This window comes from Paroedura picta, chromosome 4 (assembly GCF_049243985.1).
Source record: "Paroedura picta isolate Pp20150507F chromosome 4, Ppicta_v3.0, whole genome shotgun sequence".
NCBI classification, from domain to species: Eukaryota; Metazoa; Chordata; class Lepidosauria; order Squamata; family Gekkonidae; genus Paroedura; species Paroedura picta.
The window spans coordinates 50,957,014-51,029,102 of record NC_135372.1 but is presented as its reverse complement, the minus strand read 5'-3'; the positions used below and the strand labels follow the sequence as shown (position 1 = coordinate 51,029,102).

The 72,089-nt window shown below is 42.5% G+C and overlaps 1 protein-coding gene across 2 annotated transcripts; it reads right to left on the bottom strand.

Annotated features, from left to right (window-relative positions):
- Positions 1 to 41,236: 41,236 nt before the first annotated feature.
- Positions 41,237 to 71,531, bottom strand: SLC25A24 (solute carrier family 25 member 24). Of its 2 annotated transcripts, none has more exons than XM_077332825.1 (10): positions 71,133 to 71,531; positions 66,926 to 67,052; positions 65,727 to 65,814; positions 63,141 to 63,252; positions 56,490 to 56,648; positions 55,075 to 55,224; positions 51,822 to 51,929; positions 48,491 to 48,658; positions 44,910 to 45,060; positions 41,237 to 44,608 (listed from the first exon to the last, which is right to left on the bottom strand). In XM_077332825.1, the coding sequence occupies exons 1-10, from the start codon at positions 71,313 to 71,315 to the stop codon at positions 44,430 to 44,432; spliced, it is 1,425 nt and encodes a 474-aa protein (XP_077188940.1). In that variant the 5' UTR covers positions 71,316 to 71,531; the 3' UTR covers positions 41,237 to 44,429. The 2 variants fall into 2 exon arrangements, with proteins under 2 accessions (XP_077188940.1, XP_077188941.1); XM_077332826.1 differs by having other exon boundaries at positions 71,248 to 71,394.
- Positions 71,532 to 72,089: the final 558 nt, after the last annotated feature.

Genomic DNA, 72,089 nt, shown 5'->3' with positions numbered 1-72,089 from the left:
ATGTTTGATGGTGTGTTCTCATTTCTCATGGGGCAATAACAAAGCCCAACAGACCCGACTGATCACTATGTAAACTGAGAGCACAACCTAGAAAATGTTCCAGAATCCTTTGCTACACAGAGTATTTCTCAGCAAACGAGTCAATGTCTCCTTGAAGGCAGACTTTTAAAAATCACTGATTTAGACTTACTTTAACCTTTCTCACAGTAATGGTGTGGAAATACATGGGGCCATTACGCACAAAGGGCAATGTGGCTAAATTTGTGCGCTATTGAAAAGCACTGCAGGCAAAAGTGGCAGATCGCAGTAACGCACACAGCTGTTTCTATCGAAAAAAGGCTCTCCCACTAGCGCTGTTCCCATGGGCGAGATTTGTGGCCGAAATTATGGGCAGTGTCAAACAAGGGGCTGTATTGTGCTTGGGAATTTTAAAGACACTTGCAGTAGGGAGCTTTGTTTAACTTTTAATCACTTCTGTGGAGGGACTTTAGCCGGAGAAGCCTCGCTCGTTTGTTGCTTTCCATGTCTAAGGAAAAAAAATGGGGATCGCTTCACCGGAAGTTCGGCGGCGAGAGCAGGGGAGGGACTTTTCTACCGCTACACTGAGAACGCACATGCCTTTCGCTGATGTGTTGCAGCTTGTGCGCAGAAGTGTAGCGGTTCTCTCAGGGGGAATCCACTTTTCCCGATTTCCCGAAAAGCGCTACAACGAAGCACTTTTTGAGGGGAGTGTTTGCAAATTGCAAATTGTGTGCGGCGTCATGCGGAACCTTGAATTAGTAGCGTTTACCAAAGGTAAGACTTCTGCTACATTTAAATCGTGCGGAATGGCCCGTGGTATGGCAGCCTGACATATGGCTGTATTTGGATGCTGTAACACAGTTTACTAATGTAACAGGATTAACTTTTGCTTATATATTCCCACTGCCATGATGGTCAGTTCATAGTCTGAAGAAGAGTGCTTGCACTCGAAAGCTCACACCTTGAATAAATATTTGTTGGTCTTAAAGGTGCTACTGGACTCTGATTTTATTGAGCCTGACTGTATTGTTAGACAAGTAACAGAATGTACTCTGTTTAGGAGCGCACCAAGAAATCTTGAGACCACAATTCCATGTCACCAAAATCTATCATGGGAAGTAATTTCAATTGCACATGGTCCACCACAAGGGACCAGACATAGCAACTGAACTGAACAAGAGCTACAACTTTTATTGGATAAAAGTACGGTTATACTTAGTTTCAGTTCAATCCAGCAATACAAATAAACTTTCAGAATAAGCATACCAATCTTCTCAGATGATCAAACTCTAGCCTAGTTTTATTCTCACTTGCACTTTTCTAATATGATTAATAATTTGTAAGATAATTCTATTAACCACACGGTTGATATTAATTTAACTCCTTTTCAGCCTCGGCTAGGAGGGAAGAATGATACTGTAAGCCACTTTGCATCATAAATTTATAAAAAATAGTTTTTTACATTATTATTTTACTTTTAAATCATGTAAGTCGCCTTGAGCATGCTTCGATCATAGGAAAGAATTTTTTCAATAAATAAATGAAGAAAACAATATTGGTGTACATATAAATAAATAAATAATATCTAGCACAGATTAGAAAGAGAAAATGATATTGCAGCCATGTATTCATTTTGTCACAGAAATAAGGATTCCATCACTTGAATGGCAGAGAGTTCATTCCTGCTTACGGTGGGATCCCTCCCCATCCATGCACACACATATCTGGGCTAAATTACTGCACCTGTCAAGTCTCCTCTGCAGCATGGCTGCATTTAATTATGTTGTAAAACCTGTTCATTACAAGGCAATTGTCTTTTCAGTGGCTTCTCTTTTTTTTGGGGGGGAAGGTTATGTCATGGTCTATAATGCTGTCATAAGTGGCATAGGAAGAGTGTGTGTGCTAGAGGAGTAGGATATAAAAAAAAATCAGAACTTTCTTTGCCCTGAAGGCTGCATGAGGAACTGTACACGTTTTTTATTTCTTTTTATTTAGAAAGTAAGGATGAAGCTCAAGGTCAGTTTTCTTTTTCCTAGAAATAGGTAGCATGAAAACCCGCACACACAAAATTATCCACAAAAGAAGTAAGAGCTATATGTATTATGACTGCCTGTCCTGTGGACAAAAAAGCCTGACACAGACTAGGTTAATAAAATCAGAGTCCAGTAGCACCTTGAAGACCAACAAAGATTTATTCAAGGCGTGAGCTTTCGAGTGCAAGCACCCTTCGTCAGACTCAATCACCCGGGACCTTTGGAGACTTCCCACACTGGTTCGTGACCCTCCATTCCTCGACACGTAATTATACAAGCCTTCCATCCTCCCTCCCCTTCTCTATACGACTGCTTGTAGGTGTGTTAGCTGTTTGTGTGTCTTTTTGTTATTTTCTTCAATAAAGCTTATGTTATTGTTTTACCATTTACATCAGTGTCTGCCTTGAGTTCCTACGGGTTTAATAACTCTTGTATACATAGGCATTTCGATCCATAAACACACCCTTCTCGCTGCATTTGGGCTAATCTTCCCCACAAGCTCAAGTACACGCGTCTAAGGATACACGTACACACAATTTGGATAACAGATTAGGTTAGTATTACTTAGTATAAGTAGGGGGCTAGCATATAGTGGGCCTGTTTGAAACCTGCAACATTTTTGGTTCAGAATGCATGTAAGTAAGAAGGAGGGCAATTATAGGAGGGTATTATACTGGCTCTTTCGGTAATGTTTGAAGCCCTCACACTGTGGAACCATTTACTTCCTCCTGCTTTTTAGAGAATAGGATGGAAGCTTCTCAAACATAGACAAAAAGCCTCACAGTTTCCTCAAACTCATTCTCTCATAAATTATTAAGTTTATATATAAACAAATTTAACATCAAAATCACAAATCATTATAGAACATAAACCAAATAATTTTAAGACATATCTTGTATATCCAAATTCTCTTTTATATATAGTATCTCTCAGAAATGGGTCTAAATGGAAAAAAAGATATAAACACTTAATAATATCAAAACATCCACATTGGGTTTACAAATTATATAAAGAATTATATAAAGAATTAATTAAAGCATCTGCAAGACAAATCTTACCTACTAATATCAATGGTCCAACAAGGTGGTCCAAAAGCCTCTAGGCATCTACTATATTTATAAAACACCACATTAACTCATTAAGGACATTATTTAATTGGCTACACCAGTTCTGATACGTACCCTTTATCTATGACTCATTAGGTACATTGTCTAATGAGTTACACTAAGAACACACACTATTTCACTATCTCATAGGTACATTGTTTAATTAACTGCACCTGTTCTGATACAGATAAGTCTTTTAAACGAGTGTACTCCTCTTAACACTGGTTATAAACAGAAGTCATTTATAAAAAAGAATGTTAGTTCCAGCGGGTGATTTAGTAGTCCATCAGGTTGTAACATTTTTAATTCAAAGATCCACTCAGTTTCCTTCTGCAAAAGATGTCTAGTAATATTAGAACATCCTAATTCCAAATCCTGTACATGTTAAATTGCTATGCATTTCAATTCATCCCATGAATGGTTCATTTCCCCATAATGTTGTGTGAGGAGAGCTGTCATGATGCTGTGTTTTAATCTTGACACGTGCTCAAGGACATGTGGCTTGAAGGGACGTGTAGACATATCCACACAAAATGTAAACCAAGAGCATCTAATCAAATAGATGACTTGGGATGTATTATTACAGTTTATAAATCTGTTAAGCTTAATTTTAAAATCATTTACACGAATAGTATTATTTTTCACTTCCTCCATGAACTTACAAGTTGACATGAGCCACATTTATAACTACCTACATTTCTAACCCCCTGCAGAATGCAAGAAATTCACAACTACCTGCCCACCACAGTGACCCCAATTCCATGTTCAGATGATGGCCTCCTAACCCCCCCTCCCAGAATCCCTGGTCAGTCTGGTCTGGAGGAAATTTGCCTTCTGATCCCAAAGTGGTGATCAGCATTTCCTTTGGCATGCAAGAAAGGGCCACAAGAGCCAAGCTAAGGCACAGTCCCTTGTGCCCACCTGCTTAAAATCTGCCTAAGTTCACAGAAACTTGGGACAGTTTATAAATCTGTTAAGCTTAATTTTAAAATCATTTACACTAATAGTATTATTTTTCACTTCCTCCATGAACTTACAAGTTGACATGAGTTCCCAAGAGGAGCCTCTTGTGGCGCAGAGTGGTAAGGCAGCCGTCCAAAAGCTTTGCCCATGAGGCTGGGAATTCAATCCCAGCAGCCGGCTCAAGGTTGACTCAGCCTTCCATCCTTCCGAGGTCGGTAAAATGAGTACCCAGCTTGCTGCTGGGGGGTAAACGGTAATGACTGGGGAAGGCACTGGCAAACCAAACCGTATTGAGTCTGCCATGAAAACGCTAGAGGGCGTCACCCCAAGGGTCAGGCATGACCCGGTGCTTGCACAGGGGATACCTTTACCTTTACCTTTTACATTTCTAACTTTGAATAAAGTTTTAAATAAAGTTTTTGCCATTGCCAGCTTGAAAACTATTTTTTTCTGTCTACGCATCTTCGGCTGACAAGTCGTCTTTGATTCTGTGAACTTAGGCAGATTTTAAGCAGGTGGGCACAAGGGACTGTGCCTTAGCTTGGCTCTTGTGGCCCTTTCTTGCATGCCAAAGGAAATGCTGATCACCACTTTGGGATCAGAAGGCAAATTTCTTCCAGACCAGACTGACCAGGGATTCTGGGAGGGGGGGTTAGGAGGCCATCATCTGAACATGGAATTGGGGTCACTGTGGTGGGCAGGTAGTTGTGAATTTCTTGCATTCTGCAGGGGGTTGGACTAGATGGCCCTGGAGACCCCTTTCAACTCTATGATACTTTGAGGCAGTCCTTCCAGTGCCAAGGCCTGAAGCCATTTACAGCCTCATAGTAAGAACCTGCACTTTGAATTGATCCCAGAGACAGATAGGAGGTCAATAGAGATCCTTCAGCATAGAGGTGATATGAAAATGATCTTGAAAATGATCTGGCAGTTATGGAGTGGACACTCAGTTTTCACCAACAGCCGTTTCTTCTCTCCAGTCTTCAAGGTACCTCAGATCACATAAACTGCCCTCTTCTCTAATCAGATCAGCAAAATATCATTTATATTCTCCCTTTTATTCCCCCAGAGCTAGCAATAGTCCCCCCCCCCCTCACAACTTCAGAGTATCTTTACATAGAACTAGAGGTGTGAGGTATGAAAGGACTGATAAAATTCAGGGAAAGGTTTCTTTGTTTTCCCCCAAAGTCGCCCCCCACCTTTTTTTTCCCAACAAAAAAATGGAATTTTGGGGCAGTACTGAAAAAGCTGTTGCTTTTTTCCTTTTAGGATTAGTGAAACACTTTTAAAGACAAGGGAAGCATACTGTACAGATACAGAGCTCTTAAATCTAAGATGCACTTCTGTATTTAGAAAGATATCTAATCTTCATCAAAGGAGCATGTAGGCCTTTCGTTGTTTCTCAAGGGTTGTATACCTTCTGTTGTCCTTTTGATCTGATGTGGCTGATCTTTTCACCTCAAACTTTTACCTACAGACTGGGTAAGATGTACAATTTTACCCTACCTTACAGGGGTGGGGGAGGTCAGAAGGTGGAGTAGAAACTGCACCAAAGAAGAAAGCTCTGTAAGTTTCTTTGAGAACTTAGCTCTCCAAGATAGAAACAAATCATGTACGTGCACTAAAATAGCATCATATTGGTGTTTTGTCTCAGGTACTGGGCATATTTGCAATTTTGCTTATCAAAACTAAGATATTTATAACTTTAAAATTCCATAAATATATCAAACTAGAAAAAAAGCCCATTTATAAAAATGGGCAGAGTGCAGGCATAGTGCCAGGGCTCCGTACCTGGGAGCTCGCAGGGCAGCTGGTGGGGACAGGCTGGTAAGCGGCGCGGTTTGGAGGCCCGGTGGTGTAGGCGATGGGGAAGGGAAGCACGCATGCTCAGGAGTCTGGGCATACGTGCTGGAGGTAGGGGCGAGGGCGGGGTGTCGGGGCAAGCAACCAGGCATGCGCGTGAGTCCGCGCATGCCTGGTTCATTCGCGTGGCCTGCCGGCCAGCGGGCAAGCCGCGCTAGCTGGCGTCGTCGCTAACAGGACAAAGGGAAGAGAGGGAGAGGGAGCAGGAGGCCTGGCAGAAGGTGAGCGCGGAGCAGGGAGCGGGCGGGAGAAGGGTGAGTTGGTGTGGGGTTCAGAAGTGTGGGGACAGGGGCTGGGGTAGAGGCGGCAGATGGTTTTTGGGGCATTGTGGCGTGTCGGGAAGGGGTTTGGGGAGGGTGGGAGGGTGAGCGGGCTGCAGGTGGGAGGCGGGGTGGGTTGTTTTTTGTTGGGAAGCGGCGGGAGGTTGCGCAAGGGTCTGGGGAGGGTTTGGGGGTTGGGTGGCGGCGGGTGGGTGGCGGAGTGTGTGGCTGGGTGGGTTTTGTTGTCTCAGGAAGCGGCGGCGGGTTGGGAAGGGGTCTGGGGAGGGTTGGGTGGTTGGCTGGCGAGCTTCTATCATTGGCGGCGGGCTGACGCGGCGAGAGGCGCTTCGCGCCTCTCGCCGCGTCAGCCCGCCAGGCAGGGAACCCCAGGCAGCCGCGCTTCGCGCGACTGCCGGGGGCTCCCTGGGTCGGTGGCCTGACCGGGAGGAACTGCGAGCCGCGCTGCACGCGGCTCGCAGTTCCTGGAGCTGGGACTCGGAGGGACCAATCGGCAGGCGCGAAGCGCCTGCCAATTGGTCCCTCCGATTGTCTGTCGTGAAGAAGGGTCCAATCCGGACCCTTCCTCATCACGGACACATCCCGCCTCGGCAGGCCTTACCGAATTATTTAGTCCGTGGCGCCCGTGGCGCCACGGGCGGTTTAAAGATAATGTAATATGTTATGACAGTCGTAAATGATGCTTTACATGTTGCTATAACAGTAAAATTAGATTAGGGTTAATAGGTCAATAAGTATTGAATATATTTCAACTTTTCAAAATTCCCACTATTTTCTGGGGAAAACGGGGGGAAACCGTATTTTCTTCTGTAGCTTCAAAAATTTCTGGAAATTTTGGGGAGAAATCACGTTTCTACATAGGACTGGATTCCACACTAGGCTTCTCAGGATCAAGTGTTTGTTTTGAACTTGCTCTATTTGTCTTTTATTCTTAATAAGAATGTATGATGTACATTTCCTTTGCCTGTCTAGATTTCTGCAAAATAGCATCAAATGTCACCTGCGTATACACAGGCTTAAGGGTTGCAAAAGTCACAAGTCTTTGAAACACATGCAGGAAAGCTGTACCCATGCACTGGGCACTATTAATGCAACACACTGGTATACACAAATATGCAACCATTGCTAGATAAGTCTGGATCCTCAGGTACTGATTCAAAGATATAAATCTCAACAGGTCTTCATGAGAACAACTGAACAAAGTGCTATTCTTTAAATGTTTAAGAAAATATGTTTTCCTCCTCGTCCACTTATCAAAAATGGCATGTAGACTCCTTTCCTCCACGTACATCTTTAGAAACTTCTGAGAGACGGGAGGAACAAGCAAGAGTGACAGGGATGCAGTGCTTTATCCATCGGAAGCATTGTGTTATTTTTTTCCCTCTCTCTCTCCATTTTCCTTCCTCAGCAGCTGGCCTAAAGGAACTATACTTAGCAGGACTGAGGTGTGGGAAACCAGATAGCGCATTCTAGAGCCTGAGAGGAAATGCAAGGCTCAATGTGTTTGAGGTTAAGATTAATGCTCAACTTCCTCCAGGGCTATTTTAAACAGTGGTAAAGGATGGCTTGCTTTCTTACAACAAAATGACAGATGAACCAATGGTAGGCTATGATCTGTATGTCAGGCATTCATGCCCCCGTTGTAGCCCTTTCCTTGGTGAGAGCATTCAGATGCCGTGCTGCTCACTTCCTTCTTCTTTGTTTATCCAAAACATGCCGGTAACTGAGAAAGGCAGCAGGTCAGCTGGGGGGGATGACCGGAGGCCTTAAACGTGTGCCTGTAAAAAGGAAAGCAGCTGGCTTTGTTTTGGAAGCATGAAATTGCAGGGACTGGGAATACTGCAACATCAGTATGAAATAGCTATTGCCACAATGTATTCCAGACTGACACTCTGGGGTGGTGCTAAATAGCTCAAGCACCACCAGCACCACCAGCACAGATTGGTGCAGAAGCTTGTGGGAGTGAACTGCTGTAGTCTCCAAGCCACCTACTTCCCACCTTCTATTCTAGGAACATCAGCTAATCTCTCCACACAATTTCACTGAACTCCTGGGATTCTCCTATTCCAGTTGATGTGCTGATAATGACAGGCAGGTTCCAAACAGAGGCTGCTTAGTGGATCCCCACTTAATAAAAAATGGTTTACATTCAAGTGCAAAGTACCTGAACAATGAGCAGAAGATAAACCAAAAGAAAACATGCTGCCTCAGAGGCTGGCAAGAGTTATACCAATTAACCGCTGAAAACAAAGCCATGCAGGGGGAAGTTGATCACATGATAGGTTTTGTCTGTTCTTTCTACCTTACACATTATTTGATGGGAAGGAGGCAACAATAAAAAAGAAGCATATCCACATGCTGCACACAGGACTGGTTGAAATACAAACCACAATTGACATATTGTTATAACAGTCCATCTGGTCACTGATGGAGACAAAATGCTAGAATTGATGGATGTGGTTTGATCCAGCCAAAATATAAATCACAGCAATTAATCTGAAATCATAAACAATACAAAATAATCCTATGATTAAATACAAGCAATTATAATCATGTTAAATCAGTATAACTAAAATGACAACAGATCACAAGCATTTTTTTAAAAAAGGAGTTACAAATCAAACATTTGGAACAACTCTTATATATGCCTTTTAAATGATATAAGCAAAATAATAATGCAAAGAAAGCAGAAAGGCAAATGCAAGGGAATTCCAGCATTCTGGGACAGCCACTGAAAAGACCCTGAATCTGGTGACTTGCAGTTATGTTAAACTCAGATGATCTCTTGAGCAGTTACCTTAGGAGATGGGAGGATTTATACAGAAGAAGTATTGTACAGAAGTAATCAGAACCCAGGTTGTTCAGGGCTTTAAGTTAAATAATGAATACCATTGTATCTACTTAGTTATATATTTAATATTAATATAATATGCTTCCCGTCCGTAACTCCATACAGTAAATAATAATCATAAAGATAATTTCATCAATTGCTTGCGGATTGTATAAAAGCCTTGGACAGGCCAGTTCTGACCCATGGGTATAAGTTTGACACTCCTGTTCTATGTTAGGTTTCCCTACCAATCCCCATAATCTATACTTCAGGTTCTTTGAATCCACAGCTTTTGTTTTTATAGAAAAGGAAAGATTCTAGACCCTTTTTGTTGTTGAGATATAAGAGGAAGCCATAGTGCCAGACCAGTTTCCAAACCACACTGGCAATAAGTTTCTCTAAGGGATCTTTGACAATGGGCCCAAAAAATGTCATGATACCATTTCTATAGCTACAGGTCAGCCATGTCTGATAGCAGTCTGAAACTGGGCTATGTTGAAGGTTTGGGGCAGAAACAGTTCTTCCTTGAGTCAAGACGAGAAAGAATCCGTCACAAAAATATGTTGCCTTCAATACCTATCAATGCATTCTCATTTCACATTTGAAGAGTTATGGAATAACAACGTTAAGAGTTCATTTTCCTTTTTGTTTTGTATTGAACTGTGATCAACACTTCCTCAGGGGCATTAAGATGGAACTTCTGCATGCTATCTGCAAGACCTTTGTGACACTCCAGAAAATAAGAACACAAATAATTAATGTAACAGAAAATGTTATGTTTACTTATGTGGTATTCCTCCAGGCAAGGACAAAAAATAGAAGCAATAATTTGTATTTCCATCAGACCACTCAAAAGTAAACAGCAGACACTGATGACTTGCAGATAATAGCTGGCCATTGGACTAAGGAGGGCGTAAGAGAAAGGGGGAAAATCACTAAATAATTTACGTAACAACTTTTGGGAAATACAACATTCTATAAATATTGCAAACAGAAGACTATTTCTGAGTGGAAACTTGTCAGATTCATTTTTAATAGCTGCCATTTCAATGTATTTTTCTGCAACCAGAAAACATTTGGACAGATTGCAATAAATTAAAAATAGCTTCTCATCCCCTCATTTCCATTTGATAAACTCTGAAGGATCCTTATGATAATTTTTACATAGGATCCCATAGCTCCCTGGACTTGAGTAACAGGAATTAAGCTACATATTTGTGTGATATGGTATTGTTAGAATTACTATCATAGTTTTAGTCTAACGGTGCCTTTAAAACCAACAAAGATTTATTCAAGTTGTGAGCCTTCGTGTGCATGTACACGTCCTCCAAAAATGGAACAAAAATCATGAGATATAAGGAGAGAGTAAATTAGTAGTAAATTAGTAAACAGCATCACAACAAATATGCAGCATGATGATGAAGACTGGCTAGTTCCTTGCCAGAATAACAAAATCTGTCCTTTGGGTTTTTGTGAAGGACAACTGAACCCAAAGTACAGATTTTGTTATTCTAGCAAGGAACTAACCAATCTTCAACTTTGGATTTGCCTGTTGGAGCAAGCACTAACTTGCCACTGAACCTCAGGTAGCTTCCCTTTTTTGAATGGCATTAGTCCTGCAAATATGCAATCTGTATCTTTGAGACACTTTCCTGCTATGTATCAATGTGACAATCTTTCCTTTTATCAGTTATTCTGTCATTGTCATTGATATATGAACTGTGATTTTATTGCATTTGGGACACCCAGGTTCAAATCTCTCTATTAGGGAAGCCTGCTGGGTGACCATGGGCAGCTACACATTCTCAGCCTAACGTACCTCACAGGGTTGTTGTGAAAATATAGTGGAGGGTCCCCACTGGAGGTAAAAGTGGAGTGTGAGTGAAATAAATAAAGATGTTAGTAGACATTGGAAATGACAGCTTTTAAGTCGGATGCTTGCATACTGCAGTTCCTAAAGGGAACAAACAAAATTCCTTGTGAGTTTTTACTCAGCCCAGAGAAGATGAGTGGAAAGTTATTGTCCTCTGACGATGCCTTATTGGCTCCTTTGTTGTGCATGTGCACATTTGGTATGCACTGCTGGCACAAAACATGATTTTTGTCCTTCAGTAGCTTTCATGAGTCACATCTTAAACAAAGGTGCAAAAGATTCTAAAAGCACAACTGTGGAGGAATTCCTCTGCCAACATAGAGAACAACAGATGCTTTCCTCTTTTACTCTCACCCTCTCTGTGTGTCTCTGGGTTTTTTGGCAAATACCTTTAGACACCCACTGTAGGCTCTAACGTAATCAGAGCAGTGGAGCAATCAAACAGCATGTTTGCAGGTCTCCTTGCAAAAACAATTTGGCACCACAAGTGTGTGGATGTTCTTTACTTACTGTACACAGAAAAGAAAAGCTCATCCCATAGCCAGGCACGGAAACATAAAATTTACAACCCACTCACAGCTAAAACAAAGCAAGCCTAAAAGAACAGATATAATTCTAGTGTGCTTGCAAGAGCTCCACAATGGCTCACTGATGCAGGATTTAGCTTTTGCTATATTTAACTGTTGTTAAACAGGAGAAATGACACCACACAACATGTTTGAAGAGCCAGAGTAACAACACATGCTTATAACACCTTTACATATTTAATCGGGTTTGAAATCTATTTGAAATCATTTTAAGGACGGACTGAAAATTGTAGCAGCCTGAATAGCTCAGCTCAACCAAGGCTTATAAGAGCTAATCAGGGCCAGCTACAGTCAAGACTTGAATGAGAGACCTCTGAGGAAGACAATGGCAGTGACAAACCACCTCTGTTTGGATGGGAGCGTGTTGAGTGGGTTGTGACTCAATGTCACATTATCCATATATGGTGCCTCAAAGACCCATTATGCACGGGCCGAAATGCCCGCGCTGGCGGGGGCAGGGCATCGGGGAAAATCCTGCCCCACCGCAATGGCATGGCGGCCGTCCAGCATAGCAGTCGCCATGCATAATGGGTCAGAGTGTTTAGAGTTCCATAGCCCTCCATACAATTCCACAGAAGCAGTCCTGCCAGAGCTCTCTCAGACCCACCTACCTCACAGGGTGTCTGTTGTGGGGAGAAGATGATTGTAAGCTGCTTTAAGATTCCTTCAGGTAGTGAAAAATAGGGTATAAAAACACTTCTTCTTCATGCTTCTGGGTTTGTGGTTGGGTTCTAAGAGCAACAGAAACACAGCCTGGGCCAAGTGTATCTGTCCAAAGGCTAATGCCAGACAGTGTCCAAAAACTAATGCCAGGCAGCCAACTCCTGAACTAAAGAAAATAATTTCATGTGTTTGCCAGAGTGAGGCAAAGAATGATCAGGTGATGGGTCTGTCATTGTTGAGACAAAAGCCTTTGATTAGGTTGCTCCAAGTTCAGGGACTGTTTCAGGATGGACTCTAATGGGTTTCGCAAGTGAAGACAGAAGAGTGGCTAGCAAGCATGAATATATGTTTTATGCTCTAGTAATTAAGGAAGGGAGGTGGTCTATAGAGGGATGAAATAATTAGGGGGGCAATGACCACAGGTGTGCGGAAAGCATTTTAGACTAACAAAGATATGAGCAAACTCCTGGGTGCTATTATCCTAGCGATAAGCCTTATTAACAGTTTAGGGTGAGAGCAAGGTCAGTGGGAAAGGCTCATCAGGATAACGACTACATTTTGTTTGCTGCAGGTGTGCAAACATGGCTGGGCCAGTTTCCTGGGTGAAGCTAACATGTCTCAGTACATTTCTGGCTACGCAATGCTTTGCTAATGAGATGCAGGCAACATTGTCTAAAAGGGGGGGGTTGCAAGCAAACTCCCTCTTTGCCCATGGAGAGGTCTGGGCACTAAGAAGACTGGACGGCAGTAATTCAGCTGCCCTGGGTCAAGAGCAGGGTTCTTTAGGAGTAGATGCACTACTTCCCCCTTCAGGGTAGGAGCGACCACCCCATCTCTCAGGGACGCATTTAATGGGCCATTCCGCACCGGGATCCATGTAGCAAATTGTTTGCTGGATGAAAAATCGCCATTTTAAATAGTGGAATTCGGCGTAACGCATACCTCCCTTTGTAGTGGAATCCAGTTGTGTTTCTATCGTTTCTCACAGGGTTCCGGTCTCTGCAAAAATCGCTAGCCAGGAAGCGCTATTGCTAAGCTGTGTCCCGCCCCTGGCCATCAAGCAGCCAATGGGCGGCCCCTATCATGCTCCCAAACAGCCCCTTTCCCTTTAAGGAAGGTTTTTTTAAAAAAAACACACACCCACACACCCGTTGCAACGAATATGCATTGATTCGTTGCAACGGAGAGACCCATCCAGCTAGTAGGTGGTGTTTGAGCAGCCGTTTCATCGTTGCCATGCTCCCCCCGAGTGGAAAAAAAAATCCCCCCCCTCACGGGCGCGATTTTCGGCCGAAAACAGTGTGAAAAATAAAGTGAAAATACACCAGCAAACAGGCCTCTGCAATGCTTGTGCTTGGTGACTTTAAACAGAGGGGCTGCAGCCAGGGAAGCCTCGCTGGGTAAACGAAGGCTCACTGGTGCGTTGATCTCCGCTCGCTCGGAGAAAAATTAATGGCGATCGCTTCGCCGGAAGATCAGAGGAGAGAGCCAGGGGGAGGGACTTTGCAGAAACCGCAACAATGGTAACGCACAGAACTTTCCCGCTAGTGTTGCAGATTGGTTGCAGGAGTGTAGCACTTTCCGGAGGGTGAATCCACTTTTTGGGATTTCCCTGAAAGCGCTACAACGAAGCGCTTTTTGCAGATCGGTTTCAGGAGTGTTGCAGATTGTCAACGACGTTGTGCATAATGGCAAAACTGTAGCGATTTCAATTAGTAACCATTGTGCTATTTTGGACGAATGCGGAACGGCCCAATGTCTCCCAGATGCAGCCCACCAGCCCCTGCCCCTGGCTGATTTTAGCAGCAGGGGGTAGAGACACAAGTTGTATGAGCAGGTGGTAAGTCTCAAACTTCCAAGTATCCTGTCAACATCCTCAGACTCAACAAGCTGACCCAACAGATCAACTCCACAAGACCATTCAATCCGGTCACTGCCAATGCATAGTCCACGTAAGAGTGGGTGTCTGGGATTTTACCCACAAATTGTTTAGCAAAATGATCACAGTAGGCAGTCTACCTCATCCTGTAGGCCAGAACTCAACAGGCCCCTGACCACTGGAAGAACTCCACAGAGATGCACTGTGTGGATGCCAAAGTGGTGGAGAAATCTTGTTTTTTCAGCCACTATAGTATAAGCTTTGAGCTGCATTCACAGCCAAGTCCAAATACTGTGAACACTGAAACAGAGAAGAGGGGAGAAGTTGCCAGGCCATGGGGCCATGGAACAATCCTAATCAGGTTGGTACTTCTATGCTGACACCTTCATTCCACTCAATGCTGCTTCCACAGCAAGATGGCTTTCGCAATCTCACGTGGAAACAGTGTCCGTTTCAGTTCCCCGGTGGATACAGTAACCTACCTTGCAGGGATGGTGCAGACACTGCAGACATCAATATAAGAATTCTGAACCCAAAATGAACATAGATCCAACTGTCTACTTAGAAATAGAACATCTATACATCTATGCCACACAGACCTTTCACTTATATGAAAGGTGACTCATTATTGAAGCAAAATCTAAACATCTACAATCAATAAAGAGATTTAAATGGTATGTAGATCATCCTGTCAAGAAGTTCAGTGTAAATAAAACAGGATTTCCTGGTGGATGGCACTAGCCTATGTGTTAGAACACCACTTGTATGTCATGTAGTAATTTCCGGCTTCATTGTCAGTCAGGACCTTATTGTTCGATTCTTGCTGACCACATCCTCTGAAAATCAATTAAAAAAATATGGCCAATTTATTGAGTTTTTTTCTTGCTTCTTCTATAGGGTGTAAACAATCTTCTTTAAACAGAAGCCCAAATGGTCACAGTATATCCGGCCTAGTATTCATCCACCCTCTCATCTCACATATGAATTAAGACAACGTTGAATGAACAATTCAAGCAACAGCCAATCATCAGCTAGCTGTAAACCGGACAAAATGGCATATAGATGGATTAAAGGAAATGAAAAGGCCATAGGGTACTGATAAATTGCTTTTCATTACATGGATAAGTACAGTTGTCCCATTTCAGCATGGAAACAGTTACATATACATTGTTAGTCAAGTAAGATCCCCCTGCTATAGGGGCAATGTCGATCTTAAATTCATGACTGCCTCACTTGCAAAGGCTACAGTCAGATGAAGGAAGGAGTAGTATTAACCAATTTAATGCTCCAATAAGAACTCCTATTGTAAAAGAGAACTCCTATTGTAAAACAACTTCTGTTGTAAAATATATCAGGTCTTTCCTGACAAAATGTAAAGTTCTCCAGTCAGAGTACTTTGTACACCCTGTGAATAGCAGCTCATTTCTACACACACTGTCCCAAAAATATGGTGTTGCATTGGGATATGGAGGAACAAGGTTTGAAACTACACTCTAGCACAGAAACTTGCTGGGTGACCTTGGGTGCTCTCAACCTAATCTACCTCACAGGGTTATTGGGAGGATAAAATGATGAAGGCGAGAATCATCTTGCAAGTCACTTTGGGTCCCCATTATGGAGAAAAGTGTGGTTTAAATGCAGTCCAAGTTTATTTCTGTTCTTCTTGGGATCTTTGTCAGCATACAAATATACTTTTTTAAACTGGAAAAACCCAAATCAGTACAGTATATCAACCTTGGTATTCATACATGCTGGCTAAATCAGCCGTTGTGGTGCTGTAATCACAGGAAACTTTCATTCAAGAACATGGAAAGGAAGGTCAGTTTCATTCAAGAACATGGAAAGGAAGGTCAGTTTCATTCAAGAACATGGAAAGGAAGGTCAGTTTCATTCAAGAACATGGAAAGGAAGGTCAGTTTCATTCAAGAAAATGGAAAGGAAGGTCAGTTTCATTCAAAAACATGGAAAGGAAGGTCAGTTTCAACAATGTACCTAGAGATGACCCACGAGTGGTCTCATGTGACCAAGCATGTCCTCTAAAGCAGGGGTAGTCAACCTGTGGTCCTCCAGATGTTCATGGACTACAATTCCCATGAGCCCCTGCCAGCAAACTCTGGCAGCAAACTCTCCCATGAGCCCCTACCAGAGTTTGCTGGCAGGGGCTCATGGGAATTGTAGTCCATGAACATCTGGAGGACCACAGGTTGACTACCCCTGCTCTAAAGCACCATTCGCCCATCTGCTAGCACATAAACTAGCACCCATCCCACCAGTATGCACACAGTACTTGGATTGAACCCTTGAAATGAGACAGCCCCACAAAACCCAGTATAAGTATGTGCCTTGCTTAGCATAGCATCTTGTTTAGACTGGACTGACTGGTGTTGGGAGGTAGTAAGGGGAGGAACAGAAAGATCAGCAGTTCCCTGACATCCATGTCACCCCTTATCACTCAGGGTGGGAGGTAGTCAGCCCCTGAAGAGAGCAAAATAAAATGATGTTATCTCTCCTTTGCCAGGCTGCTTTCCTGAGTGTGGTCTACCAATCTGAGTTAGAATCATAGAGTTGGAAGGAACTATACAGGCCATCTAGTCCAACCCTCTGGTCAATGCAGAAACAACCTAAAGCATCCATGATAACTTAGTTATACCCCTTGACCTCTTTTCTAGTCTTGCATGTCTTCTTACCCCCACCCACCCACCCACCTACCCTTTCAGGGTACCCACCCACCCTTTCAGGCAGTGCTGAAGGGGATCCTTCTACCAGCATGGCTTCCATAAACCTAGGAGCTATAACTAGCTCTCATGACAGCAATCGTGCACATGTGGACAAGCTGCAGAGACTAAAGGGCTAATGGGTATGGAAGGACAGAAGGAGCAGAGATCTCATCTCATTTCTCATGGGTGGTACCCACACAGGTAAAGCAGACACAGGTCTCTCCCCCAACCCCTGCCAAAGAAGCACATGTTCCATTTTCTTTTATTTTGAGGCAACACAGCAAAAAAAGCTTTACAGCAGTGCACCAACTTAAGCATCATTTCACCCCATAGGCTAGCTGTGGCGGGGAAGCCAGCTCACCTTGAAAAGGCAGGTCAGAATTAGTTGAAGAATCCTTCCCTTGGGCTCACTCCAATGATTTGCCTTCTTCTTGTGGAGCTAGCATGTTTTCTTGGAACAATAGAAGACCCATAGTGAAAAAAATCATGACATAAAAAGGGGTTTAAAAATATGGAAAGCCATTACATCAGACAGGCAATCCTATAACAGGTTTTAGTCTAAATGGGTTTTCTATCTCTCCCTACTGTAGGTTAATGTCACCACAGGAGGCTGCAGTATCTCATCTCTTATATAGATATCACAGCTTGATGCTGCACTGGGTTGCATATTTAAAACTCAGCCAACGACTTAGTGTTTGTAAAAATTTTAAGGCATCTGTTGCTGATACCAGATTTGCACCTAGATACACCTTGATTTGATCCAGCAAAGCTATTCTATCCATAGCAGAAGTTCTCAGAAGCAAAATGTCCTGACCATTTCCCCGTTACTTTCTCCACTCCACGGAAGCTGGAACCCATGCTGTTGCCAGAGTTTAATTCCATTTAGGCACAAGGTTAAGATGGATCTAATAAATCTTCCAACAGACAAGAATAACAGTGAATTCTGGTACAGAGTGGAATTGAAAGCATTAAGGTAATCAATCAAGATGAAGGCTTTATAGAAGTGAATTTCATTCTCTTCAACAGACTTTATACCTCTCCCACTCAAATCTTGGAAATTACTAAGAACGGTCAGAAACCAGCCAAAAGCAAATAGCACAGGACAACCTGGCAGCAAAATGGAATAAATGCAACTGCAACACATAGTATTTATGGCTTAAAATACATCGAGGACATGTGTGTGCCAGAAAGGTTAAGTATCTCTTTCATGTAGGTTATAATTGATTTATAAATGGGAAAGTCAGGATGGAAATGCTACTATCCAAGCAACAGAAAGAATTAAATAGATCTACCTCAGAGTTATTCCGTATCACTGTCCTTTTCACAAGTAGACCCACAACCATAAAGAGAATATGTACCATGACAAGGATAAGAATGGACTGATCCTTGCATAGAACAAGACCTCCTTTTACATTATTATTATAGGATGGAAGAGACTGCAGCATGACTTAGAAGTCTCATATTATATGCATATCAGCCTCATTGCTCCCAGAAGTTAACAATCAGCCTCTATTTGTGAGGACAGAAACAGGCATTAATTGACACTCCATGTCTCTTTCACCTTCCTCAGAATGTCTAGTTTAACCCCTTATATGACCGAATCCTGTTATGCATTACTTACTGTATCCTCACCAGCCAAAGATGACAACTGGACAACATTAGAAAACAAATGGTGATGCCATGGTAAATGTTAGACATGGGGCAAGCCAAACGTGAACCCTGTTTGTGCCCTCAAGAGTTGTTCATAATATAGTTCATTTCACTTTCTAACTGGGAAACTGCTCGTGAGTAAGTTCATGAGACATTTTGTGTGCAGTTTCTAGGATCTGGAAAATTAGTAAGTTAAAACTACCATGATTGATCCAGAAATTCTTAGGGCAGAAATTTCAAGGTCAAAAATTTATTTCAATTCAAAATCAGCTCTAGAAAGCCCTCAGTATTAGTGAAAATTTAGAGAAGAAATTTGAACACCATCTCAGAGGTATAGGCTTGAGCTAAACAGGTAGCACCAAAATACTGCCACCTCTCTTCCCAGATCTGCCCAAACTACTGCACTGAAGTGCACTTTATTCTCCCCCACCCCATGCTATTCCTCTGGAGTAATGAGATGAGTCAAGCAGACTAATACTATATATTGTCTTCTATACTGATGAACTGTTTTAAATGGATAAGCGTGAATTTTAAATTTTAGATTTATATATGTAATGATTATATTGTGTTTTAAATTGTGTGAACTGCCCTGAGCCCGCAGAGAAGAGCAGCATACAAGTATAAAAATAAATAAAATAATCCTGTTGATACTGGCATCCCTAGGCAAGAGAAAGTGCTCACTGAGATAGATCTTAAGGAGATTTTCATTCACTCATTCATTCTGTCAATTTCATCTTCAGAATTAGTATTAGAGACTCTCAACATGAAATGCCTAATGAGTGACTCGTCCTAAAAGGGTCAAGGAACTGGCACATTTAAAAGCATGATTTTCAAATTATAAATAGACAGGCAGTTTATTACATTTTCTTTGCAAAACCAATGCAACATTTGCAGTGCAGTCCTGAAGAGAGTTACCCCCTTCAGCTCACTGACCTCAGTTGGCTTAGGTGTAAATCTCCTCACCAGTAGCTGTCAAATTCAGGGAAGGTTTAGTAGAAAAAGTGGGGACATCTCATTAACTGCCTCATCATCTTCCATAACAATGTTTGTTCCATTTGTTTGCATCTGTTTAGTTTATCAAACCTCAAAATTTTTAGTTCTGAATCACCTTTAGCCCATCTGTCTGCCTGCCCATCAGTTGAAGCAGGGCCTGAGGCTGGGGATCTGGCAAATCCAGTAACAGGTTCTGCTATTATAATTTATAGGGATGTTGATATGCCTATTGAGAAAGGAAACTAATCGAACAGGAGATTTTTGGTGAGTTGATCCATTGCATCTGTCAGAGTTATGCTACACAGAAAACTGGCTACTATAGTCAAGGAATGCTTCTATAGAGGGTTTCTTCAACATTTAATCTGAAAGATAAAGAATATTGATCTATAAGTGTAATTTGGAACTTGGCTCAAATTTGCAGATAACGTACTCCACACAATAGTACAAGATATAGATGGAAGAGACGTTTCCTCAATTCTATGAGTTCCACTTCTTTCTCTTTTAACAGATGCAGTGTGGTTCAAGGAGAGTTGTTTTTTTCCCTTCCATTGCCACTCAAAGCAGTCACAGGCAACAGAGCTAAAGGTATGGAACCCACATCCTAGTGGAGGAATAGAACCTCTAATCTTGGAAGCCATTTTGGATTGCCTAGACAATCACAGGAAAAATGAAAGATAAAGAGAGGAGAGAAGAAATAGGCTGGCATGTAGCTTGACGCAGACTGGAGGGAGCAGAACCAGCAGGGAAGAAAAATGGAGCTAGAGGATGGGAAGCATATTTCCATTCCCCATGAGTTTCATTTGTCCCCCTGTTCTCTTTTTCTAAAAGCCATAACTTAAGTAATATAATAGATCTTCCTATCAGCCGATACCTTATTTTAAAATAGCAAGTGGAACCTGCAGATCAGCTACCTAAACCAGGTTCATAGACATCTAAATTCCCCACAAAGAACAGTTCGATGGCAATAGTCATGTGACAGAAATTACATATACAGTTTTAGGGCAGTAAACTGATGGAAAGAAAGGTAAGAACTTATTCTGTAAATAAATATTGCTCATTTGAGAAATCAGGAATTATTAATTAAATTTTCTCATGAGAAACTGGACTGGCTAGTTCATCCTAGAAAGTGTGCTTTTAGATCACAGCTTCAAAGTCCCTTTGAGCTCATGTACAACCCATTGAAATAAACTCAAACAATATCCACTTGCCTATTTTTAAATAGGAATCACTGCAGGAAAAACTCTTGCAACTTCACTCTGACAGGAAGTTATTTCTGGTGACCTAATTTAATTCCACTACTCTAGCTCGGAAAACAATAGTTGATCTTTTCTCTTTTAAAGCAACTTTTATGTATGCTAAAGGATTACTAGGCTAACAGCAAAGGGTAGAAAAGATAACTGCAACCTGAAAGAAAGAAGTGAACACAGAGAAATAATTTCTATAACTATGTCTCTTCCGTCATAAGGAATGCCTTATATATTGTGTTATGGCTGCTTTAAATGACCTATTTTGGGCAGAAAAGGATATTGAAGTTAAAAATTAAATTTATGTATTTACTGGAAAGCACAAATGAAGCTACACTGCAAACATACCAGAAATGCAACATTTGGAGCAGATGTTTCAATAATGGTGTATCTATAAACTAGAATAAATATAGTATATACCTCAATTTAGCAAAGAAAAACTAGAAGAAAGTTATACAGGTTTTGGTTCCCATAACTGTAGCAATGCAGGCAGCGAATTACTTCTTAAAATTCGTAATAGGTATATACAGGAAATACGTGTAATACACACTAACATTGTAATTTTTGAAGTGACTTCATAGTGTTGAAAACTGTCTGCTGAAAAATACATGGGAAATATCTCCATACATAAAACAGTCATTCTCTCTTTTCAGAGAATCTTGAGAACTGTAGGCTATTGCTATGTGGGTGAATTCTCAGCACCCTCACCCAGCTATGTGTATCTTAGGTTAAAACTATGACAACTAAACTTGGATAAAACCAGTTCTCTTCCTCACAGATATTGACCAATTAATCCTTACAAATTGCTCTCCAAAGATAAAAACATGACATCAAAGGCCAAACATTATTAATTCTGACAGGGCTAATGCTCCAGATAGAAAGCATCCATTTTCATCATCTGGGTCCAGGCTAATCCTGGGATTTACGACACAGATGTGTGCAGTCTAGCAAAAAATTAACATGAGTGGGGGAAAATAGAGGAGAGATAAAGTGAATTCTTTCCCACTGGCTAGTTTGACAAGGAGAGCAAGTTGAGGAAACTGGAATTTGTTTTACCTGCTGAAACTGCCAGCTTACTAGGGGGTGCATGCCCTCTAAATGTAACAAAGAGCTTGAGTAATGAATACCCTCCTGTTCCAAGCTCCAGTGAAGGGAAAAATCAGCAGCATCAGAGGAAATGTGATAGTTGAACAGGAAACAGTTAAGATTACAAAACCAAGACTGGTCTAACAGTAGGGATGCCAGTCTCCAGGTGGGGCCTGGGGATCCTCTGATATTACAGGTGACCTCCAGACCACAAAGATCAGTCCCCCAGGGAGCCAGTTTGGTGTAGTGGTTAGGAGTGCGGACTTCTAATCTGGCGAGCCGGGTTCGATTCTGCGCTCCCCCACATGCATCCAGCTGGGTGACCTTGGGCTCGCCACGGCACTGATAAAATTGTTCTGACCGAGCAGCGATATCAGGGCTCTCTCAGCCTCACCCACCCCACAGGGTGTCTGTTGTGGAGAGAGGAAAGGGAAGGCGACTGTAAACCGCTTTGAGCCTCCTTCGGGTAGGGAAAAGCGGCATATAAGAACCAACTCTTCTTCTTCTTCTTCTTCAGGGGAAAATGAATGCTTTATAGGGTGGACTCTATGGCACTGCCCCCCCCCCCAGTTCCCTGTCCTCCCCAGGCCACATCCTCAAATCTCCAGGAGTTTCTGAACCTGGATCTGGCAAACCTACTCCCTGATCCTCTGCTAGTGGCTAGGAGGGCCCTAGCAACCCTATCTAAAGGGCTAACCACACATTACAGATATCTCAGTGGATATCATCCTTATCCTCCATGGTTCCTTTATATATTTGTGAAACAGCCTGGGAGGTGGAACGTGTCCAGCTGTCCAAGTTGGAATAGGGCCAATCAGGGTGCAGTGAGCAATGCCTGATTGGCCCTGCCCCTACAGCTTCTGCCCTCCCTTCCTGGACACTAGCCACGCCAGAGACAGAGAGAGAAGCCCCTACAGCTTCTGCCCTCCCTCCCTGGACACTAGGCACACCAGAGACAGATAGAGAAATTCCATTAAATTTCCTGTTGTTTTTTTTAATTGTGACATCACCATGGATTTATTTTTCAGACTGTCTGAGTTCCATCTCCCATTTGAAGGAGAATGACAAAGGCTAGAATTCTCTCTCAAGGCTAAGATTCACATTTCTCAGTGTTATCCAAACTGGACCCAAAGAAGGGGAAATTACCTTTAAAAGGGTTCCAGAAAGGAATGATGCAGGATTTTGGCCTATGCATACCAGGATGGATCTCAGTAATGATACCCCAAAATAATATTATGAAGAAGGAGAGTGAAAGAGTAATTTTAAACACAAACAGCTTTAAACTACACTGGCCACATGAGAAATAATTCCCAAAGTCACCACACATGCACACACGAGTATAGAAGGAGGAAGGAAACTGGGATGTTTTTAAGTAAGGGACATATGACCTGAAATTTGAGGTTTGAGGTCTGGAGAGGTTCAAGGAGTGGAGCAAGGAGCCAGTTGTTCAAGGAGATTAAGGCTGCAACACAGTTGCAGGAATGTTCAGGTAATGGGAAACCTGGCACACTTCATTGACCTGGGATGGTCTTTTTATGGGACAGAGTTCCATAGCTGCCCATGGGAGCTCACTTTCCCCAAAATATGATTGGCCCAGGATAAAGAGTTGTTATCTCTCTAGCTAGTTTAAAGCTACTTGCTGTCAGACTTTGGTGGGGGAAAGGGGGGGATACTTTGATGAGGTTATTGTTGTGAGCATTGCATAATATAACAGCAGACTTTATTTATTCTGGGATCTTATATATTGCCCTTTATCCAACAAATTTCCTTGGGCTGGACAGGTTCTCTGGGATATGCGAGGATATTCCAGTGTTGAAAAGTCTTTTGTTATTGAGAATGAAGTCTTATTGATACTGAGCTGGGCGAGATCAGTTTGTAATGCCTGCACAACCTTATCTCTTTCCTGGGCTTTCATGGCCAGTTTGGTGTAGTGGTTAGGAGTGCGGACTTCTAATCTGGCATGCCAGGTTCAATTCTGCACTCTTCCACATGCAGCCATCTGGGTGACCTTGGGCTGGCCACAGCACTGATAAAGCTGTTCTGACCGAGCAGTGATATCAGGGCTCTCTCAGCCTCACCTACCTCACAGGGTGCCTGTTGTGGGGAGAGGAAAGGAAAGGCGACTGTAAACCGCTTTGAGACTCCTTCGGGCAGAGAAAAGCAGCATATAAGAACCAACTCTTCTTCATACCCAGGTTCCTTTATGAGACTCTCCAGGTTTCAGGTCCCTTTGGCACTTGGGTGCATCTTAAAGCATCTAAGTCCAAAATAAGAATGTGACAAAACTAACCAATGGAGTCTCAGATGGAGGAAGGGGTGCTTATAGTGTCTGTTTGACTTGTTCATCTCAGAAGCATATGATAGGAAGAAGACAAAGCTAGACCAATAGCTATCTCCAAGCCTTTGAGAGAGGAAGAGGACTTATATTTCTTAATACATAATACTTCTCATGACTGGCATACAGAAAGAAGTTCTACATGGACTCTAAGTAGGTGGTTTGGGTCATGAAACTCCATCTGCAGAAGAAGAGAAGAGCTGGGTTTTTTTCTACTCTGCTTTTGATTACCCAAAGGAGTACAAAAGTGCCTTACAAACACCTTTCCTTTCCTCTCCCCACAACAGTGGGGAGCTAGGTGTTGCTGAGAGAGCTCTAAGAGAACTGCTATGTGAAAACAGCTCTTAGAGAATTGTGACTAGCCCAATGTCACCCAGCTGGTTGCATGTAAATGACCCAATTTTCTAAAGAGATCCCTTGGCCAAACAGGACCCAGTAGCACTGTATCAAGATCCAGTAACCAAAACTCCATCTGAACAAGATTTGAACCCTCCCAGTCTGAACCATCCAAGTCTGATCCCTTTGATGAACTGCCACATCACAATCCCACAACTTACCACCACTTACCACCAAAACCACAAATGGACCCATCAGGATGCTATGAAACAAACTGCAGCTTTCTAGGTTGGGACACAATCAATATTTCCTACTTCTTAAAAAGGACATTGAGCCTGAAACAAACAGTCTGGCTGGTAACAGCGACAGAAAGGTTCAGTCTGCCTGGGGAACCCATTGCAACAAGTTATCTGCCACCCAGGAGCTGTTCTTAATTTGGCAACTCTTGACTAGCCCTGGTGCTGGACAGGTGACATGATCATCGAAAGAGCCAACATATGTCCAGGGAAGCAGAAATAAGAATGCTAGTCACACACACACCCATGCATTTGCCTCATGGTGGTATTGTACTTATATACATAAAAGCTCTAGGCCATTGAGATTGTTCAAAAAGCAGTCAACGGGATGCAGCTTATACTTTATATAACTTTATAATTGTAGACACTGCTTATATAAAGTAGAACCCAATAAATAGAAGGAGGAATGCAAGCTTAGCACACTCTGTCAGAGATGAGGGCATAGTCAATGCAATTGGTCTTGTTTTCCCTCTACATAAAATGGCCATAATTGTCTATATGTCACATGCATCAGGCTACTGTTTTTATTCTCTCTTCTAGATGTTATTTTGTTGGTGATCACCTCTACAAGATCTTCCCATTATTCAAGCTGAACTTACATTTGCACTACCCCCTGTTACCTGTTAGGTGAACTTAACCTCCACATCATGAACTCTGACTTGCTTGGAATCCACGGTCCTGAGTATTTGTAGGATATGAATGGAAGATGCTAGCATACCATACTGGCAGATGCAACCCCTGTTGCATGTTTCAGACCCCATTTATTTACTAAAGTCTTGCTAGGCACTGTACAGAAATTTAAAAATAAGTCAAGTCCTGCCTGATGTAAAGGTAAACACATGATGCATTGCGGCGGAAAGGAAAAGCAAAGCAAAAGCAATGAGTCTCATAAATAACCTGGTGTTCAGCTCTCTGCTTCACCATTGGCCCTCTCAGATCAGTGGAGAACCAGCTTCTCTTTTAGGGAGGCATCCATTTGTCATGCCATGGGACTTCTGTTGGGCCACACCTGCTGGACCTTCTGTACAGCTTCCAGTCTTGGGCTGGCATCAGTTTGCATTAGGGGTCCCCCCCTTGCAGTGAGTGGGCCGAAGGGCCATCTTCTATGGTGTATGGGGGTGGAGGAGTCCAAGCTTCCAGTCGGGAGGCCCAGACACATCCCACAAAACAGGTTTGCTATTCCAATTTGTTGAAATAATTTCAAAACTGAAGGCAGAACTAACTGAAGAGGACACACAATTATCTCTTCACAAAAAATCCAGGCAGGCATCATCTGTAATGAGTTTGCTATTATAGTGGACCATGTTCCCAGACAATGAACAATCCATAAAGTTGTTCCATAAGCAAACAATTATGACTGGATGGGTTCTTCCATGTAAATTGTTCTCATATGACATGTCATATGGAGAGTATCTAAAAATACTGTTGCTGATAGCCAACTTCTTTGTCTTGAGGAGCAAGCAGCCAGAAAGCAATGTGGAGATTTTGGCTGTGCCTACTAATATTCTGTAGCCTTGGAAGTGGTGGCAGCTGCTGCTGCTCCTTTCAGTCACTGAACTCTTGGTCCACACTCCTCTGCCACCTGCTGCAGAGCCAAAGCTTGCCCAAGCAAATAGGGAAGGAGGGTGAATGCAGACCGCTGTTGCAATATTGTTGCCGCACGCACCTCTTGAATCAAGTCCCTTGCCTCGTCTGTGTCCTGCTAGTTTTCTGACAGAGATTTCCATGCCACACTCCTTGTTCTTCCTTCAAGGCTCAGCTGGACAAGGGCCTGGCTTTGGGATAAAGCCACAAACCTGGACTGCATTCAAGCTAAGACATCTGCCTTCACTCAAAGCTTGAGGCAGCTGCTGGTACTTGTAAAAATCCTCCTGCACTGAAGTTTAAGCAGTTCTGTGCTACAGTTTCCCAACTAAACAAATAATGTGTTTTATCTTAAAATATAAACGCAACCCCTTTTGTTGGTTGCTAAAGTTGAGGGGTTAACAATCTACTGTTACATATCCTTTGTCCTTAAAGTTTTCAATTTTTCAACAAGAGGCAGAAATATATTTCTCATTTAGGAGTCTAATCTTAACAAGAGTCAAGTTGTATTCATGTGGAGGTGGTGGGCCGAAATGGTTTTTCAAGGGCAACCAGAGGAAAATATATCTGCTAACTGCTTTTGGGAACAGATGTCTGTTGTTGCACAAAATGAAGTACCTGGGCTGTATCTGAACTGTTACATGAAGTAGGTTGAACCTGGGTTTAAAGACTGTGTCCCATTCAGCTCAGCATTCTAACTGGTTGGCCTGGACAGAGAAAAGAGGTATATCATATTCAATGTTCTTGGCAAACTTCATTGGAAGATTTTTTGACTGTATCCTGGGAATTGCTGTAGGAGGACATGATGGCATCTGTTTTCTCCTTCAAAAAGCTTTCTTGTGAGAACCATCTTCCAGATGTGAATCTCAGCTATGAAGCCATTTTGTTTTCTTCTAGTTATTGTGGTTTTCTCCAGAGGACCAGCCAAGGTAATTTATGACTGTAAAGTGGCTTTTCAGAATTCTGGCAAAGATGGAAGTTTTGATTGAGAAAGCAGTGCTTACTGCTTTTGCTGCAGGTATGACCAATCTCATTTGCAAGTAATAACATTAGATAAGTGGTTTCAGAATTGTGGCATATTACTTATGTGCCCTATTCATATAATATTGTTTTCAGGTATTCACCGGCCTTGTATTTTTGCTTGGCCAATACAAGTTAACAAAACACTGGAAAAGCTACTTGGGTCATCTTGCAGGAGTGGAATTGCAGTATAACCTCTTCTTACAAATGTGTGGAGAATGCATTACCACTTAGCAAGAACCAGGGATATTTGAGTGTAAGATCTTATGGAGGGAGCAGTATGCTGTACATATGGCACCCATGACAGAAAGCCTGGCTTGTCTCTCTGCAACCTTATTTATTTTATTATTATTATTATTGTTATTATTATTATTATTTCAATTTATTTCCCGCCACTCCCAAATGGCTCGTGGTGGGTTACAGTGTCTTAAAAAAACCCATTAAAACTCCCATTAAAGACTTTAAAATGACACAACATGGCGGCACAATATTAAGATCCCCTTCCTACCCCCATTCCTAAAAAAGGGGGGGTGGAGGAGAAGGAGGTCAACGATGTTCAAGAAGCCCGGGGGAGAGCAGTCAATGTACCCCAGCATCCCCAGCCTCAACCATAGACCTGGCGGAAGAGCTCCGTCTTGCAGGCCCTGCGGAACGTTGAAGGGTCCCGCGGGGCCCGCAGCTCACCCGGGAGCTCATTCCACCAGGTGGGGGCCAGGACCGAAAAGGCCCTGGCCCTGGTCAAGGCTAGGCGTGCTTCCCTAGGGCCGGGAACCCCTATACCACCCCTCTCAGTATTACTGGCTCAGGGTGGTTCAAAATATTTAATAAAATATGGATAATGTCAATAGCCCAAAAACAATTACTCTAAATCCACATTAAAAAATATTACAGTTTCTGCATCCCTTATCCCATCCTGTTCAGGGATAGGTTGTTCTTTTTCATCATCTTATCAACCAACACATTCACACATGCTTATTCCCAATTTTGCTTATCCCAATGACACTCCTTTAAGCATGGGCCTCCTCATAAGTGTTCACCCAAGATACAATGTTTCTGATAGATCTCTTCAGTTATTGGCTATGGGCTACTTACTGGAAGTTCTGATCAAAGAATTCCCGGTAATTCCTAGACCTACCTGGAAGTGACAAGGGTAGCTCAAGCAATTGCTAGAAACTCTATGGTAAGATGTTAGAGTTTCTGGCAATTTCTAGAGCTACCCTTGTAAATTCCAGGTAGGTCTAGGAATCACCAGAAAATCTGTGGTCAGAACTTCTGGTAAGTAACTAAGGCCTTATTTTTCTTTTGTTTTTCTCCCCAGGACAATGGTGCTCCCTTTTGATTCCAGGTTCTGCTAGCCTATTAGCTGAGCATTGGTGAGCAAGGGATGCATTGTTTGGAGGCTTCCTGTCATAAGCAGCCAAATGAGAGCTCTAGCAGCAAAGAAGTCCTGATGGGCTGGGAGTTGGGGTTTCCAGGCTGCCATGATTCTGTCTACTTCAGGTGCCAGCTTTACTGTCTTGGAGTTTCAAATGTAATGCAGCTTGTTTTGTTCTCATGACATTCACAATGAGGTCCCTTATGTCCCCCTAGCCAGTCCTTTCTGTGAATTATCATCTATTAAGCCTCCTTTGGGGTCTGACAAAAGGACTACAGAAACATAGGCAAAATTCATTGCATGGGCACTGAAACATCATGATCAAATCCTGAGTAGGTTCAAAGAACTGATCTATTTCTGATAACAGGCTCATTAATATTTTTTTAACTTTCAAGAGGTATCAGTTGCATCCTTTTATGATATAAACCTTTGAGTGTGAATGTCTGCATTAGGCCTAACCCGAGTAAGTCCAACAAACCATTGTGCTTTATGGACTATTTAATTGAGAATAAACTGTTCCCAGGGGCAGGTTGAGCCATGCCACTCAAGGCCAGTTGCCTGGCTGTCAGCTAGGGTATGGCTAATCAGTAGAGACACCAAGGTTGAGGGTGAGGCTAAAGAAATCTCAGGGGGAGTGGGAATGGGGAAAGAGTTGGATTAGAGAGGGAAGATAAGAGAAACGGAGGATGTGCATTGAGGTGGTGAGGGGAAAGGAAGGAGAAAGGTTAAGGTGACAGAGCAAATGAAGAAGAAAGAGAAAGACAGACACCTGAAGAGAGGAGCAAGTGATAGAAAGGAGGAACAAGCAGAGGGGCGGGGGGGAACAAGCAGAGAGTATTTCCAGAACCTGGATGGCAGAGATGCCCAGAAGAGCCCTTGGAGCCAAGAATGCAGAGGAGATGCCAGCTGCTCTCTCTGCAAAGAAAAGACATTTCACAATTCTTTGTGAGAGGCATTATAGGAGACATGCAAAAGGCATCCCTGGGGTTATTAATTTACCTGCTTCCAACGGTCACTGCTGGTACACAGTACATACATATGCATCACCTATCAAAACACAGGTGGGCAGCTACAATAGCAAGGATCTTTTCAGTGGGGAGGCTTCATCTTTGTAAATCTCTGCTTGGCACACACAGACACTATTTATGTATGTATTTATTTATTTATTTATTCACATTAATATACTGCCCTCCTGGAATGCTCAGTAAAAGCGGTAAATTGGTTTCATGCTCAAAATACATAAGATGGGAGATTTAGCATCTTCTAAACTCAAATTACAGCCATATGTAAAGTTGGTTTGAACAAGGGCTATGTGGAAAAGGACTTAGCATGGAAGTATAAAATTGAAACTGGAGCCTTTCCACTCGTATGCCATAAAGAGAAATGCCTTTTTACTTCAGTATTTGGACTTGATAATAAGCCCATGTCTAGTTTTAAAAGTTTCTCCCTCCCTCCCTCTCTCTTTCTGAGAAGACAATAAGTATTGGGGGGGGGAACCAATTGCTCCCAAACATTGCTCAGGTCAGGTACCAACTATTAAATCTCTAGAAATGCCAATTACCAGATCACAATTTACCCAAAATCTTATACTTAGTAAAGATACTTGACAAAAGAGGTTTGGAGGTGTGAGAGGCTAGGTTTTATCTTCAGGAAAGCATTCTTTTACCCAAAAGGAAGTGGGGAAACAGAAGAGGAAAAATCCTTGGGCATGGAAGGAAAGGAGTCTATTTTGTAAAAGGTCCATTCTCTCTGGATGAAGGAGCTCACACATCTGAGCTCCATCTTGAGGCTGCCATTTCTATGTGACGCAGATGCAGGGCTTCCCATGTAATTGGAAGCTTTTAGAACACAGTAACTTCTACGCTAAAGAGCTTACTTGGAATACGACCAACTATGGCATGTAGAGAGTGAAGGACAGTGGAACTGAGTGTTTATAGCTTTCTTTTGTATTCCTGTAAACAGTATACATGCAGACTTTTTACTTTTAATAAATTATTTACCGTTGTTTTTCCACCAATCAAATGTGCTATTTAAAATGGATGCTGTGGAAGGGAGGCGGTCAGTTGCTAAATCGCCGTTTCCCTGGAAGTCCACAGGTAGTAACCATCCGCATGGTAATCAGACCATGAGATGCACAAGATGCGGGCACTAGGTGGAACCTCAGAATGGCAATCCTCTTGGTGTATAATGCAGTTGGTGGCAGCACACCAAAGAAGAGAGAGAGAAACCTCCCCGAGGATTGGGAGAGCCACAAGAATGTCACATCGCTTAGCGGAGACTCAGGATGGTCACTGAGCACCTAGACAGAGGGCAGAGCAGAGCTGGGTCAGATTACTATGCCACCACATGTCTCTTTCAAGGAAAATAATATAATAAAAACGGACAAATTATCTTTGCCTTTGAAGGGCTAACAGCAGCACACAGATGTGGAAGGCTTAATCCCTTCTCCTGTCCGTCCATGGCCCTAGTCCAAATTGTGGAGCAGAAATTCAACTTCCAAAGATTAAGAGAGATCGCATCTGTCACATCTTGCTTGGTACTTAGCTGATTGTTTTAACGTCTCTCCTGTTTTTTAAATGTTTTTACATCTTAATTATTTTTAAACAAGTTGCTTTGTTTTCTTTGATTTTGCTATTAAATTAAAAAATTAAAATTCTTCACAGATATTAAATTAAATATAGATATTAAAATTAGATATTATAGATATTAGATATTAAAATTAAAATTCTTCACATACAGATATTATTCTGGATTTTAGGTTGGGAAGCCGTCTTGGGAGCACACCTAAGCTATCAATCAATCAATTAATGGCCTAATTAAACAATGTCCTACAGTGAAGATGAAGAAAGGCACTATGTGATGGGTCAAATGTATGCAGCAAGTGATGCTAAATGTTACTGATGAAGAGCACACTTGGGGGAAACTATATTGAAGAGGAGGATCTCCATAGGAACTGCATCACCTGGCTGTGCTCTAACAACATTCAATGTTTAAGTTTAGATTCATTACGGAAGCAAAAGTGGGAGCAAGTCAAGAGCCAGTGATAGCCCTTACTTTCATACAAAAGCAGATGGACACACATCTGGTTGATTCCAACAGGTTTAAAGGGTGCTTTCAAGTGCTTTCAGCAGCCTATGACTAAGAAGCTAATGGAGATGGAAAAATACTAGCTTAAGCATGCGTACCAATGCACTGCTCCCAGCTAAGTGCATTTGATTTCCATGAATTAACAAACCACATGCTTGGGGGGAGGGGGATTTATAACAGGGGTAGTCAACCTGTGGTCCTCCAGATGCCCATGGACTACAATTCCCATGAGCCCCTGCCATCAAACACTGGCAGGGGCTCATGGGAATTGTAGTCCATGGGCATCTGGAGGACCACAGGTTGACTACCCCCGATTTATAAGGTTCTCTTTCCCCCTTTATCTACCTGTGAATCATCTTGAAATAACCACTGGCATAGTTGGTACCCTATGGGGGAGGGGAATCTTATTTTTAATTCCTCCTGCTTCTGGAATAGTGGCATCCATGTGACATGATTTCAAGCAAGAGGTATTTGTGGGCAAAGGCGATGGAAAGAAAAGTGACATGCAGGAAAGCAAGCGATCTGCCGCCCCTTTGAGTCAACATCTGCCCAGATGTGCTGCTTCTGGTGACAGGAATTTGCATCCAGTGATTTCCATCTTTTGCATTTGTTCATATCACATAAAGCTACTTATACTTTGGTCTACCATGGTCAGTATTATCTGTTTTGATTGGCACTCTCCACAGCCTCTGACAGAAGTACTACACAGCATAAACTGCCTGTTCTTTTTAACTGGGGATTGAACCTGGGATGAGACCTTCTGAAAGCCTCTAAGAAAGTCAGGCACTGAATAGCCACAGAACTGCTTAGCTTCAGCAAGGCTGCTGCATCACACACATTGACTACATGCCTTGGAACTTCTTAGGTCTACCCCTAGTCCTTTCAGTTGTTGTCTGTATGGCTTCCTACATATGATTACTTGAAAATAAGCCTCACTGAACTCACCAAACATTAATTCTGGGTAAACAAATTTAGCTGAGCTGCCAGACTGAGTTCTGATTAATATTGATTCTTTGACACCATGCATGGAAACTAAAGCCATACTCCAGAAATTGCATTAGGTATTGGGATATTATGTATTTCCTGGCTACTAGGTAAAATAATGAAGATAATGACGATTAAGAGTTGGTTCTTATATGCCACTTTTCTCAACCAGGAGAAGTCTCAAAGCGGCTTATAGTCACCTTCCCTTTCCACTCCCTACAACAGACCCCCTGTGAGGTAGATGGGGCTGAAAGTGCCCTGATATCACTGCTCAGTCAGAACAGCTTTATCAATGCTGTGGCCAGCCCAAGGTCACCCAGATGGCTGCATTTGGAGGAGGAGCAGGGAATCAAACCTGGTTTGCCAGATTAGAAGTCCACACTCCTAACCACTACGCCAAGCTGGCTCTCATAATTAATTAAATAAGTCTACTTTGTTTTGTTGCTGAGGCCATTTCCGCACAAGTCATTTTTGCTGGCTTGCCCTCTCTTTGTTCGCAGGGTTCATTCATGCTTCCTGATGATGTTGCCTTCCTCCCGTGGCTTTCTTGGGGCTGGCAGGGATCTGCCTGCCTGTTGCCCCACAATAAAAGAGCATGGGAGACAATGAGCAACAAGTTGCAACAGGCTGTCTCTTTTCCCGCCCTCCCAACTACCCCCAACCACCCTCAAGAGTCACTTCCATCCTCCATCCCTTTTTCATTTTTTTTTCAAATTTGTTTGCATCTATCTGTCTGTCTGTCTGTCTGTCTGTCTGTCTATCTATCTATCGCTGGAACTGCATTGCTACACAGTTGCAGTGTAATGCAATTACACCCAGTCCACTTCATGTATGCATTGCTTGAATTATGCTTAGGTGGCAGGTGGACTAGAACTGAGGGGCAAAAACGTGTTCTTCCTTTCTTCAGGACTGTAGCCTAACCATGTGGAACTGTAGAGCTAATGTGAATTAACAGTAAGAATGCCAGATTATGGAGATGTGGGTTTGAGTCTCAATTCAAACATATTCTTTGAGTGACCCTGAGCGAGTCCTATTTTTTCTGCCAACAGGACAAAACGGAGGAAGGAAGCATTACGTACACCATAGGAAGAGCAGCATAAAATTGTGACAGACAAACCAATCACTCCTGTAGCTTTGTCAGTAATGTCCTCCTAACAGAGATCTCTGTTTTAGTAAGAGAATGAAGTTAAACCCTGAATGCTACATTTCCTGGTTTCCATCCACTTTACTCATTATTCTAATGACTTCTTTAATGCCAGGCAATTACCAGTTTGAATGAAAGTCCTCCAGGTTAGATTCTAATATTAGCCTTGGCATTACACAGTAATATAGTATGTGAAAATGAGTGCAACTTTGAATAAGAAAATTTGGTTTCTGACATCCTTTTTAAAAATTCTAGTAGACAATGCTCTATTTTTAAATATTGAAGGCTGTGGTGCCACCTTAAGGGGGGAAGAAAATGTGAAAGAGAACAATGAGAACAGCAGACAGTGGAAGAAGGTCTTACAACTCTATGTTAAAGGGAAGCTTGAAACTGAACAGGGACGAAGTGATGGGATCTTATCTTTTCTTCATAGGTTCTCTACCAAAAACCCAGAGCACTGGAGGGAAGGGATAATAAGGTCTGGAACCAGACCAACTTTTTATTGCGGGGGCTTCCATTCCAGATTCCAGAATTAAGTACCTACAAGTTCATATTTCCAGGACTGCAGTAGTTTGGTGATGTGCATTACGGTATAGCCTGTTAAAATCACAGACTAAAGACATAATCAGACATGGTAGCCATCTGACATCACCTCAAAAGCCAATTTTTTAAATGTGAGTTGGAATCATCAAGTGGTTTAAATGTGATGTACAAATCAGCCTCACAGTTTGGTGCAGTGGTTAGGAGTGCGGACTTCTAATCTGGTGAGCCAGGTTTGATTCCGCGTTCCCCCACACACAGCTGGCTGGGTGACCTTGGGCTCGCCACAGCACTGATAGAGCTGTTCTGACCCAACAGTAATATCAGAGCTCTCTCAGCCTCACCCACCTCACAGGATGTCTGCTTTGGGGAGAAGAAAGGGAAGGCGACTGTAAGCCACTTTGAGCCTCCTTTGGGTAGAGAAAAGTGGCATATAAGAACCAACTCTTCTTCTACATCACTGCCACATTCTGTCTGGCATTTTAAATATCACTTTGTTTTAAATTCCATTTTGTAACACAACACAGTTCTTTCCCTTAAACTATGTGCTAGCAGCATCCATCATCCATGACTTTTTCTAAACTTGGGGTATACAAAAAGTAAAATTCAGCAGATCGTTGTTTCCCCTTCATTTAGGATACTATTTGGGCTTTTTCTTTACTGGAGTTTGAACAATGACTTTCCTGCCTCCTGCCTCGCATTATGGACTTCTGTCCTCTTCTACCCACAACATGGTCGTGCCTCTGTGGATCATAAGGTTGACAAGGAAAAAATATAACTAATGAGCGAAATCCATCCATTAACATTTTTCTTGGTAAAGAGTTAAATAACTTCTGATAATTGCTTGCTGATCAAACTGATGTTAAAAGGACAGCTGGAAGGACCAGTTTAAAAGCTGGCAACCAAGCCTACACAGGATCAGTGGACCCCAAGGAATATCATGGAGGGAAGGGGGAGTAGTGGAAGTTATTTTCCCATTTCTGCAAGTTCGTGCCTTCTATAAGCAGAAGAGACACTTCGTTCTTCATTTCCATTGGTTTCAGTGAGAAATATACATATGGCTGTAACAGCCTCAATGTGTCTGCTTTCCCTAGGATTAAAATTCGTCAGGATTGTGCCCTATCCCAAACTTCAGGTCAATGATTTTCATAATCCTAGTGCCATTATATTGCTTATTAGATATCTCAAAGTATTTGATTACACTTCTACATGTCATGTAGTCCAGGGGTAGTCAACCTGTGGTCCTCCAGATGTTCATGGACTACAGTTCCCATGAGCCCATGCCAGCGTTTACTGGCAGGGGCTCATGGGACTTGTAGTCCATGCACATCTGGAGGACAACAGGTTGACTACCCCTGATGTAGTCCACCTTAAGTCTCAGTAGGAAAGGCAAGCCACCGACGAAGTGAATTAAAAGAGGAGAAAACATCATTTCAGGCATTTGATTCTCAAGAAAGCAGACATCCTTTGTAAATATTGGTTATTTACATACATCTGCCTAGTAGGGATGCCAGCCTCCAGGCAGAACCTGGAAATCCCCCGGAATTACAGCTAATCTCCAGAACACAGAAATAAGTTCCCCTGGAGAAAATGAATGTGCCACAGGGTGGACTTGATGGCATTGTACTTCCCTGAGGTCCATGTCCACCCCCAAATCTCCAGATGTTTCCCCAACCTGGATATGGCAACTCCATCCCCACCCTCACCCCATCTCCTGCCAGAGGCCAAGGGGGACTTGGCAGTCCTACTTCTTAGGCAAATTTTAAAATGCATTTCTAAGACCATTTACGCACTGGAGGTTTCATGCCGGGCTGCAGGCTAGAGGTTTAGTAATGGCAGGTTGCCCCACCTATTCCTGTACCCACATGGGGGAGCATTTGGCCTGGTGTGCCTCATCCACCCCCAATTTGTGTTCCTGCACAGGAGCTGGGGCAGTGAAGTTCCCAGTGCATAAACGGTCTAAGCAACAAAAAAAAAGTGTCATTCACTTCTAGCAAAGTGCAGAAAAACATTTGCCTGCCCTAGGGCAACCCTACCTTCCACCAAGGAAGGCAAGGGCAGTATTTGCCATGTTTCCACTCCCAGTCTTCAAAACTACCAATTCCAATTAGATCATTTCACTTGTCTCTTGTTTCAAAGTTACTGAAACTGGCCCTAGTGCTTCATCCTGTGCCAACTGGGTTTCAAGCGCCACCTACTGGACAATTCTAACTTAATCAAGCCCATCACCTAAAATGAGTCTCCAGGACTGCCATGCTTTGGTTTGGTTTTGCTCACTGCTTTGTAAAGGGGATGGGGGGGGTGCACCCTGGCCAGATATAGATTGGGAAACTCCTGGAGATTTGGGGATTGAGCGAGGGGAGGATAGGAACCTCAATAGGGTACAATGTCATAAAGTTCATCCTCCAAAGCGTCCATTTTCTCAAGGGGAGCTGATCTCTGTAGTCTGGAGATGAGCTGTAATTCCAGGGGACCCCCACATCCCTCCTGGAGTCTGGCATCCCTATGCATAACTGGTACTGCTTCACAACCCCTTATGACTGCCAAGTCCTTGACAATGACTTGTTTCCCCCTGAGTTGAACAGCTAACTTCTTCAGGAATTTGTGTACAGTTTTGTGATATGTGCATTACAAAACCAGCCTGTTTACTTCCATCCCCTTTGTAATCATTCCCATCACTTCCATCCTAGTGTTTTGCATATCAAGACCTTGTCCTTGGTTAGTCACCATCTCTTTAGATCTCATCGGAGTATATATAAAGTTATGATTATATTGCACCAAGCTGGATTCTATTGCATTATATCCCATTGAAGTCTCTGTCCTCCCCAGGCTGTATCCCCAAATCTCCAGGAATTTCCCAACCTGAAGTTGGCAACCCAGTTCTCCCCCTCCTCTGCTGGTGGCTTGGGGGGACTTGACAACCCTAACAAAAACAGAACAGCATAAAATAATGAAAAACAATGTGGAGCAGCAAAACAGTTAAAAAGCAATCTTCAGGCTCAGAACAGATACAAATATTTCCAAAACATCAAGTAAAAATACAGATGAAGATAGAAGTTCTGATCTGGCACCAGTCCAATCGTGGACCTGGAAATCTTGGAACAATGGACACAGGCAACAGGTCAGCAGAGAAGGATCTGATGAACAAGACTGAAGCCAGAGGTTCAGGATATCCACAAAAGGCAGGCAGGACCTGGACAGCTAGAGTTTAGCAGTAAACTACTACATCAGCTAAAGCACAAACTGGTGAACATTGAACCAACAAAAGCATATGTGTATGTATGTGTGTATGTATATATATATTCATACATACATACACACACACATCTACACATTCATATATATCTATGGATGATACCCTCCACTGGAAAACATACACAAGAGGATGTGCTACGGAAGATAAAATTACAGGTTCCCTTGGGGGAACAGTACTTCTATCTAAAAAGACAACAACAAAAAAACCCTGTCTATCTGAGAATTTGTGGAATTAAGGTATCAACCATAGACTGAAATTATTTTGCATATCTGTTCTTTGTAGCATGAATCCTGATTGGCGCATAACCCTATCCAGACACACACAGTTCAGAGAAAAGAATGGCCTGTTTTGAGTTATCTGTAAATGTTGCTGTAAAAAAACACAGATTTGCTGTAGATCTGCTATCACCTTTAAGAAATAGCAAGAAAATTAATAGTTTCCCGGGCAGACGTCCTGCTGCTTTTTGCCTCTTATACTGATGCTCAAAATTTGCCTCCTTTAACAGCTGGGCTGCAGACATACAGATTGTTCCGGAATACCATGGGCAAGAACTTGTGCAAAATCCTCAATACACCAGAAGGTGGTGCTGCTGACCTGAACATACAAGAGGTTTTTCTGACCAGTATTAACAGTTTCATTTCTGTTTGTAAGATTTTACATTGTTGGCCAGCTTGAAGGGTTTTCAGCAGAAAGGCATGACATTATATTATACAAATAAGTCAGTTAAGAGTGACATTTCCATTTCACTCACAAACTAAAGACACATTAAGGTGGAAATTTAATAGTGAAAATTTCCACTTGGTAACTGAATTCTGCCCTCTGAATTAAACTCATTTGTCAGGATAAGTGAAAAAACAAAATTAACAGCTCTGTCCATAGTTAATACCACCTTAATTGAATTAGGGGAGATTTATGGCCTAACCCAGGATGAATAGTTATGTATTCAAGGGAGAATTGCCTTTGGGCAGCTGATAAAACTAATTGAAATTCTTTAAGTAGATTTATCTTCAAGAATGACCTGGTCCAGGTTTCTGAATATTCACACAGTTGGTAGCCTGTGACACATAAGAATCAATTCTTGGTCAGAACCTCTTTCCTTTCACTTTATCACTTTATTAATCTAACAAATGACCATTAGAGGTACTTGTGGGAGGTAGCTGGTGAAACAAAGTGGCAAGTAAAGTCTCTGGTGATTTTAAAGGAAGACTGTATTATAAAAAATTGAATTTGAGGCAGGGGTCGTGATTTAAACCAATATCCTTGTTGAATATGAGAATAAATCTGTGTTAGCCTTTAGACTTCACAGAACCCCAAGGAGAGTAAGCAAGTAAGTTTTGTTTTGAGACCATGTCGCTGTATCGGTTAAGATCAGTTTGTTGTTTCACTTGGACAGTTATCCTTTAAATAATCATTTGGTTTTCTTTGAGTAACTGTTAAAAAAGGTTACTTACTTATATTCACAGTTAAATATGAAAAACATTTCTTGTACAGCTAACAGGCTTTTCTCTGTTCTCAATTGCTTAAATTGTAATAGCAAACAGATTCAATCTTACATGTTCTTACTGAGGTAAATTTTGTTCATAACACACTTTATGCTACAGTAGCTGATTGAGGCACTGTATTGTGTCTGTATTGAAGGAAGGCATCAGGAAGTGTGCATGCATACGAAAGTTCATACCTTGAATAAAAGTTTGTTGGTCTTAAAGGTGCCACTGGACTGGATGTTTGTTCTGCTGCTTCAGACCAACATGGCTACCCACCTGAATTTATTGAGACACTGTCTCAAACACAGCAGTTCAGAGAAACAGAGACACTCACTAGGACAGACTCTATTAACTGACTCTGAAAAAACATGAGTTAGAATTCTCCCACCAATCACAGCTTCGCCCTCCATGTGTAGAGTGTATGCAAGGATGCAAAAACTCAACAAATCCAGTCCTCTTGAATCACTACCATTTTGCTTTTTCTATTCATGAAGGTACAGTATTTCATTAATGTATAGTACATATGTAAAGTAATGTCTGAGGAGAAATGAGATAATATGCTTTACCTATAGTGACCTATTCTCACCTGAAAGTCATTACTTCATGATTTGGTCTGAGTAATGAATGTGAATAGCTGAAGCCTTGGCTACTATCTTAAGCATATCATGGGGTGAGGAAGGGAAAGCTATTTGTAAACTACTTTGGGACTCTTCAGGTAGTGAAAAATGAGGTATAAAAATTCATATTAACTTGGGGCTTGTTCACAGATGCCCACTCATTTCTTGTTGAATGACTGTATATCCATGTTTAAATGGGTCATCACAGTTATACTCACACAAGTGGAATCTTGGCCAGATCTTGCTTCTGAGGAAGCGTGAAGTTATCAGTGCTCAGTAGAATGAAACCAGTGGCCAAATAACTACACACACTTCAAGATAAATAACCATTTGTTAAACTAGCCACCCGTGTCCACACATTATTGCAGCTCAACAGCTACTATTGGGTACTGTGAATCTGCTTAGAATGCTATGCCTACTCTGCCCTAATAAGACAGCAGACCTGATTACAGGCCATATATTATTGTAAACACTAGAGGTAAAGTCCATTGCAAATCCAGGAGTACAACAGACGCTAGCACATACACATAGACTGGGTTCTGGCCGTTGTCGTCATCTCCCCTTGCTTGGGGGAGATGGAGGGTGGAAAGACCCTGGGAATGGAGCAACTTACCAGCAGCAAGGCCTTTCAGAGAAGCCAGCACCTCTTCCACCCAGCAAGCAGCAAGGAAGAACACAGATAAGCTCCATGATTGGGCCTCATTGAAAGTGTTCTCTCCCTACTGGTGGCACACCCCCAGGGAAGGCCAATCAGGTAGGGAGTGAGTTGTCTGCACACAATTTTAACTGATTAACTTTCATTGGCCGAGTGCTCTCTTCATATTAGTGGCACACCTCCATGAAGAGCCAATCAGGTAGCGAGAGAGTTGTCTGCATGAAACTTCAAATTTATTAGTGAAGTTATAGTGATAATGTATACTAAAACAGAAAAGGAGGGGGTGAATCCAAGACTTGCAAAAAAGGTAAAAGGGTCAGAGATGTACTGCAGGAACTATTGAATGTGGAGCAGGATCCCCAACATGGTGCCAAAACCTTTCCTGGTGCCTACTAAGTGTTTTTACAAAGCAGCTAGCTTCACCTCCTGAAGCAGCCATTTTGTAGTTACCTACCGACTTGTGTCAGGATTCCAAATGCATCCACAAGCTCAAATCAGACAAGGACTCCTAGTGTACAGCTTGATAAACAGTATCTGAATGGATAGTCAAATTTCAAGCACTCCATTCAGCCCAAACACCCAAGGACAATTATAGCACAACTCATTCAGTACACTGAAGTATTCAAATCCTAGAGTAGAGGAAGGACTTCAGTACCACTATGAGAAACCTCAACTTATTATTTGGTACAAAACAGAGGTTATATTCATACATCTCTAGATTCAACAAGCCACAAAAGTCACATTATAAAATGTTTATTATAAATTGATGTTTATAGGTCTATAAAAATGTCTGATTTGCTTTCTCCAAGTAACAGACCAAACACACAGAGAACATAGCATTTTGTAAACCACATCATAATTAAGCTAGATCTCATTAGTCTCATGCATCCTTCCAGCACACAGGAGTATTCACCAACAAAATGATCAATAATTCCCTAAGGACACTTGGACAAGAGAGTATGGAGTATGGTTCACATACAGCTCAGGTCATCTTTCTATGTTACAGTAAAAAAAGCAAGAGAGAATTCAGAAAGTCACACCCATAGACAAGCAAATTCATAATAGCACGGACCATCTGATTTTATTTTATTTTAAAAAAGAGAAAACATTTTGCGGAATTTCTTTGGTTTCAGATCAAGTGCAAGAAGAGCAGAGGTTTCCTTAACATGACAAGATACCAGGTCACTACCTACCTCAGCCCCACTGAAATAACAAAGCAAAACCAAAGGTGGGAGTTGTGTGGTATAGATTGTGCTCATCATCATGTTGAAAGAATGCTAAAGAGAGTTGGTTGTACAGCCACTGACTGAAAACACACTGCAACTCAGAAAGTGCTGGACTCTCTTGTAAACTGTTTCATTTCCTCAACCCAATCAAAAAGGTATTGAGAGATCTATTTCAATTTGTTGAAGTTTGGTAATTTTAACAAGCTCAGGAAGGGTTCAATAATCTGGTTGTTAAAGTAAAAGGGAGGGAGAGTCACAGGGGGGGAAACATCCACACAGCCATTCTTGTTTATCCTTTCATTCACTACACAAATGAGTAACTGGAAATGTATTTCAATTTTGCTGGTGTGCCGCCACTATTCCCAAGGTCAGTTCATTCTATCAAACCCCTCCATACAGGAAGGAACCTGATTGCATCAAGGCCAGCTCACGTGAATTGATCTGTACACAGGCAGAGGCAGCCACCATCTTTAGGATCATGGTTACCAGACAAAAAGTACAGCCATGATCACAGCAATAATTCCCTGCAGCAACTGACCCAGCCCACTTCCACATTATTGATGTACCTAAATAGACAACTGCATGGAGGAATTTGAAAGGATGAACCGACTTCTAGCAACTCTACCAATTGACTGTGGAATGTCCACATGGAATTTGATACATACAGAAAAGGATCTGTACAACAGGGCCAAATCAAGATGGCTTAGTTCAACATGGGAGCTGGCTTCTAGAATGTCACTCCCCTAAAATGTATAACTTAAGCTGTGGTCTTTCAAAACTCAAAACAGCGACAAACAGATCATACACTCCAGTGCAATTTCATATGTTATCTTCACATGCAAGAAGTGTTACAGAAAGTTAACAAGAATACTAATTCTCAATGAAGGCAGGACAGCTGCAGAAGGATCGGCTTCAATGCTATGCTCAGAAGCTTCAGATACACTTTCAGGGCTGTGCACAAACAATATTACATATGCTCATTCACAAGTAACTGAAACATGCTTTAAAACTGGGAATCCATTCAATAATGTGCATAACATTTAAAAGTTCTTGCAAAAGGCATGCAGGAAAGGTCTTTTCAACATGATCTTTTTATATCCCCAAAGGTCATGGCTCAGCTTACATTTACCCAATATTAACAATGCAGTGGCTTGATGGGAATATTCTTTCTTGCCAATTTCAAGGTATTTGGTCTCCCTCAGTATACTCAGCAGTCCCATTCAAGGTGCTAAGGAGTAGTTTTTAAATTATCGGTGGATCTCTGGCACAGTGTTTTTAAAAAACCTAGCTTTCTTTTTATCAAGGACATTCCTGACATAACAAAAAGTTATTTGCTATCCCTTTTACTCCAATCCAACCTTCCACATAATCAGACCTTTATGCAGGCATTCCCACGAAGACAGTGACTATATAATGTATAACCCACTGAATTGGAAGAGAGTTTTTCATCCTGCGGCTGTAATCTGCACAAGATATACAAAGGCAAGCTTTCCCTTTAAAGGGATCATTTGCAGGGGACTCCTATGCAGCCTAACTGCAGTGGATTAAAACTAACCTCCTGCGCTATATTCCGCTTCAGTTTGACCCACAGACACAGCATCAGGAATTCCTTGAAGCCCATCCAACTGAAGATAGTCACAATAACTAAGTCACACTGAATGCAACAGAACTTAAGTCTACAGCAGTTTAGCCTGCCTAAAGATTTGACTTCATTGTGATTCATTTCTTCTATTGGTTTAATTGGAACAGGCCACATATTCACATGCACCAGGCAGACATGGCTCTGAAGAGGCATAGTGTTCGAAACAACAGCGAATGGATTATTTCTCAAAATTCTTCTACCTGTATAATTCCCTTAAGTGGAAAGTTAGCTACACCCTTCTTTTTTAACTTGCAGGATAACACAGGATAACATCAAAATTGACATTCCTCCATGCAGCATGAAGTGATACTACAGCCCATTCGAACACCTCAGAGGTCAACCATCTTATTTTGCTGCAGGTGTGATCTACACATCAGTGTCATGATTATTAAGGGATGACTGAATGGCCCACTTGTGCAAATTTCAATGCAATAACTATGAACTAGGCAAACAGCACCCTTGCCCAAGTCTCACTCATTTCCCAAGGGCACTAGGTAGCAGATTTCTTGGTAGATGGTATGAACTTCTCACAAACCCATAGAAGTGTTGGAGGAACTTTACTGTTTTTCTTTGTACTCTTCTTCTCCAAGCCTTGTTTTTAAAAGGATACCAAACACTTTTTCATCCTTATTTTAAAATTGTTTTTCTGTTGCAGGATGCAAATACAAGGAACCAGCTGCATTTTTGGTATGCCGAAGTGCAACAACTCACAGAAAGAGCAAATATATGTCTCAACACTGTACTTCTAAATACATCTTATCACATTCAAACATAAATGGGGAGGGGGTAAAAAAGAGGTGATTTTTTTTTAGCAGACTGCTCATCCTGCAGATGAATTAGCAATGGTTTTCTCCCCTTGATTGTCAAGATTCGGAAATTGGCTCATAGCTGTTTCAGAAAGGTGGAGTTATTTCTTCCATTCAGAGAAGATCATGAACCCCACTGCATCTTTTCACAGAAAACTGGTCTCTGATAGCAAACATTAATAAATTTGAAGTACACAAAGCTGTTGTTTGGTGTGCATATTCCATGATAATCTCTCACTTTGTTCCTGTCTTGCTATCATGCGATCCCTAAGTTCTCTTTCATCTTTTCATACACCACATAACTGATGCTGACAGCAGGTAGCACCTTCATGAAATTAGGAGCTATGCCCCTATAAAGTCCAAAGACTCCTTCTTTAGCAATTATCCTTTGGAAGAGACCAACCATGTTCAGCTGCGGGCCTCCTTCCACCATAGCTATGGCAAAAAGGGGAGGGGGGGGAGAGAGAATGAGAGACATTAATCAAATATATGCTCAACCATCCCACTCAGAAGCAGGTTCACCATTTCATAAGCTCTGGGTGAGTCAGAGCTTTGTCTAGAGCCCTTTAAAGGAGCAGTGTAATTCTGACAAAAAAGGTGAGGCGACTACTGGTGGGGTAGTCAAAGAGAGCTTCTACTATCTGAAATGAAAGGCAGGTAGAACTAAAGGAAAGGACTTTGTTTACTCATTTGACAGAGGAGAGTAATTGGCCTCTCCCAAAGCACCAGGACTCACCTTGAGCTTGCATTCGAGTTCGGATAAGGGCAAGAGGGTAACTAGCCAACTGGCCACAAGTACTAGACATAGTGCCACATCCCAGCAACACAAGAACACCAGGGTTGGCAGAGTCCGTAGCATACTTTTCGAGCCACGTCTTCTTCAAAGCCTGCCAAGAAAATGCTGCTACATTTAGTCAAACTTCAAACCCCCTGAATACTAACAAATTGCATCACTAGCTTTTGTGGGCTAGTGCTCATTTCATCAGGTGCATAGTAGTCCTAAAAGCAACATCCACATTCCAGGCAACATAACTAGCGAATGGTTTGTATACAACCGTGCATTCCAAAAACTTACAGACACTTACATTTGCAGAAGGGATGGGGGGATTTTGGCTCCTTCCATTGCAGAGACCCATTCTGCTCTTATGCCATTTTGCAAATCCAGAACAAATTTTACAGGGCACAATTGGCAAAAATCCCTTTCCCCATCTCTTAATAAATTTAGTTCCCTCAAGTTTAAAAACTGTGTGACTGGACAGAAGCCAGTATTAACATAATTTGTAAATGTACATTTTGTACAAGTCACACAGATGTTACTGTGACTTGTTCAAACCCTTCCCATAAATATTAGAAATGGAATTCCATCTAAAATACCAAATGACATGATATTTATCATTAACTGTTAAAGGAAATTAAACATGGTGGCACCAGATTTGCATCACAATCCATAATAATATTGATCAACACCCTTCATACATATTACTTCAGTCTGGTGGGTTAGCCATGTTAGTTAGTTGCAATAAAACAGAAGCATGGGTTTTATTGTCCCTTAAAGACTAATGGACATAATGTAAAATAAGTTTTCATGGATGAGGGACAAACTAAACATGGCAGTGTCCCCAAGTGCTCCCCATGGACACTGTTGCCATCTTAAAATAATTAAAAAATACTGCGAGGGCCGGATCCTGCTTGGGCCTGCAGCATGGCTGGCCAAGACACTCATTTCACACATACACATGCCTTTATTAAGTGCCAAAACAGCCATGGGAGCATTTCAGCACTTGAGAAAGTGAAGGAGGAACAAGAGCCCCTCAGCCCTCTGGGCAGCAAGCACAACATTTGTAAAGGACTTTAGAATGGCAGCAGCATTCACAGATTGGACTGTGGATCTGTCACAACTAGTCTGGCCTTAAAGCTCACTTCAGATGAAGCCATAAAACATAAGTGGCATAATCTGTGACACTTCTGTGCAATACTCTGGAGCAGGGGTAATCAAACTGCGGCCCTCCAGATGTCCATGGACTGCAATTCCCATGAGCCCCTGCCAGAATTCGCTGGCAGGGGCTCATGGGAATTGTAGTCCATGGACATCTGGAGGGCCGCAGTTTGACTACCCCTGCTCTGGAGTATACAATGAGTTGGATTCACTACAAGAATTCACAGACGGTGATGGCATAGCAAATCCTTCCCCACTTTCCTCTTCCAGTTCTGAGGATCAGAAGAACCTTGCAGTAAAAATGCATCACAAGAGCACTGCTAACAATTAAGGGAAAACAAAGAGGAAAAGGCATTTCTACTTCATGCCTCCCTTTCACTGCACCTCCCCCAAAAGGACTTTCAGGGGAAACTGCAGGGTGCTGGGTGAAAAGTAAGATGGGAAAAGATTGGCTCCCCCCCCTGCCCAAGCCTACCTTGAACTCTTCTTGTAGATCCAGCCCCCTATTCACCATTCTCAATTGGCAATAACCCAGTTTATCTAGTTATATTAACTAATGTCATGTTGTAGTGGTTCAGAAAGGTGCCATGTCTGACTGACGTAGTTACACCTATAAATAAGTTCTAAATTCAGTAATTTAACAGCAACACTAGCCAGGGGGACAGAATACATCCTGCCAACTCCATCCTCCCCACACGTACGCAGGCCATGCTTTTACAGGACCTAATAATGTCACTGTTCTGCAATTTACATAGGATAAACGCGTCTGTGTCTTTCTATCTCTCAAAATGAATGGACACAACATTCAAACACCTGTGCAGAACATGTTCTTCTAGGACGCACATGACAAACTGATGAGTCAAAATTGATCAATATGAGTATTATGACGGACTGTTCTTCTGGAGCCAAGACTAGGACTTGCACAGCTCTCCAGTTTGGTAACAGCCTTTCTTAAAGAATTCAATACCTACAGTGGCTAATCTCACTGGGTAGACTCTGATATCACCAGTTGAAGCTGTTGCAAACAGAACAGCTGTTCTGTTTGTTACAAACAGAAGTGTCATTAAAATAAAGTTTTGGATTGTATAACTTTTAATCATGCATTCAACAATTTCCTTTATTGTCCAGTAGGCTATAATAAGCTGTTACTCTTTAAGGCACTATAAGGTCCCTTTGCATAAATAATCCTGGCAATCCTGAGAATAACCTTGTTTTTCAAACTGCAGAGTCAGACTGGGAAACTGTGGCTTGCCCCAAGCAGCTGCATATCACTTGCATGAGCACCATTTGAATCACCTCTGCATCTAACACATTATATAGCCTCGACCGGGACCTAACATGTCCTGAGGCATTTTCCATTCCCAAACTCTTTATTTATTTATTTTATTTGTAACATCTTCTCTGATTAGAAGTTCTGGAGAACTCAAAAGCTCATACACAGTTATGCGTCATCTGGTCATTCCTAATAAAAGATATTATGTGGATTGTGTTCTGGGTTTTGTTCATTGTCACTTAATAAAATAACTGAGGTGAGACTGAAACCAGTCATTTCTATACACAGGTCATGGTTTTAGCAAATGTACATCAACTCATAACTATCTTTATCACCATCTGCCTGCAACATCAGCACATCACTCTGAAAATCTGCAACTGTGTGGCAGCAATGATTTAAATGCACTTCACGCACAGTGACAAGTCACAGTGTATGCACCTGGCTGATCCTCAAGTTCGTCTGCTGCTAAGGTGGATGTGGAAGCCTCAGGCCAAATTCCCTTTCAGCCATGAAGTTCACTAGATGCCCTTGACAAAGCCACTGTGTCTATGAGCAGCTCAGATGAAAGACAACTGAGATAAAACAGAGAAGCTATGATTCAGGGATGCATATAAACTCAAATAGATTTTTCTCTGTGGTTGCCACACCCCGATGCTGGAGCAAAAGCCAGGATGATTTATAGCCATTACTGGTCACAATGGCTAAAGTGCAAGCAACCCAAGCCTGTCCTCTAAATCACTGGTCCCCAACCCCTGGCTGTGGCTCCTCTTCGTCCTCCTCCCCGGCTGCTGCCTCGGGGGCTGCCCTGACACTCTGCCACTGGCTCACTATTGGTGCTCTCCAGCAGCTGCCGTGGCTGGGGCTCCCCCTTGGCATGGCACTGTGCAGCTGCTGCTGGCAGTGCCCCCCAGCGGGCAGCGGGAAGTCAGGGGCACCGGCGGGAAATCAAGTGGAGCAAGGGCTCAGGCGGCAACGTCCCTCGGCAAAAGACTACCCCCCCCCTGGGCCTCAGTAAAATTGCCAAGTGTTGACCGGTCCCCGGTGATAAAAAGGTTTGGGACCACTGCTCTAAACCATAGCAGTGCTGCTGTCAGTCAGCACAACTCACCTCATAAACAGCAAGGTCTATGCCAGCATAAGGAATGATGCCCAAAATGTTGGGAATGTAACCTTTGTAAAAAGCCTTCACACCTTCTCTCCTTAAAATCTTCTTAGCACAGTCAAACATGCCAGCATATTGTCCTGTTTTGCCCACAGCCAATCTGGTCTTTAATACCTAAAGGTTGAGAAAATATTTTATACTTTATGTTTCTACCCAAATATTCTCATAACATTCTGTACTATCCTATACATTTCTGAAATCTTTGGTTGTTAGGAGTCTGAAGGCCTCCAAAAGATGTCCAAGTCAGACATTGGGGGAAGGGGGAAACTTGAGGCAAAGAAACATAACACAAACGGTGCCAGCAGCCATTTGATTACCATTCATAGTCAATGTAGCTTTAACTGGCACTCCAGGCAGATGACAAGCAGTTCTTCTGCAAGATGGCCGCATTAAACATTGGTAATACAATGGTGGGACTAGAGCCACATTATCCTAGATTGCTGAAAACAATGTGACAGTGATCAGGTGTATCTTGCTCCCCCAAAATTTGCATATATGTAAGCAGACTAGAGCCTCTTGTGGCGTAGAGTGGTAAGGCAGCCGCCTGAAAGCTTTGCCCATGAGGTTGGGAGTTCGATCCCAGCAGCCGGCTCAAGGTTGACTCAGCCTTCCATCCTTCCGAGGTCGGTAAAATGAGTACCCAGCTTGCTGCTGGGGGGTAAACGGTCATGACTGGGGAAGGCACTGGCAAACCACCCCGTATTGAGTCTGCCATGAAAACGCTAGAGGGCATCACCCCAAGGGTCAGACATGACTCGGTGCTTGCACAGGGGATACCTTTACCTTTAAGCAGACTAGAAGCCAGTACAGCATCCCAGCATAGAGGAGTGCCACTCTATATGAGCTCTACAGTAATTTGGTACAACTTTCAATCCTAAACAGAGTTATTCTCTTACTAAGTCTATTAACATCACTGGGATTAGAAAGGTATAACTCTGCCTAGAATTGCACTGCAGTCCTAAGAGTAAGCACCATTGAATATAGTGGAACTTGTTTCTACAGGCACAGGATTGCACTGCAACAGTATCAGACAAAAATTGCCTTATGTCCCATCATGATGCTCCAGAAGACCAAAGATACACTGTTTAATACAGCCTTTTCCAACCTTTGACCACTGTTATTGTTCTTACTCTATGTATTTCTCACCAGCTCGTGGCAGGTTACATTGTCCAATAAAAACCCATTAAAACCCCCCAAACCCCCATTAAAAGACATAAAAAGACAGAACATGGCAGAAAACCCCCACATACACCCTTCCCCACTACTGGAGGGGCGAGGAAGGAGGTAAAGATGACTCAATTTACAGGCTTCAAGGCCCCTCAGAAGTGATGTCAGTTGGCCATGCTTCTCTGCCGCACACCACAGAACTAGCTTAACCATCCACACCCTTTGCCCTTCTTTCACTCCCTCCCCACACCTTTACTACCGTTATGGTGGCTTTGCCTCATGTAATCCAGAAAGGGCAGGAGCTGAGAAGACAGCCCAGACCTCACATAGCATGCCACAAATGACTCCCTCACCCTTTGATTTTTACACCCACAGCCTACCCAGGCCTCCGGGTGGAAGCAGCCAGTTCCCTAACTTGTGGCCAAGTCCATTCAGGTAGGAGGAAAAAGGCTGTGCACCCCTAATTGGGAATCCCCGGTTTAATATATCAAGTCCAAACTTTCTAGATTCTGTGGATATCTCCAATTTTAAGCCTACTGTGATTGTAGGCCACCTCCACACAGGCCCATTATGCACAGGGGGGCACACATTCGGGGTGGAATGGCGACGACTAAAATCACCGATAACGCACGGTGCTGGCTGCAACCGGCCGCAGCTTCGGTGCATGCCGCCGAAAAAGCCACATTAGCGAAACGCGGAAGAAAGCGCAGCTTCCGGGTGACCGGGGCGCAACCAGAAGCGGCGCTGGAATCGCCGCGTGCATAATCGGTTACTCTGGGTTTTGCCGCCGTAACGCCCCGTCCCGTGCATAACTGGTGTGCTTCACATCTTCCCCCTCCGCGTTTTCCATGTGACCCGAAATCGCCGTTTCGGCGGCCGTACATAATGGGCCACAGTGAGCCAGGATGGAAAGAAGAGTCAAAACATAGTTAACAGACCATCAAAATCAGGCCCTTATAGGAGAACAGATACATTTCTTCGAGTTCCCTGACAGCACAGAAAGCAGCAGATCAACACCGAAGTGTTGAGCAAGTTCGAGCAACCCAGATTCATTAAATGAATACTTACAACTCCCTATCTACTTCCCTCTCTCCCCAGCAAGGTTAGCCTCATGTTTCAATAGCCTGGATGCCAATTATCAAATCTGCCTTGTTAGGTAATGAAAGGCAAAGACTGCAGAACTTGATTTAAAATATACTTCTTTCCTAAATATATCTGAATGCTAAAAACTAAAGAAAATTCATCACACTATTTCTTAAAACCACCAGTTACAGAACTACAGAAAAGACAAATGCCTTCAGAGCCTTTTCTTGGGGTCCTATTTTGCCCCCTCTCACTCTTACCAATGTATTTCTCCAACATTATCAGATATAAAATATAATGAGCTACTGTCTACCGGGTCAGACTAATGGGTCATGTAGCCCAGTACTGTGAACTTTAATTGGCAGCAGTTCTTCAGAGGAAGAAGCAGAGATATTTCCCACCACTAGTACCCAAAAACCCTAGTTTTAACTAAAAATGCCACAAACCAAAACCTTTTGCATATAAAAGCATGTACTTTACCACTGATAAACAACTCTGTCATAGCAACAGGCTTTAAAATGAAACCTAAATCATAGTCTGGGCCAGCGTCAGCATCCCATGAAGGAAAGCAGCTGCTGAAGCCCATGCGGCTCCCCACTGCTGGCCCACATCCCAAAAGGAGGGATGGGGAGAGATAAGCAGTGCTAGTGAGCAGAGATCAAACATGCAAATGGAGGGCATAGACAGCAGATATGGGAATAGCAGTAAGAGGTGCAACAGGCATGCACAAAGCAAGTACACAGTGGCAGGCAGACACATGAGTGTGGCAGCAAGAACCAGGCCCCCGCTGACCCACCAACTCTCACACCTGCCCCTGTTCTTGCTACTTTCATGTGTCTGCTTGTCACTATGCGATAGCCCTGCACACTGGAACACCCTGGTTGTAGGTAAACATGCTGTTCACACGAGACCCCACAGTAATTCAAAGTAGAATCCTGTAATGATGAGCACATTTGCTGTCTGACTATTGGAAAAAGAATACACAATAAGGCTTTCCTGGGAACACTGCAGGTCCCCCAGCACTTACCTCCATGGGGTAAATGGAAGTCTGAGCAGTTGCACCAGCCAGTGAGCCAGATATAAATCTTTCCACAGTTCCTACCTTCCCATCTTCATTCCGAAACATTTTCTTATACTGCAAATTCAAAGTGCACAAAAATAAAGTCATTTCTTCACACTATCCTTGTCAGATTTGTTTTGCAAACCATCCAGTGAAGCCACTGTTGGCTTCATTGTTAAAATCACATTAATTAAATGGCTACATGCAGGTTTCACAATGGAGCCAGCAGGAGCTCCACCAGGCAGTTGGCAAATGCAAAAAACAGCAGGGGAAGATAGCCTAAAGCTGGTTCTCCCTGCTTGCTTTGGCCACAAACAGAAAAGGGTTGGTGTATAACAGGCACAGGACTCTCACTGCACATCTGATGCAAAGTCCTCATGTTGTTCCCCAACAAACAGGAGGCCTTTGTAATAAGCAGCTGGAACCTACTCAGTTATCTTAATTGTATCTAAAGTGTTCTGCAGCTAGAACGCTTCATTTATGATTACAATTTGTTGGTCTGAAGCAGCAGAACAAATTTAGATTCCAGTGACACCTCTAATACCAACAAATCTGTCTTCAAGGTATGCGTTTTTGTGTTTATGCATACTTCATCAGATACAATATGAACAATATGATACATATTGTATCCAAAGAAGTGAGTGTGCACATAAAAACTCATACATTGAACACAAATTTGTTGGTCTTAAGGATGCCACTGGAATCTAAATTTGTTCGCCTTCATTTAGGAGTGCTTCATATCACTATCATCATTACACCAGTCACTATCATTACTATCACTAAACAGTATAAAGTTGAAGTTGTGTGCAGACAACTCATTCCCTACCTGATTGGCCCTCCTGGGGGAGGGGGTGTTGCCAATAGGGAGAGAGCAGTCTACCAATGAGGGCCAATCAGTTAAACTTGCATGCAGACAACGCACTCCCTATCTGATTGGCCCTGGGGGTGTACCACCAATAGGGAGAGAGCACACTGCCAATGAGGCCCAATCAGTTCAAACTGCACTCTGTCAATGAGTGCCAATCAGTTCAAATTGTGTGCATATAACTAACTCCCTACCTGATTGGCCCTCCATAGGGGTGTGCGGCCAATAAGGAGAAAGCACTCTTCCAATCATGGGGTTTATCTGGCCTCTTCTTTCTCTTCCTGCTGCTTGCCAGATAGAAGAGATATTGGCTTCCCTGAAAGACCCTGCTGCTGGTAGGTTGCCCCATCCTCAGCCTCTTCCCACCCTCCAACTCCCCTAGACAAGGGAGGGAAGGCAGCTGCTTCCTGTGCTGGTCTCAGGTTTCAACTCCCTGCTGGAAGGAAGCACAGACCAGTTGCCAGGAAGACTAAGAAAATCAAATTTTCAAAAACAGAATGCCAAACAGAATGCCAATTTTTCAATAAGAATGCAATGAATTTCTTAGCAGAAATTAGCAGGGAATCAGCAGAAGGAGCAGTTCCACAACCCAGGCCGTCCAGCCTCAAGTTAATATAGGCTGTCAGCAGTCTCTCAGTCCTCACTCTGCGATGACTTGCATTCTTCTGGAGTCAGCAACTCTCTTGCTAACATGGTGTAATGCCTTTTAGACTGGAGCTTTCTTCCAGTACATAGCTGGCATTGCTTAATTGGCTCAGGTGAGCCAGGTGGACTGACAAGACAGGGAGCTGGAGATTGGGCAGAAGAATGAGGAGCTCCTGAAACAATTCTGGAATCTAAGCCCTGGTTTGTCTGCAGCTCCATTTCCTCCTGCTGGTCAGAGCTCTCTGCCTGTTGAACATCTGTCTAGGCTAAGCTCTCATCCAGCTGAGGCTTGGGTGAAGCTGGGAGTTCTACCCAAACAGGGCCTGCTTTCACCAAACCTTCCCATTGCCCTGCAGCTTGTCATCAGAGCACTCTTTACTTTCCTCCTATCCTCAGAGGGGCTGGGGGTATCCAGCAGCCATCCCTACCCAGCCTGGCCTTTGGGAGATGGGATGGAAAAGAGGCAGACACCCATGAAGCCTTATGTGTCCAGCCTGGCCTTTGGGAGATGTGGGAGTGGGAAGGAGGCAGCCCCAACAACCTTCCCTGCCTGGCATTTGGGAGATATTAGGGGGGGGGGCAAGAAGACAGCAGCCCACCCCCACAGCCTTTCCTGCTCAGCCTTTGGAAGATGTTGGGGGGTGGGAAGGAGGCAGCCCAACCAGCATCCCCATGGTGTTTTCTGCCCTCCCTCACCCCCAAGGAGTGAGTTGTCTGCCCTCTTGCCTTCTCTCACCCCCAAGGTAGGGAATGAGTTGTCTGAAGACAATTTGAACTGATTGGCCCTCACTGGTAGTATGAATTTGAACGGATTGGCTTTCATTGGCAGACTGCTCTCTCCCTATTAGCAGCACGCCTCCAGGGAGGTCAAATCAGGTAGGGAATGAGTTGTCTGCACGCAACATCAACTTTATTTCCTCCCCTCTTCAGCATGCCCATCTTTTACTGTCCATAAACTGTTGTGTGAAATATGTAACTTTTTCTTCAAAAATATTTTTAATAAGAAAGTATAAAATACAAGGCAACTGCTGCAATTAGAACTCTAGATGTAAATCACAAGTCACAAAGTTCACTGGATGAACATCAGTTAGGTCACTTTCTCTCTGCCTCACCTACCTCACAAGCTTGTATCAAGGATTACACATGCCTATATTGTGTGTATCTCCCTGAGCTTTGTTGAAAGCAGAATATAAAAGCATTTTTTTAAGTTTCAGAGCTTTAGGGTTTCTGAAGTTTCTAAGTCTATAGGATAGTTGTGTTAAAAAAAAAACCACACAGAGCTGGTTCTATCTCAGGAGGACACTTTCTCTTAAAGGAAGACTAGGCTTTTAATAGGTTATGTAAAGCTGATTCTGAGGTAAATATAGCTCAGAAATCTAAGGCAAGGCCCATGTTACTACAGCACAATGAAATCTGACCTTAGAAGAATCCGGAATACATCATGGAGACCTGGCCTATCAAGCATATTTTGCACGGGCTATCATACAAAATTGAAATGAAAGTAAAACACCACACACTTAGCATGAAATTCACCACACGCTTAGAAGATTCATCATTTCAGTAATATTTGAACTGCTCCAATTTCTTTCTTAAAAAGCAGATGCACAAGTCCAATTGAGAAAAGTAACTTCACATATTTTACGGCATCTTGTTTGTTTACAGCTCGCCTCCCTCCATTTAATGTTTAATTGCCTTGATTTAACATCTTACCTGTTCATAAGCCCAAAACTTAATAGCTGTTTCAGGTGCAATTTTAACAACATTGACACCATTTCCCCTCCAAAGAGAACGGACGCCTCCTTCTTTCACCATCTGCTGCAAGCCACCTGCTATGTTCATTTTTGACTTGGAGCCGTGAACCTATATTTATCACAGAAAGAGAAAATCAAATATAATTACCGGATGTACACAGAAAGAATAATTAGCAACAGAGCTTTGCTGCGTTAAAACACAAGAATAAGTTGTCAAGCTCTTCGTGAAGAAAGCCAGAACCATTCCAAAAGTCTGACTTCCTTTAATCTCTCCACAAACACCACCCTTTCCAGTTAACTCTTTGACCTATTCCAGAACTAACTAAATGAAATTTTGAATAGCCGACTCCTCTCTACAATGGCAAATGCCTTCATTTTTCATTATTTACAATAAGCAAACACACCAATTAAATAATTTTTAATCGAACAAAGCAAGAAACCAAATAATTGCTCACTACAATTACAGGGTCTAAGTTCTTGGAGAACCGCAGTAAGTTGGGTCAAATACACAAATGCCTACAAACATATTAAAGCTTTAATGGAAATATTCACGATTACATAAATAACCATCTTCTGGCTTCTTTGTATGCCACATTTTCATGATTAGCACTACCATCAGGCTGTCTATAAATAGATGGCTACAAATATTTTTTTTGCTTACGGAGTTTTTTCAAAAAGCCTCCAATACACCATGATTTAATTTTATCTCTTGAAGGAGAAGGGAGGGATTTGACTAAGCCAGGAACTGTGCCACTAGATTTATATGGTCTTCAGTTGTATTCCTTAGATTAGCGATCCCCAACCTGTGGGCCGCAGACTACATGTGGTCTGTCGACTAATTGGAGGTGGGCCGCGAAGGACGCCTTCTCTCCCCCCCCGGCCCTTTACTTCACCCCCCCCCAGCCCTTTACAACACACTTTAGGGTGTCATTGTCTCCCATCACTCCCAGATGGGAATTTCTCATCGCAGAGAAACAAGCTCAGGGTTCCCATTGATTTGTCATTGCCATGAGTTAAAATTTCTATGAAAATAAGATGTTCCTTATGTTCATTGTTGTGGCGTGTCTGTATCTTATTTTGAAGGGATGTTTAAACATTACCATAGCGATCAGAGAGCGTTAGGGCAGTGGTTGAGAGTAGAGGAGTAAACTACCCCCACACACACCAGGCCTCAGTAAAATTGTCAAGTGTTGAGTGGCCCCGGTTATAAAAAGGTTGGGGACCACTGCCTTAGATCACAGCCCTGTGGAAAATTTCTGAAAAGAGCTTGCAAACCAATTTGTGATATGAAACTGGGATCTGCTGTTCAAAAAGATATAATTCTGCTATGTATGTCTAAAATACTTCTGTAGAACCCAAGAACTAGAAACGCACCTGCATCATGACTTTAAGTCGGTCCAGTGGTGCTGTGCCTGTTCGAGAAACAGCTCCAGCAACACCCCCAGCTAAAAGTTGTCTCCACCACTGGCCAGTCTTTTTCTCCTCTTCGGTGAACTCATCTGGGATAGTTAAACTATCCCCTATATCCAACACCTGTTTAGATACAACAAGGAGGCAGAGAAGAAGAGATAAATCTACTCCATTCAACCATCTTTCAGCAGAAAACTCTACTTGCCTTAAAATTCAACACTCATACACACCAGTTTTACTGTATCTGAAAGAATGCTATCCAAAACATACCATTTCAAAAACTGCACCATCATCATTAAAAATGACGACAAATTCCCGTCTTGAGCATGGCCGTAAAAACAACATTACACAGCGAGATACGAAGCTTTCCACAGAATGCAAAAATCCAAGTGGTTATAAAGCACTGTTAGCCTTTCCTCTAGGCAGGGATTATCTAGATTAACCTCTAGACAACTTCCTAAAGGGATTAGGAATCACAAAGTATTTTTATCTTTGTTGGATTACTATGCTACTTTAAAAAATGAAATGGCTAGTGAAATTAATATATTATTTTACAATATATTATTGTTTCAGTTTTTTTCTCTTCTAACAGAAGCTGATTTAAATATTGAGAGCATTCCTCTCACATTCGTTCCCTTTCCCTTGTGAATTCTCATCTTTACAGTGCTTGAACCTTATTCTGATTCTTTTTACTTGTATAAGGAGTTCTATGTGTCTGGACAGTTTACAGAGTGATCACTCCTTATATATAACATCCCTTCCCAACCAGAAGAGAGCAGGAAATTGCCTGCCAGGTACCTCAAACTAGAACTCAATAATTTGCCTACCTTAATAGTGCAATTCTAAACAAACTTACATTCATTAAATCAATAGTTTAGAAGCATATAATTCTGTTTAAGATTGCACTTCAAGTGTTTTTAAAGTTGTCAGGTTTCAATATGTTAAGTGCCCTACAGTTGCTCAGTATTACTTGAGGAATCACAGCATGCTAAACAGAAATCAAATGTGCATTTCTAGAAAATAGTCATATGTAACATTCTGCTTCCTGTGGATGCAGTCATCCATCCTTGAAGGTATTTTCTAAAGAAAAGGGGAAGACTCCTCATCTCCTCCAGAACATTTTTACTGAGGCAGGAATTTGAAAGCCAACTCTTGTTTCATTGTGGCTAGAGATAAATTCCATATGTCTCCCCACACGCATATTCAAAGTTCTGACAGCTCAGAAAAAACTTGCCAGAAGAGGAAAGCAGGACCCTGTTTTCTTTCCTATCTGCATACAAACTGATAGAACTGGGGGACACTTTCTATTAATGGGACACCTGTGAACCCCCTCCCCGTGTCCTCGGCCAATCTTCCTTTCAGTGCAAATTATACTCCATACGTGCATAAGGATATGGGAAGCCTACAGAGATATCCCATTCACTTTAATGAACTTTTGATCTGCCTACATGTAAACTGGAGAGATGCTCTATTCAGGCAATGGGAATCCACTGAACTTATGTGAATTTTCTACACACAGTGGCCTGGATACCCTTGGTGATATAATGGGCAATGTACACACAGAGACCTCGGGGTGGCCAGGTGATAGCTTCAGCAACCAAGAAAGTTAATTCACAGCAGGTAACAACAGAAAAGTCAGACAAATTAACCTGGGAAAGATAAGCAGTCCCACATAGGCCTTGCGCTCTGCGGGTGAAAACCTGTTGGTCGTTCCCGGCCCTAGGGAAGCACGCCTGGCCTCGACCAGGGCCAGGGCCTTTTCGGTCCTGGCCCCGACCTGGTGGAATGAGCTCCCGGGAGAGCTGCAGGCCCTGCGGGATCTTTCAACGTTCCGCAGGGCCTGCAAGACGGAGCTCTTCCGCCAGGTTTATGGTTGAGGCCGGGGCTGATAATAGATCTATGCCTCCTCTCCACCCGCTAGTAGTGGGAAGGCGGGGGGGGGGGAGTTGAGCTGCCATTCTTACTATGCCGGCAATATTGGCAATGTTATTATTGTTTTATGGGGTTTTAATGGGGATTTGCGATATTGTTACCCGCCACGAGCCGCAAGGGAGTGGCGGGCTATAAATCTAATAATAATAATAATAATAATAATAATAATAATAATAATAATAATAATAATAATAATAATAAGACTGAGGCAATGGAGGACAAACCTCTTACAGGGGGTTACTGAGAAGGTCTAGACTCAATATAAAGAGACATATGAGAACCTGTTTCACCAACGGATCCAAGCTGTGTCCCACAAGGCCCCAGAGTATTCCTTCTGGTCTCTTTATACCAGAACTGGACCTTCCTATTCACCTAGAAATTCAGTCTTTTATAAGGAGCTACTTATCTTTTTCAGTAGAGTTCTTATTTCTCAGTTTTTTATCTTATTATATTAGCCATGTGCGTACACACGCACATACATACAGCCCTCACTTTGCTGGTTACCAGTTGCCTAGGTTACCAGCTGGTTGCCATCTGCAGTTTCCTTCTGTACACTGCATGCTGCAGTCTTTATATAGTATTCTTAAAGATTCTCATGCTACCAGCAGATCCCAAGTTGGTTGTAGAAACTATGAACAGGTGCCTGCAAGCAGTTTTGTAATGGCGGAGGGCTAACAAGTTGTTTGTAATCCTGACAAAACACAGGTGGGAAGGAAGTTATGATCCAATAAACGGGTTATCTCCTGTTCTGGATGGGGTTGCATTTCCCCTAGAGGAGCAGGTTCATAGCTTGGGGATGCTCTGTGACCTGAGCCTCTGGCTGGATAAACAGGTGGCACCGGTGGCCTACAGAAAAGAGCAGAACCCTGTTTTCTTTCCTATCTGCATAGAAGCTGGGGGACACTTTGTATGAATGGGAGACCTGTGACCTACCTCCCCACCCTTCACCAGCTTCAGTTAGCAAGCAAATTGCATCCTTCCTATACTGAAATGATCTTGCTACTGTAATAAAAAATAGAGTAACATATAGATTATTCTACATGGGGCTGCCCTTGAAGACTGCCCAGAAACTATAAAGGTAAAGGTATCCCCTGTGCAAGCACCGAATCATGTCTGACCCTTGAGATGACACTCTCTAGTGTTTTCATGGCAGACCCAATATGGGGTGGTTTGCCAGTGCCTTCCCCAGTCATTACCGTTTACCCCCCAGCAAGCTGGGTACTCATTTTACCAACCTTGGAAGGATGGAAGGCTGAGTCAACCTTGAGCCAGCTGCTGGGACTGAACTCCCAGCCTCATGGGCAGAGCTTCAGACAGCATGTCTGCTGCCTTACCATTCTGCGTCACAAGAGGCTCATGAAACTATAGCTAGTACAAAATGCTTTGGGCAAAATATTGAAAGGAGTGAACTATAGGAACCATATAATTCCACTCGTTCCACCTGTGCTGGCTTCCAATTTTCTTCTGGGGTTAATCCAAGGTCCAGATATTTACCTTTAAAGGTACAGCCCGGGACCAATGTACTTAAAGAATCACCTTCTTCTATACAAACCTACCTGCTCCCTCCAGCTATCCTCGGAAGCCCTGCTTCAATTGTCCTGCCATCCCAGGCCAAACATTTTGTGAGCAAATTAAGTGCCTTCTCCATCCTGGCACCAAAATGAGAGTGTCGTCCTCAAGGAGATTCATTTGTCTACCTCTATAGGTACCTTTCACCAGCAGGCAAACACCTCTGTGTTTCCTCTGGCCTGTCCCCCAAAATGGTGTTGGCCCTCCTTCAAGTGCTGCATGTTTATGTGTTATTAACTGAATGTGATAATTTTAACTGTATATTAATTGTTTTAATGTTTCTATGTTTGCTGCCTTGTGGACCCTAATTGGGTGAAAAGGCAGCATAAAAATGCTTTAAATAAATAAATTCATATTTCTTCATACAGACTCTAAGTCATCCTTATAGCTCTGATCACAATGTCATAGATGAAAGGTGAGGAACTGAACATGTGACTTATTGAAAGACAACTCATGGATGAAGCCAAAACTTCCCAGTTCGTAGCTCATTAACTTACTTTTCTATCTGCTTAAACCTGGAGGACCAGTTCAATGAGGACTATGATGAGTCCAAGGTCAGCCAGCTAGTTGCATGTGGAGGAGTGGGGGAATCAAACCCAGTTCTCCAGATTAGAGGCTGCCACTCTTAACCACTACACCAAGCTGGCTTCTTCCAAAACCACACATGTACTGCCTCTTGAACTGGACTGCCTCTCCAAAGTTTAAATGGATCTTTAAGAAGGGGTGTATTAGTATCAAAGATTACATCATGCTCAATCTCCACCCAAAGAAGAATTAAAGCTGTGAAGGAGCAGCCCTTTCTAAACATTAAAGGAACTGAATGAAGGATGAGGATTGGGGGGGAAAGGTTGATGCCTACCACTTACCCCATAAGTGGACTGTTAGATGGAGAGAAGCAAACAGCAAGCCGCTTGCTTCCCTTCATCCCACTAGTAAAGAGGCTAGCAGAGCCTGTGTCTGTCCTCTTGTCCTCATGCTATTAGGATCAGATAACACAGAGTGCAGGTACAGGCCTGTTTCAGCTTTGTTAGGAAGGAGAAATTTCCCTTTCTGGAGTTTAATTTATTTTTGTACATACCTCAAGCTTCCCTGGGTAGGCAGAAATCTCTCTCATAGCCACAGCTGACCCTGTTTTGCTGCCTCAGGGATCTCCACAGAGGCTGGTTCATTTACATGCTGGGAACCTCTGAGGGATCACAGGGAGGGATAATCCATGCTTCCCATCCCAAAACTTCCTCTTCTAGGAACCTCAGCACTCACAGGGGATTGAGCAGGCTAATTCTCCCTCCCCTCCCCCTCCTTCTCCCCCTTAAACTGACTCTCAACTGCTGTCAGTGTTCCGTTGCTCTTGGAGCATATTTGGTCCTTGTGAGGCCACTGGGCAGGGAGGGGTGGTCTTTGGGTTATTTTAAAAAACATATTTTTGCTGTATTTGTGGAGCTGTCTGGGTATGTAGCGATCTGATCAGTGGGTAGCCTGGATTTGCTGCTTTCCTGGCAGACATGGAAGCCCGCTACAAGTGCTAATGTGACAAGCAGAGACCTGCAATCAAATCTTGAGAAATTTTAAAGAACGTTACATATGTTTAAGCCCCACTTAATTAAGTTGACTCCCTTTTAATTATGTGCAGGATTATGACAGAACTGCTTTCTTAAATTTCAGTCTTCAATTTAGCATTGTTAAGAAGCAACCCTATACCAATACTGTTTTGAAGGATGGGAAATAATAAGGAGCTGTCTTCTCATCACCTTTCTGAGGGAAATTTTCCTTTTAAGACTACTGACCTGAATATCAACATTTAGGAAAACAGCTATCAGTAGCCAAGACAATCAGCTAAGAAATTTTAAAAGGATATTTTGCCACTGGATTGCTTCTCTTGGGAAGATGCAGCTCTGTTATCTCTTCCCAACCCACCCAAAATACAAAAGCAGATCTAAGCGATAAATATTCTTTGCAAACTGTTAACCTAAGCAAGGGAATTGCTAAAAGCAGATGTCTTCTTAAATTCCAGTGTTCAAGGACAACACACATGCTGCCATGAGGACTTTCAATGAGATATGCACTGCAAGTTCACTGCTGGAACCTTAATACCCAGGCATACACAGGCCCAGTTCAGAATATGACTAAAGCATGGATGGGCAAGGGAGACTTAAGCCTCTCCTTCTGTACCACTTTCCCTATCTGAAACAGTCACAGGGAGTTGCTGTTTGTTCCCTTTGGGAAACCAGCATGTTGGCCTCAGAACAGGTAAATTTCAACTACAGGCTACTCAGCGTCATTTTTAATGGGAAAAATAGCATGGAGATGGAAAAAGCCTTAAGCCCCTTTCCCCCCATGCACCAATGTCCTAATTCAAATAAGACTTGCACATTCCTGGGAATTAAATGTCCCATGGGCAATTCCCAGAAGACATCTGTCACAAGTCCATATGAGACACATGTAAGCTTTATATTGTGTCAATTCTGTGTCACCATTCAGTGTGGCAGTCTTAAAGAGACCTGAGAAAATTTGAGATTTCCAAAAAAAAATCCCACATCCAAATGGACTACCACTATAGGGATCAAGTTTTTTCAGGAATCCCAAAATTTTTTAAGGTCCAATATACCTGAACTGAAAAATATTGAGTGAAAAAAATTGCACACTCCTGGTTTGTCCTTAATAATCTTTACTGTCCAGTGCTGTGTCGCATAGCGGTTAAGGGACTGACTCAAGGCCTAGTTACAAGTTACATTTTCCTCATATCCTCCCTTCCCCTGATGTTGCAAGTTCTGTGCTTGGAGTTCAACTTCAAAGTTTGTGGGAGCCACTTCAGATTGGGACCTCAGTGCATGGGGAGAGAGATAATTCTCCTTATGCCATTTTCCCAACCTGAAACGGCCTTGTGGTTGCACCTCTGAAGAAAGGAGTGGGAGAAAGTATAATTTTAAAATCTGTGTTATTTCTAGGAGGTTCATTTTCCTACAACATATGCTTTATATGAATATACCAGCTTGGCTAAACTACTCATTCATTACTAGAAGTCAAAAATAACTGATCAGGGAGGCCTTCATAAGCCAATGCACAACATTGCATTCCTATACACACAGATTAAAATAAAACTGCAGCCCTACTCACAGTAGAATGTTTCCAGTAACGGACGATTTCCTGAATGTCTGTAGCTGGATTAAGCAAGAAATGGTCACGCCATTCGTTCCAATCCACCGACATCGTCCCATCAGCATCGATGCTAAATAAAATTCCAAAATTCAAAATAAACTATCATACTATCTAGCCAGTTTCATTATTATTTTAAATGAAAAGCATTACAAGCAGCTTAGAGAATAGATTATTTTTAGCTCCTATTAGATAAATTTGTTCTGTTTCCTGATATTATATATTCACTTAAATGTTCAAAGTACTTAAGAGTTTCATTTCTTCCTTGTTTGTGCTCACAAAATCCCTGAGAAGCAAATCATCGTTCTTCTTTTTGTCAGAAGAACAGAAAGAAATTTTGACTTTTTGTTCCCAAAGCCATGTTCCACTTCAAGGAACTTGCAATCTAAAATTTGGCATTAGGGAACCAACAGAGGGAGTGGAGGAAGGGTATAGCTGAGATAAATAGCAAAAGAATATGTGTTAATTCCAGTGACACATTTTTATTTAGCACCAAACCTCATGTTTTGGTGTACATGGGTCCAACTCATGACTGCCAATACCATTTTGGAGGAAAATTTAACAGTTTAAAAACTGATTAAAATTTGGTCTATATGGAGCAACAAAAATGTTCATAGAATGCATAGAATGCGACAATAGTATTGTAATATATATATATTTTTAGTTTCAACATAGGTACAATTTGCCAGGTGCCCCCAGATGTCCCTCCAAAAGTGGGACAATCTGGTCACCTTAATAAGGAGCAAAGTTGTGGAGATTGAGCAAAATTCTCAGCTATTTCTATGCAACTTGCAGTCAAAAATGACATGTTCTACCATCTCTATACCTTCAGCACAACAAGGTATAAATGGATTTATGGACAAGGGCATCAAAGGATTTTTTACTTCTATAACTCACTCTACATGAGCCTACCTTTATCCCTGACCTGAAAACTGCAGTTGGGGAAGAACAAAACTACTAGGGTCCCCACTGGTACACCTTGGAGGGCCCATATCCAGCCTGTGCTGAGGCAGCTGCATTGGTTGCCAGTTCTGGCCCGTATCAGGTTTAAGGTATTAGCAGCTTGGGCCCTGCCTATTTGAGGGACAACCTGGCTTCTTATGACCCCAGTGGGGCTCTCTGCTCTACAGGTACTAACCTACTGGAGATCCGTGGCTCTAAGGAAGCATGCCTGGCCTTTTCAGTCCTGGTCCCGACTTGGTGGAATGAGCTCCTAGGAGAGCTGAGGGTCCTGACAGAGCTAACAGCATTCCACAGGGCCTGTAAAACAGAGCTCTTCCACCAGGTCTTTGGCTGAGGTCAGGGCTAGAAATAAGGCCCCTCCTCAGGCTACATGGTGACATCTACTGTACCACTCCTGGGGGTGGATGGCTGTGGGAAATGGGGGTGAGGGGGTTACGCTGACAATCTTGTTGCAGGTTGCTTTTAATGTCCTGGACTAGATGGGGGGTTATGTTTTATGGGGGTTTTATATTGTAACCCGCCACGAGTTTCTAGAGAGTGGTGGGCTAAAAATCTAATAACTATACCTGCCTTCAAGAACAGCTGAAGGCAAGGCATCACATAGCATCAGTGTAAATATTCTCCTGTATTCATAATTTACTAGATTAGAAAGACAGAACATGGTTATTTCTCTACCGAAGGAACCTAAATCAAATAGCTGCTTTTCACTCTATTTAAGTCATGCTGCCTCTCACCATCCCAAATCCTGCTTTAGCTTGATCACAACCCAAGGAAAATAGATATTGTTCACACCACTGGAATGTACACATGGGAGCCAATCAAGATTCTGTTCTAGCTCAGAAAGAGAATGCTGGTGCGGATATCCCTAAGATTGCCAGTACTTAGCAGTCAAACAGCAATGCAATTCCACAGTAAGTGAATCAATTTGATGGTATACAATTCAATACATGAATGCTTGGTTTATGGCAGAAGAATTGAATATTCATTTAGAATTTTAAAGTTTGTCAAGCACTCTATACAAAGCAGTTAAGGACTTGTCAGCACCAGCTCTGCAAGTACAAGCAGAAGCATTGCATTCTATACATGTAAGCCAAGGCATTGTTGAACCAAGACTTTATTAATAAATGTTGCTAACTTAAAAGCAGGTCCCAACAGGGTATCAAGAGCATAACAAATAGATTCTAATTATTAAGATTGGATGTACATTCCACAGAAACTCAAAAAGATACATGTCTCTTTTGCGTGAGATCACAGAACTCAGAGGCAGCCTATTCAATTTTTATTTATGGTATCCCATGGTTTTCTCTATTTAGTAAGGGACCAAAGGATAGCTCAGTTCCTTCTGATATTCCTTTATGCCCATCAGTGGCAGCACAGTCTGTAACAATTTATCTAAGTGCATTCTTAAATCTTCTCTTATAGGAATACTACTATCCACCATGTTGAGAAAAGCAGAGGGAGAGCATCAGTTCTGCCTTATTCCACTGAACAGACGATTCTCCTTACACCCAACAGGGTGGCTTAATTTTTCAAGGTACACCACAGCCACTTTTGTAGCACTAACTAGAAATAATAGTTGCTGACCTTTGTAGAATCTTCTCTGCTTGACGTATTGAAATGTCTATACCCAGTATTTTGAGGGACTGAACGACCTCTGATGCGTCAATTTTTCCTTTAAAAATGAGGAGGGAAAAGACAACAGCTATTGAAAGGTTCTGTAGCTTCTTGGCAAAACCATCTTATAAACTTTAAGAACAATGGATCTATTACTGGCTGTTAAGAGAAGATCACGGGGGTGGCAGTATTAGTAGAGGTCATACTCCCAAATGCATGAATAGCTAGATTGGAATTAAACTTCTACTAGGTCAAAAACATATCTCAATAAAATCTATCAAAACAGTGAAGGTCCCGCACACATATTTGTTAAGTTTCAATCCAGTATCAAAATTATATGACCTATTTGAAAAAAAACAAAACCCACAAATACTAAATTAATATATAATCCTTGCTCTACCAATAAATAAGGGCTTGGAATGGGAAGCAACGTTAAAGAGGAACTCACTTATCAGGGTTCTTCTGACCAATAGCTAAGTAACAAACATTAACAATACAACCACTAATTAAGAAAGACCTCCCAAAGAACTTCCCTTTTAATAACTCTGCTTCTGGTTAAGGCCTACAGCGGATGTACCAGTTAAGAATTGGTCCAGTCTGCCATGTCAAGCAAAAGAGTGAACTTCTGACCTGAGAAGGAGAATCAACTCATATTTATTTCTATGTGTGTTTCTACAAGAACTCCAGCTAACACTTCTGTTGTGGCCCTTACTACAAAAGTCGTGTCTATGATGAGTAAGCATCACATTCCACTCTTTCACATGACCACGTGAATGCTTACTCATAAATACTTCTTCTGTTCCACATGCATAAAAAGCAGCAAAAGGATTTCCTGGAGCATATAATGCTCTTCCTCTCCCAGAAGAAGGCCAGCAGTTCTGCATCCAGTAAGGTTATGTTTTCAGGCAGTATAAAATAATCTTTGACACAGAATACGACATTGAGGCATTGAGAAAATGACATTTATTATAATTGACATTTTAAATAGTTTTAATGAGATCTTTGATGACTATGTCTGATTTATTTTTGACTTGTTTGACTGACTATTGGCATTTTAAGATTTAGTATGCTGTTCTGCAGATTTTGAACAGAGAAACAACTCACAAGAGTAAAATGAAGTTTGCATTTGCCCCTTAACACAACAGTTGAAAGTACAAATCAGAACCTACCATCATTGTTTTTGTCTAGACTTTTAAATGCTAGCTTCATTTTCTTTTCATGGTCTTTAAGATAATTCATAAATTCTTCAAAGTCCAACTTGCCATCCTGGTTAGTGTCACCTGCTTTGAAAATTTTCTGTTAAAAAAAAGGTATATTGAAGAAATGTTATCAAGAGTTTCTGATAAAATCAACATCTTTCCAAGATGGCTGCTTCCCACAACCTGAAACATACGTGTAAAGTCTAAATATAACTGTTCAGTTTCTTGGAAATCTTAAAGAATTATACCAAGTATCTAGTTTAATCAAACAATAGCCTTTTCTTCCTGGACAAGGCCCACAGAATCCCAACATATGTTTTTAATTCCTATAGTTGTTTTTTAACAATTGTACACAATAAAAGTAATTTTAACAATACAGACATTCAGGCTTTGAAGGTCCTAACACTACCAACTATATCATGATGAAATTATGTATTAGAAAAAGAAGAGCTTTTATCTCTACTGAAATCTCTCCCCATCAAACTTACAGAATAATCCCAGTTGTCGCATTATGGGGAAGTCTGTCTCCCCACTACTCATAAATTTATAAAACCGAAGCCTCCACCAGGGCAATTCTAAATAGTCACACCTTTCTAAATCTGCTTAGATTAGCACTGTACACCAACCAAAAGCTCCCCATAGATTTTTCAGTATACCTTTTAAAAAGAGAGATAACAGGTTCCTACCAGCTCCAGCTCTCAAATTGAGTCTAAGGATTTGCATAGATTTGCACAATATATTCAGCATGTATTTCTCCAAAGAAATCAGTCCAGAAGTACTCCCATAGGGTAAACATTACAGGAGAAGGCATAACGTTTTGTCAGTAGTGCTCTCTTATCCATTTTTTTCTGCCTGATTTTCCAGACTTTTAAAAAATCTACAGATCTACACTCCATCTTTAAAGACTGCTATCTAATCTAAAAGCATGATAAAAGACTTACCCCTCTCTCACATGTCAAAGGAAAGGGAACATTAAAGCATAGCTGAAGAGATTTGTCTTGATAACATATAAACATTCTCTGCCTCCAGAGACCTTAGTACAATGCAAGACAGTAGCTTCCATAATCAGTTTCAGGGGTACAGCTAGCACTACATACAGGTAAATACCAATACCGCTTACATATCACACTGAAAACTGGATGAAAATTGTGCCCACATCCAGCCTGTGCTGAGGCAGCTGCATCGATTACCAGTCATAGCTCAGATCAGATTCAAGATGCTGGTATTAACCTTTATGGCCATCCACAGCTCAGGCCCCCGCAGGGCTCTTTGTGGGTGCTAATCTGCTCATGGTCCCTGGCCCTAAGGAAGCACACCCGGCCTCGACCGGGGCCAGGGTTTCTTTGTCCTAGCCCCAACCTGATGGAATAAGCTCCCAGAATAGCTGGGGGCCCTCCTCCGGACAATGGTTAACATCATGTGAACCCACCCTGCGGTGCTGGCTAAGAATGAGGATAGGGGAGGGTAGTCGAGGGATTATGCCACCTTCTGGGTTCTGTTTGTAAGGGGTGTGCTGATTGGTTTTATTGAGGTTTTTATCTGTTTTTTATGTAACCTGCCACAAGTCTATGGAAAGTGGTGGGATGATATTAGTTTTTTGGTCCATCCTCCTCTTGTTGGATTCATGTGTCTAGTGCCTACCCTTTTAAAAATAATTTTACGCTCATTTGTTTGTAAGCATTAAGGAATGTCTATTGATTCTTTGTTAACCTTCCTGGGATCTTAAACTAGCCCAAGAAGGGAGATATAACTATTTTAAATATGCATATACTTGACAAAAAAATAAAAGCTCAATATAACTTACATAATGGCATATTGCATCAACTAAAAGTGGTAGCAAGTCAGCTAGGCAGAGCTAGAAGAAATACATGCACATGATTTCTTTGTTCATTTAAATATGAGTTACTAAGCATGAGTTACTAATAAGCCTGAGGCCACAGGGTTTTTTGTCTATCTGATCATGGAAGCAAGCACTGGAACTGGTTCAAAAATCAATGTTCGCTGTAATAAAAGCTTCTTGTGCCACCGTAACAACTTACAACCATGACACACAAACCACGCCCAGGCTATTTACAGGCAACGACATCTTGTATCTCGATTCAATGGGTATATTGCCTCCTTCAGCTATTTTTCAAAAGCACATTAACAAAGAAATGGAATAAGGTAAAGATCCTTGTAAGAAGAAAATTTCATTCAAGTTTTTAGTAGTCAGTTGTGAACACTGTTGTCTAATTTTCAGTTTCCAGTTCAGCATATGAAAACTAGGCATTTCTTTTTATCATGAGCTTTCAAATGGCTACATCCCACCAACAGACACAGAGATATGGCTGCAACCCTTCACCACATAAACACATACCCAAAAATGTTGCTTGGTATTACACAGCCAACAAGTTCCATCACTATTTCTGGCCTGAGAGCTAATTACTTTTTTTAATTTTTAATTTTTATTGAAAATGTTACACATCAACAAATAGAAAAATAACCTATAGAATACTATTACCAACACCAGTGTGGAAACCCTCCCCAACAAGGAAGACTAATAAATATCTCAACACTTAACAGAAAAGGACACACAACTTATCCTAACACTACACGTATAAGCTGTGTGTCATAAAGCAATGTAGTACAATAGGATTGGTAATAAAGTGGTAGGGGTTTAAGATTTCCATTGATACAGTTTCAACAACTGTCTTTGCTAAGTAAACATGCTGCAGTACCCACAGCCAACACTACATCAAGCTCTCATTTATTTAATGTATTACTATATTTTGACTACTTGGTGAGACCTACCATTTGGATTTTCTGCCCCAGCCACCTAAATGCCTTGAGCCATCTCTTTCACTCCAGTAAGCTTCTATTACTCCAGTAATTACTCTGTCACGCCAATAAGCTTCTATTAAAATTTAAAGCTGCAAAATGTTTTATTTTATTTATACTTCTTAAATTTATACTTAGATTTCTATACCGCTGTTCCCAGTTGGGCTCACGGCAATTTACAATGATAAAAAGATAAAAACACAATAAAACCCTGAAATTCCCATTAATTACAGACCATTAGTCCTAAAAGTCCAGCCAGAGGCCAATTTACTTGTTGTCTTACTGGTCTTACTAGTAGGAGTGAGGAGGTAAATTCTCTTTTGGCAGAAAATAATTCATACAGGCCATTTCATGTGATGTTTTGAGGTGCATATTTAAGATGTTGAAAGCATACACATGCAAGCATATATGTGACACATGTGTTTGTAAGAGTGCACAACATATAGGTACACTTGTGAGAGAACGACAACTGAATGCACTTGCCCACTGAATACACACACAGTGATATAGTCAGCCTTGCCTTGATGTGAAATGGCCCTGACAGGTCACCAGGAGTCTAGTAGTTTTTGATTCAGAAATTGCTCCATGGAAGCTTTCTCACTTCTTTCTGCTGGTTGTATTAGCTGACCCTCAGGGCAGAACTACGGGGGTAGTCAAATGCTTTGGCTGCTGCTGAAAATAATCCCACACTTCCATTTCCACCCGCCATAACATACAGTAAGAGAGAGCTTTGAAATGTACTGTGAAAGAAGATGGGCCTGAAAACGTGGTCAACATCCAGTCACACATACCCTGTCACTTTATAGCTGGCAGGGGAAAAGATACAAGGCTCCTGTTTCAGGCTTTGGACACCCCAGTCCTATAACATGTTGTTCCATCATAAATATTGCAACCTTATTATATTCTGGAAGCACTACAGGAAACAGCTTTTAGCAAAACTGGAAGGCAAACACTTCACAGAGCACCCAAAGACCCATCCAAACCTGAAATTGATCGCCTAAATTGGCACTGGGTTATGACCACATGAGTAGGAAGTGGCAAATTGTTTTAAAATCAATAGGGCAAACTAGGGGCAAATCTAGGCCCATGCTCTACACAAGATGAGTACGATTCCTCTTCTTCTCTCCCTCCCCCCTTAATTGTAGAGAGTCAACAAGCCCAACAGTTTATACCAATTGCACACTTGGATAGTGGACAGCTATACTGTTTGTGACCGCCATCAAACCATGCCTAGGCTAATCCGCTCCCGGCTGTATTCTGGAGCCTGTCGGGGCGCCCGCAGTGCACCACTGGAGCTGGCTCCCTGACGCCTTCTCCGCTTTCCCTCAGAGTTGGAACAGCTCTCCAGCCTCGCACCCACCTTCTCCGCGTCATCCCCCAAGGGGATGCCCAGCGCTTTGAGGCCGGCCTGCAGCTCGGCAATATCCACCCGGCCGTCTTCATTGAGGTCTAGCTTCTTGAAGAGGTTTTCGTACCTCGAACCACTTTCGGGCGCTTCGCAAGCAGCCTCCGGGAGGACAAAACCTCTCAAGAAACGAAACATGGTGAACAATCGGAGCGGGGGCGGAAGGGCGGGGAACAAAGCGGGAGCCAGGAGCAGAAGGGAGGCAAGACGAGGACGATTACGGGGGAAGCTGTCGGAAGGCAGCCTCTGGCCTCTTCTCCTCTTCTCCTCTTCGCGCGGCTTCCGGGAGGAGCGCGGCGACGCTAGCCCGGGATCGCGCGCAAGAGCCAACACCCTGGGAGGGAGCAGGAAGGGGAAAAGCAGGTTTCTCCTCCTCCTCCTCATTGGGCTCCCCGGGCTTGCCTGGTCACGGCCTGGGAGGGACTTGTCGGGCTCCCTCATTCTTCTTCCTCCCCGCCCTGAGCCACCCAACGGGCTCGGGAGCTTCCCAAGCGAAGCGGACTCCGCCGCCGTGACAAAAGGGCCTCTTCGAAGTAGGGACCCGCTTCCAAACTTATCGTATTTTCCGCCGGACTCACTGGCGTGGCAGTTACCGACCCCAGTCTATTTTGCCTTTTAGGGCAAACCACCACTCTTGTCCCAGCTTCCTCCGGATCGTAAAAGTATTTCAGGAGGGGCCCTAAAAGAGAGAAAGAGGCTCAGCCTTGTGGCTAGCCGGCCTCCCCCCACCCCCCAGCGGCAAACACCAAAAAAGGTCCCCGGACAAGGTTGCCACCTCCAGGTTGGGAAATTCATGGTGTTTTAGGGGCAGAGTTTGAAGAGGGATGGAGTTTATCTGGGATGTGGTGCCAGAGTTTACTTCTGGAGCGGCCGTAGTCTCCAAGGGAAAGTGATCTCTGTAGTCTGACGAGC

What these genes read in the sequence shown, in the direction of transcription:
- SLC25A24 (XM_077332825.1), bottom strand. Translation starts at nt 71,315, where the DNA reads ATGTTTCGTTTCTTGAGAGGTTTTGTCCTCCCGGAGGCTGCTTGCGAA. An exon ending in AGTTTTGGGCTTATGAACAG is followed by an intron (nt 51,930 to 55,074) that starts GTAAGATGTTAA and finishes TTGAATTTGCAG; the next exon opens with TATAAGAAAATGTTTCGGAA. An exon ending in AACTCGAATGCAAGCTCAAG is followed by an intron (nt 44,609 to 44,909) that starts GTGAGTCCTGGT and finishes TTTTTGCCATAG; the next exon opens with CTATGGTGGAAGGAGGCCCG.